Genomic DNA, 72,089 nt, shown 5'->3' on the forward strand with positions numbered 1-72,089 from the left:
ATAAGGTAACTTTAAAAGCACTTTATTCAATAATTGAATGATCCCAATTGAATTTAAGTGATTCCAAGACCCTTTATTCGTGCAATAATTGACCGGACTTTGGCCCTACCATCAACCATTACATTTTCAAGGTGAGTAACTCTTTACTGATTACAACTCTTGTAACTCTTGGTTGAATAATTAACCATCACATGTTTAATTATTACCCTTTGCTTCAAGGTTCTAAACTCTTTAGGTAACCTTGTTGAGTATAACCAATTAAAATTGTAAAACTTGATTTACCCCAACTCTCCCAAGATATAAAATGACACCTAGCTTTGGCATGACCTATCATAAATGTCAAAGGTTTATCGGGTTTTTAATTGGAAAAGCAACCTCAATATTACCGAGACCTAGATTCATTATGTTTGTGATTAAATTAGTGAACTCTAGCGCATCATCACAAGCATCAATAAAATCTAACATGCATAATCTACTAATGCATAAATAAAACATGACATAGTATGGCCCCTTAGTCCTAAGAAAACTAATAAAGCAAAAGGCTCCCACTTGAATCTTCATGGATTTCATCCATTTTGTTCCTTTGGGCTTCCACTCCATTGGCTTCTTGGACCAACTGCAACCTGTATAAATATTCTATCCTATCTACTACTTAAATAAGATAAAATAAATTACAAAAATACTTAACGGTACGCAGACCGTATTTAGATTACAAAAATACGTCACGATGCGCAGATCGTATTTAGAATCTATGGGCCATACCAGTCTATATATAGCAATAAATAACATCATATATTATAAATGCCATATAATAAATCACTCATCATGCTTTCCTAAACCACAACATCGAATGTTCATAATTAAGGAAACATGGCTCCTAAATATCTCATATTTTAATTAATTACTGCAATTAGATAATATCATATATTATTCATGACCAATCATAAAATATCATATATTCTATTTAAGGTATGAGATAGAATCAAATCATATTTTAATTATGGAAGATAAATCATATTTATTTTCCATGATTATCCTAACTAATTTAGGAGATTCTATCCTAATTTCCTAGCCAATCACAATATTTTAAATCAATTATATCCCAAAAATAATTATGGGATAATCATATTATTTAATCAATTATTATCCATACAGAATCTTTTGCTCAATATTATCCAAAACTAACAACTTTAATTATGGATAATTATCAAATAACAACTTTTGAAATTTGATAATATCTTTTAAACTTCTCAAAAATAACAAACTTAATTTTGATAATTATCTTTTCAAAATAAAATCTGATTTTTTTAAATTTGAATTTTAAAATAATTTTTTTTTTTTTGAAAATTGCGCCAGCCACCGTGGTGTGGCCAGCCGAAGCCAGCCATGGTGGCCGTACACCGTGACGGTGTACGCTGCACAGCAGCAGCAGTGGCACGCAACTGTTGCGGCGCTGCTGTGGCTGCTGTTGCTGACCGGGGCTGCTGCCCCTCCTGCCCTGACCTGCTGCCCGCCCCCACCATCCCTCTTGGACCACCACTGGCGGCAGCCACCGTGGCTGCGCCACCCAGCCGCGGCTGCCGCCCAAAAAAACCCTTTTTTTTTTGAAAAATTTAATTTAACTAAAACAACCCTTTGTAAAAATAAATTAAATTGGTCCAATCAATTTTAAAATCAAATCACATTCAATCTTAAAATTAGGGTTCATCATGAAATTAATTCCCAATTCAATTTAACTCTTAAATTAAATAATTTGATCATGAAAAATTCATAATTTATACATGAAATCAAATAAATTAAATTCATGAACCACATAACAATCGAAATTATTCAAAAACCAAAACACAAAAATCAAAATTTAGGGTTAGGGTTTCGGATTTTCGAAAAATAGGGTAAGGGGGTTCGAAATTTTCGAACAATCTAGGGCAAAATTTCGGTCCTTTCAAGGGATAAATTTGAGCAAATTAAACAACTTTTAATAATTCTATATGTTAAATCACATTTAAAATAATAATTGACCCATAATTAAATTATTCTCCCTCTTAATTGAATTAAAATTGTGGATTATCAAAGAATTAATATTCAATATATGTACATGCATAGGCTAACTGATACCACTGTAGGAAATTATAGGTACAAATTGCGGAAAAAACTATGAATCATATTCATAAAGCACCTAATCCCAAGATCTCATGCATAACACATAAAGAATAAAAATTATACCTTTGAAGCGTGATTCCACGTATGATCGAGCAAGAACAATAAGGAGAACAAGAACCCCACGTGTCATTCCTGTACTAAGTCCACGAGCACGGATCAAACCTCTACTAATGCTAGTTAGTCGTGACTGAACACTTCAATCAACCTTCAACGGAGATGTGAGTCACGAGCACACCACGAACCACCCGAACCACCACCACACGCGCCGCCTTGGAGGCCGGCCGTACGGTCAAATTAAAGGAGGAGAGAGAGAGAGGCGTGTGGAGAGAGAGAGAGAGAATTAGGGTTTGGGGAGTTGGTTGCTTGATGCACAATTCACCGTGTGTTTATTGTTATGTCATGCAACCCTAGGCATGGATTATATTTATAGATCGTATCTCTAAATAAATCCATGTCAAGCCCAAAACATTCTAAACTCATCAAACTATCCTAGTCCAACAATCAATGTGGCATGTCATAAACTCATGAGGCCCAATAATGGGCCTCTAACTTGTTTAACCCAATACTCTTGTGTGTGACCTAATAGGATCCATTCTATAAGGCTTTGGACTATTTAACTAGCCCAAAGATCAATTGTCATATCTAGCACCAAACAATGACGACCCTATAGAATGAACTAATTATCTCCATAATCGTGATCCTTGATATATCTAGTAATTGCACTTATCGAAGACATAATTCCTTCAGAATGTGTCCCAAAAATGGGGGATATCTCCCTATTTATAGGGTCATTGGGAAAGGTGCCCTCTCTTTGACTTAGATTTGGTGGGCTGCGCCGTTTTGCGGCGTTTCTTGGGAATTGGGCCTTGAAGGCCGCAATTCCAGGAGGTATTTGAGGCTGACACGTGTCAGCCGGCTATTGGCCCAAATGGACCTGCCTGAGCTGGACACGTGGCCCTCTCTGATTGGTCCACATGAATAGGGTATTTTTACCCAAAACATATATTGTCTTATACTCTAAATTACTCAACGGGGTTTGATTTAGTTAGTAAGAAATTTGAAGAAATCCCATTGCCAGATGATTCAGGTAGGTACGTTGAAATGGAGTTGTATCGGTTTAAAGGGAATTTGACATTTCGTGGTCAAAAGCCTTGTAACTATAATAATCGCCGTGATGTTTGGGACTTTTGGATGCTGAAGGAAGTTGATGAAACTAATACTTGGGAGAAATTATTCACTGTTGATCTTTCAAAAGTCTCATTTTATAACTTCTCTAAGACAGATAAGTGTTTGGTGCGAAACTTTAAGCATTTCAAGCTAATTGACCCATGTAAGGAAGCTCTAGAACAAGTCCGTGGAAAAAAAAAAAAAAAAAAAAAAACAAAAACATTCTGACGGGGCAGAAACAGATGATTACATTGAGAGTCTCGTTTCACCTTGTGCAACAACTGAATCCGATGATATGAGCCGTTCCCAGTTAATCTCTTTGATTGGTATTGTTTGTCAATCAATTTGCAAGCTCATTTTAATGTATATGTGGACAATGATTCAGCGAAGTCGTAGTACAGGTGTATTAAACACTCATATAACGCCATGCCCTTATGACATTTACGGTGTGAGCACATGGAGGTAACGTCGTCCATTTCGTAGTTGTATTACAGTTACCTTGTACTCAAATTAACGAAGGGGTTTAGTTGAAATAGAACTGTGAAAATGGAAGACTTCCAACAATTTAAAATTTTATTGGAGGTAGTACCCAGAAATCAATGTAGGGAAAAGTACGAAGAACCCTAAGGGCTCCAATTGAAATAGAACAGAGAATATGAAAGAACTCAATCAGTGGGAAATTGTATTCAACGTTATACCCAGAAATCGAAAATTTCTGATACGAGTATAAGAGAATCTGAAATCAAATTGGGGAAAACAATCCCTGAGGTCGCAAATGGAAGAACTCACACAGTAGAAAAAATTGTATTTGAGGTAGTACCCAGAAATCAACAGCTTCTGTGGGGGATTTGAGGATTGCCATATTAATTTGGGGAGAATAGCAAAGAACCCTAAAACAAAAAAAAATTATGAATATTGGCATATTGCAGGAATGTACCCGAATGTTGTTGACAGCTTGACGGTCAACGAAAACGGATCGAAATGTAAACGTAACAGAAGTGAAAACATTACTATTACGTTTGCCTGCGTGGACATGCCCAGCGCGGCCCAAAAACCATGTCATGACGCTTATAGTACAGAAATACAAGGTGTTCTAAACGAAGGGTTGAGAGATATTTAGAAGTGTCTCGCAGGGGTAGGTTGGTCATTTCATGCGTGATTTAAATTTTGCCATTGTAGATTAAGTGGTACAAAATACACTTTCAGTGGTACAAGATAAAATTTTAGTGGTATTTTAAAAAAGATTCAAATGTCTCATTAGACTGTCAATTAATACCATTGGAGCTTCACTGGTACAAAATACACGGTCAGTGGTACACAATACAATTTCAGTGTTACTTACAAAAATCCTTCGTGGTACAAAATATACTCTCAATAATTGTGGTCCTAATACTTTTTTTGTCTTTTTTGCACGTGAATCCAATTCTGACGAAAAAGTGGGCCCTATCCCACCCTTTTTCACTCACTCTATCTCTCTCTTCCTAGTACATTTGTTATATTATTTTATGTTGTGAGACATTTTATTTTGTCTCACAACCCTCCAAATATACTTCCTCCAGAAATACCCCTGACTAATGCATGTGAAATACGGGCCTTGATGTACGTGGTAGAGCAATCAAGTAGATTAACATGAATTTGACGTTAAAGTTTAGTTTAACTAGTACCTCTACTTCCTAATGGGAGAACCAGATATGAACAGAAGACGCGCCATTTATGGATACGACAAGCCAAGCCCTGATATGGAAAAGGCTTCAAAATCCAAAAAGTTACAAACACAAGGCTTTAGAGATACAAAACCTTAAGAATCAAAAAAACAGAACACAGCTAGAGATAACTGATTTCCAATCATTCATTCCACTTTTAGTTATATACGAATATGTCCTAACCAAAGTTAAGCCAAACAACTTCAAAGACATCTATGTACAAGCAAGATACTTCAAAAGTTCACAAGCTAGGTACTAACAAGTAACAACAGATCACAGTCATCAGACTATGTTTGTTGAAACGAGCCGTGCTCGTATACAGCCAATAATTCATTAATTCCACCATCTTATTAGTACTAAAAAAACAGGTTTTCATCCAATTTAGAGACTGCAACTCTTAAAGCTTAGAATTCACTATCAGTATTTGTGCAGATTTCAGATGACACCCCAAGTATAAATTTATGTAGTCAGAATTTTGGCATAACCAAAAAGAAATATAAATAAAATATCAAGGAAACTATCACTTTGCAAGCAACTAAATATATAAGCCCCGCTAAACAGTTTTTCCTCGTCTTTAAAAGTTCTTCCTGTTTTGATGGGAATTAGAGACAAATGATAGAGAATATTCATAGAATATTCTTCTCCTAGGTATAGGATATATTTTGCATAAGATAATCTTTATGATATCTTTACATATTTTATAGTTATCTAATATGACTAGGTTTCTCATTGTAACCCTATAAATATTGATCAATGAAAATCACTTTAAGAAAGGAGTTTATATTATCTGACATACTATCACAGCTTAGGTTAGATTTTGGGATTGTTAAGATCTAAAAATTTCTCTTTCCTTGCCGGTGGGTTAGAAAATTAAACCCACCGGCGGGAGTACGATGGTTGACCAGCACCGGCAGCCTCTCTTGTGCTCCGACTTCCCACTACACACAAAAGATTTGTGCACCACCTCTACCTCTTGGTTATATTATCCACCTGATACACTACCTTTCTCACTCATAGTCCTCCTTCTTTAGCGTAATCTATGAGTGAATTGCAAGCTTGCATAACGTATCGCTGTCTCCAATGACTTATAGTAGTCTTGGTTGAACTAGACTCACGAACCACCCTTTTGTTAGTCTTTTTCTTGATGTTGTTGGCAAGATCTTCCTCAGCAACAACACCACCACCAACAAAGTCACCCTCCACCACCTCAGTTGTCGTCTCGCTCACTCCGAGCCCCCTTCCCTAGCGGAGGCCATCTTCTTTGGTTGGAGCCTTATTCAACTACAGTACAACAACTTAAAGAGGAGTTGTTGGATTATATTTGCACTAGCAACAATATTTTTTTTTGACTTTTTTTTTAATATATTTTTTTTTATCACAAGTGCATAGCCGCAACTTTGGTTTATTTTTGGTGGGATTTATCTCCTTATGTGGGTTATTTTTTTTTTAGAGGTAAACGTATCAAGTGGTGGGATTTTAGTATATTCCCGACCAATTTTATTTGCTTTTATTCAATTGTGATTTCCCGCAGCATTAGTGCGCTCTCTTTCGACGGTGGTCTGATCCTCTTCTTTCATCGGATCTACAGCATGGCCTAAATTCGCAACCCGTGCGCGGCCCTTCAACTTCTCCTTGCCCAGCAACACTCTTCTCCCTTATGCGTAGATTGTTGCTATTGCTTCTCCTCGTCGTCACTGGCACTCTTTGGCTGCTTCTCTTTTGATCATGGGTAACCATAATATCCTTTACCGTTTGATGCAAGATTCAGATCAAGTCTGAGCATTCGATTTTCTCCCGCTCCGACTGCAGGGGTGTGATACAAAATATGAATAGAATATTCTCCTCCTAGGTATAGGATATATTTTGTATAAGATTATCTTTATGATATCTTTATATATCTTATAGTCAATAATAATATAATACTAAAACAGACACCAAGAATGACACGTGTCATTTCTTGGTTCTGTCATTTTCCCTCTAAAAGCCTTTTTTTTTTTTTTAAAAAAAAAAAATATTTCTCATACCTTATATAAAATATTTCTCTATAATTTTATTTAAACTATATATATCAAATCTATAATTTGAATATATTTGGAATAAAATATTTTACACGTGTAGATATTAGGAAATATTCTATAGCAGTGAATATATTTGTTTCTCTATTATAATAAATTGATAATATCACAATAATAGGAAATATTCTATACCACTATTCTTTAATAATGAATCAAATTAATTCCTTATTTACAATATCACAATAATAGAATTCTTATATAATACTTTACTTTAACAATAGCACAATATATGCACGGTTTGGTGAATCATTACACTTACTATAATAATGCACAATATATGCATGGTTTGGTGAATCATTACACTTACTATATAACCTAATGATTTGATCTTATACAGTACTATTCTTTAAAAGTAAATCTTATATAGTTAGATGAATGCACAAAATGTTTTTGATCTTATACGCACAAAATGATTAGATCTTATACGACATAATTTCCTATTGATTTGATCTTCATACTACTTAACTTAATTAAACAAAACTTTTTTTTGTTAAGTTTCAATAATTTATCCTATATAAATAAATCTATGAATAAATGTGTTTTGGAGCCACAAACATCTTTTTATCATGACAACAAATCATGGTTCAATTAACGATATTAGTCCTACCAATGAGCATGTAGTTATACAGGCTAGAGTAATTAGGTTATGGATTGTACCTTCAAAAGCTTTTCCTACTGAAACTGCTTCTTTGGAAATGGTGCTATTAGACGCAAATGTGATTTTTATATATAATTCTATTTTTTTCTACCTTAAAAATAACCACCGGAAGATATTGTTGTATGAATTTAATGATATTTTTCATACATTTGTTTAACAGGGTGGCAAAATACATGCATCTATAAAAAAATCTTTGTTATTCAAGTGCCAACAACTACTTAATGAGGGGGATTGTACACTATATCAAGTTATAGTGTTGGAAAAAATGATGGACAGTTCAAACCTACTAATCATGCATATAAAATAAATTTGCGACATTTTATTAAGATTACAATTGCTACCGAAATGAGCATTCCTAACTTTGTTTCAATCTGGTGTCTTTTGATAAAATTGCTTCAAACAATCTAGACACAGATTTTTAGTGGGTATAATACATTTTCATGAACTTAATATAGTCTTTGCTTTGAGGTAATATCCATTTTTTTAATGAATAATAATGAATTTTTTTTTTTTTTTTCAACAGATGTTATTGGATATCTTACTGATACATTGGGAACTTCCAATTCAACAAGAGATGGCAAACCAACCAAGCGACTCACTTTTCAGTTGGAAGATTTGCAGTTATTACTATGAATTATTTGAACCTTAATAATATAACATTGCTATTGTATAAATATGATTAAAAGGTATTGTGGGAATACAAAGTTCACTATTTGTAACAAGACTGCATATTAATTCAAATATTTCTGAAGTTGAAGACTTTAAAAAGAGGTAAGTGGAATACCTATAGATATTTTTTTTGTTATTATATGATATGAATTGTTATATGTATTAATTAGTTATCTATTTTTGTAGTTTTGGTAGTCAAGGTAAGACTACTTCAGAAATGTTGACTCAAATAAATAGTCACATCTCACAAAAAAAATGAGAATGAGTTCTTAAATTTATCCGAGAGGAAACAAATTGATGAAATTTGTGAGATGAAGGAGGTTAGTTCTTAGCTTAAATTATTTTATTTGCTTACAAATAATGATTCAATTATTAGAACTAAATTTTATTTATGTTTTTTTATTAGGTTTGTAATTGTGTCACATTGGCTACTATTAACTCTCTTGAGACCGAGAGTGGGTGGTTCTACCTTGCTTGCAAGAAAGACTATAAGAAAGTTCAAGAGATGAGTGATGATAACGGGATGACTAAGTTTTGGTGTACAAAATGCAATAACTATGTTCAACCTATTTCAAGGTTCAAAGTGCAGATAAGAGTTATGGATGATTCTGGGAGTGCTTCATTTGTCCTTTTTGATCGTGAAGTAGTGAATATCTTGGGTAAATCTGCTTTATACATAAGAGAACATCAAGCAACAGTAATATCAATTCATCTACTATTAATTATAATTTTAATACGAAGTATTATAGTGTTTCGATGAATTTGAATAACTAAATATATTTATCTTCATGATGCGGGTTGATAATACTGAATCATATCCAAAGGATTTGCTTGTGCTATTAGAAAAAAGATATTTATTTAAGGTTAGATCGAATATCAGATTATAATATAAAGAATAATTGTGAAATATTCACTGTGATTAGAATGACAGACAATGAAGACCCTATACAATCTTATCAAGATGGGCTAAATGCTAATAAGGTAGATTTCACGTCACATATGTCATATGTACGAAATTGTATTTTATTCTTAAATTTTCTTAAGCACCTTAAATTTTGTGTTTTTTTTTTTTAATATTAGTTTGAGGAGCATGGAGAAGAAAGTGATATTACTTCAAAATCGGTCGTGGTAAGCAAGGATTCCAATGATAATGACAAGGTATTGATTTTATTATAGCACTTTATAACAAAAATCTATTAAATTAAATGTCTAACTTTTCCCATACACAATTAATAATACTTTGTGTAATGTTTTGCAGAAGTCTATTACTACCAATTTGGTAGAGAATTCAGATGACAATGGTTTAATTAATTGTACCACTCCAAATCAAAAAAGTAGTTTTGGTGATGTAATTGACATGGTTTCCGAAGGTCATCTTACATCAACAACATTTTCTTCGAATAAATGCCCACGAAATATTATTGTTAAGAAAGAGAAGGATGACGGGGACTTCTAAGCATTTGAGCATTAGTTATAGATCGTTTTGAATAAATTATTGAGTTTGTTTAGTTTTAAATGGTTGATTACTTGATTACCACTTTTCTTGGTTAATATAAAATATTATGTTTTCCGTTCATTAATAATAAATTTCATTTCATTACTCTAATTTTTGATGATTCAATTCGAAACTCATCTTCAAGTTTTATTTCATTGAGACTTTTACCAATTCAAGTTGATCATACACATAAGTGATATGTTATTCATTTTATTCCTTATATAAAATAAACTATCGTAAAAAAGTTAAACACAAATCATTCCTTATAAAAATAAAATAATCTTTCCTTTTTAGAGTCTTACTTAATAATATAACTTATAACAAAGTATACAAGTTTAAATATGTTATATTATCTTATTTAAATTTTGGAAATATATCATAAGTAATATAGTTGTGTCATGCAAAAAAAAAAAAAAAAAAAAAAAAAAAAAAAAAAAAAAAAAAAAGTGTCACAACAAGTAGTAGTTGTGTTATTGTAAGTTCAAAGTAAATTTAATAGTACTTTATCGGCACTCCAATATCTAAAGTTTGGCCTATAAGTTGATATTACGTGGTTTCGACACTCCAATATCTAAAGTTTGGCCCATAAGTTGATATTATGTTATTTTACTTTAATAAGTTGTCATATATTGCCTATAAATTAATCTTTACCGCCTAAGTTTCATTAATAATTGTGATGGAAGTTAGTGTGAGTTATGAAATAGAGTAGTTGACTACCTCAATTACTGTAAGGAATATTTCGAATACCCAACTTTGAGCCCCGCTGTGATCATGCACTTAAGCATGGTGGCGTTCAAAGGGAAGGAAACTAGAGCAAAAGAGTCGCCAACAAGTTTTAGGAACTTGTATACCGTCCACAGGTGTGAAGGTTACACCCCATTCACGATCAAAGAGATCGCTAACTCCATAGTGGTCCGGAACCATGACTGGATATTCGGGGATGATGGTACGAATCCAACCTAAAAGAGATTGAACCCGCCCTAAATCGGCCTCTACTTTGTTCTTCTCATATTCATGTGCACTTTCCGATCAACATACATACATTAGGTTAACCCTAAACCTGTTTACTCTACGTTGGTTGATTATTAATGCACAAATAGATCTATTATCAGCGATCACTTAAATTAAAATCATATTAGCCTAAACCAAATTATTAATTATCTTATTAGGCGTAATTTCAAGTACAAATTCCCTTTTAAACCTGCAAGAAAGGGCGTGATCAAGCATTAACAATAAATAATAAATAATCAACCAACATATAATTATTGACACAACAAATCATCATCATAATCAATATCATCATTAAAGCATAATAATATTAGCAAGATCCTAGGCATGATACTAACATGATTAATAATAAACCCTAGCATGTCGCTAAATAATAAAGATCAAAGTTTTATCTCTAACATGGTACTAGCAAGATATTAAAGATAGGAAGCCACCTAGACATGATACTAGGAACATACATGATATTAGAAATATTAGTTAATACCCTAAACATGATACTAGAAATCATAAAGACATCCTAACATGATACTAGGAATTAACAAAATAATCTAAACGTGATTCCTAAAGAAATAGAGCAATTGAATTACTCACTTTGTTGCCTCGTATCTCTTTCTATCAAAATAATACACACGTTAGTAACTTCAAGGAAAATATTAAATAGTGAATCTAATCAAAGAATTAAAATAGAGATTTGGGACCAAACCCTCAAAACTATCAACCTTTCACGTCGAGGTCTAGGCAACTTCGAGCTTGGTTAGGGGCGTCTAAGACTCGTGAATGAGGAATGGTGTATTTTGTAAAAAGGTGTAGAAAGGCTTAGAAAACTCAAGAGAGAGAGAAAGAGTAAGCTTTAGCTTAGAGAGAGAAAGAGATGATGATTGTGGGTGATTGTTGGTGAATTGAAAATGGGAAAAATCGTCCCTATTTATAGAGAAAAACGATCAGAATTTGACTCGGAGTAAAACTGGTTCCATCGCCATGCGACAGGGTCATCGCGACGTGATAGTGCCATCGCGACGCGACAGCGCCATCGCACAGCGATAACCCTATCGCGACGCGATGGACCTTATCGCGGCGCGATAGATGTTGTACGATAAAATTCGTACGGAATCCCTCTCCCAATCAAATTCGGTTAGCCGGAATCCGTACTTATCTTTTATTAAATCAGATTTAATCCTTTTAAAACACTTGTTTTATCCGAAATACAATTCTTTATCTTTTCAAAGTCAATGATAATTACAATTATCAATCCTAATCCCTTTAGAACTCAAAATATAACCTTCTAGATAATTCTAGAATATTAAGATAAATCCTAATGACTTTAGGAATACAATCATAATTAATGGACCCTCCACATGATCATTGGGCCGCCCATAAAACTCATTTTAGGCCCAGTTTAGTATTTTGGCCATAACTTCCTCGTTATAACTCGGAATTGGGCTTATAATATATCGTTGGAAAGCTCTTTTCAAGCCCTATCCAACTACACAACTATTGGACCCATATTATGAAACACACTAAACTGGATTAGACGTTTTTCATAAATAGGATACGAAATGAATGATTTTCGAAATAAGAAATGAATTATTTTTATTAAAACATTTTAGAAAACAGAATAATTCATGAGACTCTTCCACATTTCACCTCGTTCGATATTCAATGACGTGAAAAGTACTATCACTAGGTTTGGTTTTTTGGGAGACACAATCAGGTGTCTACAATTACCTACACAGTTTAGGCCAGTAAACTAAAATACCCATAACTCTATCATTTATCACATAATCCCTAAATATACTCTTCCACTTTCAACTCTATAATTATTTAATTACTTATTATAAATACAATCTATTAATTATTACTAAAACAAAACATGCTGGCATCATTAAGGGACACATGTCAACTTTCTATGAAAAATTTTCCCGCCTAAACTATTTTTGACATCATCCCTTTTTTTTCCTTCTAATTTTCATGATTAAATAGATACAGTACGTCAGTACTTCTTTCAAAATAAATTAATGAAATTATGATTACACTATTTTACAAATAAAGAATAGAAACAACTATTTTAAACAAATAATAGCTATTTAATTCGTGCAACGCACGGGACTAAACTAGTTAATAATAATCTATAACAAGTTAAAACCAAATGATTTCAAAAGGAAATTTTATAAGGAGTATTGATTGGTTGGTTTTTTCCTTCTAATTTCAATATATTCTAATTAAAATATTTCAGTTTTTATGAAAAATTAAACAAAATAATTTTTACTTTGCTAATCTATATACGTAGTATAATATAAATAACACTACTAAAACACCTATATAGAAGCATGTGTTATTCTTGATATATATATGTGTAGGCACATAAAATTTATACATGTGCCACATTGGATATATATGGGTCAAGGTCAAATTATTGACTCTATGATTGCTTGACTGTACTATTTATTTAAATTAATTAATTTGGGTGAAATAAACTAAATTAGCCCATTTTAATTAAATTGTTTTAAGGTTATAATAGACCAGCCCAATATTGAAAGCCCAACTCCAATGTACATCTAACCCTAACCCTAGGGGTGTCTCACTCTATAAATAGAGGCTCTCTACTTCATTTGGGAGGAGAGGAAACAAGAAGCCTACATCAGAAAACAGAGAAAACCTCTCAAAACTCTAAATCTCTCCAAAGAAATCCTCTCAAAACCAACCAGTCAGAGGATGAGCTAGTTGTGGAGTACATTAATCGATGGCGAGGATTAAGTCTTCAATGCAAGGATCACTTGTCGGAAACTTCTACAGTCGAGATGTGTATCCAAGGCATGCATTGGAATCTTGCTTACATCTTGCAAGGAATTAAACCCAACACATTCCAAGACTTGGCAACTCGCGCGAGCTCAGGAGATGGAGTTTTCGATAGCAAGTCGCGAAGATGGATCCGAATAGGCGACTGTCTGCATCCTGGGGGGCAAAGAAGAAAGAATTCCTCGAAGCTCCTAAGCAAGAGCCTAAACTGCATAACAAAAAAAAAAAAGAAATAAAATCACATAAATGGAACTACGTTTGGCTTGATCCAAAAAAGTAAATTTGAATTACTTATTGGTACGTAGGCATCTTGAATACATCAAAATTATTCAAGGGCAGCCATAAAAAATGATAAACTACAAGATTGGGGGCAAGTTTCAATTTGTTCCCACAAAGTCGAATAATGTCATTTGAAGATTGGAGAAAGCTTTCAAGCACCAATACTTCACCAAATCTATAGGAAGATCTAGTAAAATTTGCAAGCACTAGAGATTCGTAAATTGTCGAACATGGACATTGGAGAAAGCTTCCAAGCACCAGCGATCCACCAAAATTTTTGAAATCTGGAGAAAGCTTCTAAGCACCAGTGATCATCAACTCAAAGTGTTGAACGTACACGAAGATCGGAGAAAGCTATCAAGCACCGGTCCACCGAAGTTCTCTAGATCTGGAGAAAGATTTCAAGCACCAGAAATCAACTCAAAACATTAAACATGAACATTGGAGAAAGTTGTTAAGCACCAATACTTCACCAACAAATTTTGAAGATTTGAAAAAGGCCACCAAAGCACCAAAGATCTGCAAAGAAAAAAAAAAGGAAAATTGAGGTAGCCTCCAAGCTAAGCACCAATGGTCCATCATTCTTGAGATTCGGAGAAAGCACTGCACCACCGAGTCGGATAAACAAACACAATTTGACATGGATCATGAAGAAGACTTCCAACAAGCTTATCGTTTTGAAATCGATTTGGAGAAAGCTTCAATCACCAAATCATTGTTGTCAATAGGGGCACTCATGGACCATAAGAGGTTCTAATTGTCAGCTCTGCTTCTCGTCGATATTGCCTCCTACTTCATGTAGTTATGTAGTTGAATCACTTTTTGGTCAGCATCAACAAGACAATGTCGGGAAAGCAAACTCATCGTTCACATGGTTTTTCATGCGAGTTGAAATTCGATCAAGTTGTCCAAAATCATGATTGTTGCACCTAGTATATATGATTTCATATTACACAAAAAAAAAAAAAAAAAAAAAAACAAAACAAGAATAAGAAAAGTCACGTTGATCATGATAGTATCATGAATTCATGATCATCATTTTCAATATCAAAAAAAAAAAAAATAAAAAATAAAAAATAAAAGAATAAAAAGAAAACGGCAGAAGCAGGTAGCGTAACATCGCAGCCACATAATTCTTGGAGCAGCTTTCATCAAACTCACGATCGGATGGGCAAACATGGTCCGATTCACATGAAACTTGGCCAGACTGTTGAAGACACGTAGAGCTACTGGACGGAGTAAATAAAGGAAATTCTAAAGGTTTGCTACTGGACGGAGTTGCTCATGTAGTTAGTCATGATCTTTTGATACCTGTTAGATTATTGTAAATAATCTAGTGTATATTATTAGTTGCAAATTACTAATGTATCCTTAGCCCTAACCCTAGTATAATCTTGTATATAAACTAATGTTTAATCAATGAGAAAGGCACGACAAATATTCTCTCATGGTATCACGAGTCTAGGTTTTCGATCCGAACCCTAACACTCTTCTTCCGCTCATCTTCTCTACTTCCTCTCCTTCATTTCCTTTCTGTATTTTTCGGCTAGTTCATCCTCCATGGCCGATCAGAAGCTTCATCCAGCCACCCTTGTCAACAACATCAAAACTTGCATTCCGATCGCTCTTGATTACACGGGAACTCAATATAACACTTGGTCTACTTTATTCCAACTCCATTGCCGCACGAATTTAGTGATCGACCACATCATACCACCGGTTGTAAACGAGAAGGAAAAGGCTCCTGAAACTTCTGATAAAGAACTATGGCAATGAATTGATGACATTGTTCGTCAATGGATTTACAATACTATTTCCAATGACCTACTCAATTCCATAATTGATCCCGATGACAAGGCTATTGATGCTTGGAACCGTTTGAAGAATTTTTTCCTCAATAACAAGTCTGCCAGAGCACTCCATCTTGATGCGCAATTTACCAACACCAAACTCGATCAATTCGAGGGTGTTAAACCCTATTGTTCTCACCTCAAGTCATTGGCTGATGGTTTGAAGAATAATGTAGGCAACCCTGTCTCGGACAATAGGATGGCGCTTCAATTGTTGAAAGGGCTTTCGAAGGATTACAAAGCCTTTCGGACTTCGGTACGACACCTAAATCCTCTGCCTACCTTTGACACTTTGCGATCAATGCTTGAACTTGAAGAACAGGGCAACGCTGCTGACGTTGCTATCGAATCTCATGAAGAAGCCCATGTTTCTCAATCTCCATCCACGGTTCAAAGGCTGAATGGGGAACAAGCATCACATTCTGGTAATTCTCGTGGTGCTAACACTCGAAACGGAGGTCGCAAAAATAATAAGGGCAAAGGGGGTGGCGCAAAGGGCAAGGCTGCCACCGGGAATGGTGGCCGGACCAACCAGCCGCACCAGCAGCAACACGGCAGTGCGTTGCCGCATCAGGGGCAGGGTGGTTGGATGTTTCCACCTCCACGCAATATTGGGGGTATTGGAATCAACCCCCTTGGCAGACTCCACCATGTCCGTATCCTAGTCAGGGCCCAGGCCCATTATCTTGGTCTCCTAGGCCGAATCAGCAGCCTGCTTCACAAGGTGTCCTTGGACCACGTCCACATCAGGCATACTTCATGTCAGGTCCACCCTCTTCTTCGGGTTTTACTCCGACCAATATTGATCAAGTTATGCATACGATGTCGTTGATGAACTCTAACTATTACATGGATACCGGGGCTACCTCTCACATGACCAATTCACAAGGTAATTTATCGTCCTATTTTCCCTTGAAAAATTATACTCAAAATGCAATTATTATTGGTGATGGTAGTAAAGTTCCGATTACAGGTTATGGTCACAAAAGCTTGAACCAAAACACACTTCAACTAAAAAATGTCCTCCATGTCCCAAAACTTGTCAAAAATCTCATTTCTGTTAGAAAATTCACTTCTGATAATAATGTGTCTATTGAATTTGATCCTTTTGGGTTTTCTGTGAAGGACTTGCAGACGGGGAGCAAAATAGTGAGATGTAACAGTCAAGGCGATCTCTATCCCTTCTTCACTGGTCGTCGAGTCCTCTATTCTTCCATTCCGTCGGCTTTTACAGTTGTTTCTCCAAGTGTGGCATTCCCGCTTAGGTCATCCGGGAAATGCAATTCTTAGTTCTTTGCGTAGTAGCAAATTCATAAATTGTAATAAGGCTCAAAAACATGTTTGTCATTCTTGTCCCTTGGGAAAATTAATAAAAACGCCTTTTTATGATTCTTTGTCTCATACTACTATGCCATTTGATATTATTCATAGTGATTTATGGACTTCTCCTATTCTTAGCTCACTTGGTCACAAATATTATGTTCTATTTCTAGACAATTATACGAATTTTCTATGGACTTTTCCCATCTCGTCAAAATCTCAAGTCTACAGCCTTTTTATTCGTGTTAGAACATATATTAGGACCCAATTTGAGAAAGAAATTAAAGCGTTTCAATGTGACAATGGCCGAGAATTTGATAATGACCCTTTTAAAAAATTCTGTCACGATAATGGAAGACTTTTCGAATTTCTTGTCCATATTCTTCCCCTCAAAATGGCAAAGCAGAGAGGAAAATAAAAACGATAAATAACATTGTTCGTACTCTTCTTTGCCATGCCTCTATGCCTTCTTCCTTTTGGCATCATGCTCTAGAAATGACCACCTATCTTCATAACATCTTACCTACGAAGCTTCTTGATTACAAATCTCCTACTCAAATTTTATATCAAAAACACCCAGACTATTCTCATTTACGAGTGTTCGGATGCTTGTGTTTTCCTTTGTTTCTTTCTACTAAAATACACAAACTCCAACCTCGTTCATCTCCATGCGTTTTCCTTGGTTATCCAAGCAATCATAGAGGCTATAAGTGTTTTGATATGTCGAGTCGGAAAATAATATTTGCTAAGCATGTATGGTTTGATGAAACTGTGTTTCCATTCTCTAAAGTTCACACCCCTCAATCACACACGTATGATTTTCTTGGGGATGACTCGAGCATGCTTCCCTCTCCTGTGCTACGGCACTATCTTTCTATGGAGCAGCCCGCTCAGCTCACCACTGCTCCCTCTCCATTACAGCCCACTCCGCAGCCTACCAGCGGCTCACCCCCCTCTACCGCAGGCAGGCAGCGGCCTCTCCTGTTTTCCCCTGCCACTACTAGAAAACAGGCAAATAACGACGGAAAAAATCCGTCGGAAACCCCCTGTTTTCCGTCGGAAAACCCGTTTTCGACGGAATTTCCGTCGTAACTGGTTGTCGGAATTACCTTCGTCGGAAATGGGGCTTTTCCGACGGAATTCAGTTCGTCGGAAGCGATTTCCAGGCCCGATAGAGTCCGTCGCAAGTTTCCGACGGACCGTATTCCGCCGGTAAGTTGCGACGGAAATTCCGTCGGAAAATAATTTAAAAAAAACAAAAAAAAATGCCTCCCACCACCCCCACCACCAGTCAACATCACCAGTAACCACGTACCCCACACCACACACCACTACCAAGGCTATCCCAGACCCAACCACAACCACACACCACCACCGATCCTATCCCACAACCATAGACCACCCACCCAAATACATACCCAGATCTACAACCCTAACCACCACTGCCGCGGAACCACAGCCAACCACCCCACCACCCACCGAAATCCACCACTGCCGCGGAACAACAGCCAACCACCCCACCACCCACCGAAATCCGCCACTGCCACCGCCGAAAAAACATTCACAACCAAAAAAATAAGAAAAATAAAATCCCAGCCCAACCCACAAAATTCGAAGTTCACATCTACCACAAAAAAATCAGATAAAACAAAAAAGAATAAAAAATACACATACCTCAATTCGGCCACAAAAAACCTTGAAAATGGGTTTACGAGGCCAAATTCGACCATGAAAACTCTAGATCTAGAGTTTTCATGGTCGAATTTGACCTGAAAACCCTTGTTTTCATCATTAGGAGAGAGAAGGACGGAAAAGAGGAAATTGGTGTTGATGTTAATTTTGGTCTAGATGTTGTTGATGTCGGTGCATGTTGAGTTCCACCAATGGTTAGTGTTGAGTTGTGGCGAAAAGAAGAGGAGGGAGAAGTAGTACGGGTAAGGAGAACAAAGAGGAGAAAGAAGGAGAACGAAGAGGAGAGAGAAGGAGAACGAAAGAGAAGAAGAAGGAGATGAAAGAGAAGAAGAAAGAAGAGGAGATGAAAGAGATCGAGGGAGATCGGAGAGGATGACAGAGAACGAAGAGAGAGGAGAGAGGAGAAAGAAGGGGAAAGGGGGAAAAACAGAGGGAGAAGGGGAAAGAGGCGGAAGTGAAGAAAAGTTTTTAGGGTTTTTATTTTTTTTTCTTTTTTTTTTTTAAATAATATTTCCGACGGACTTATTATCCGTCGGAAAAGGTCAATTCCGACGGAAAAATCCGTCGGAAAGTATAAAATTTCCGACGGATTTTTATTCCGTCGGAAATTTCCGACGGATTTCCGACGACATTGTTGAATTCGTCGGAAAAATCCGACGGAATAACGTGTCCGTCGGAACAAGTCCGTCGCTATTTGGCTGTTTTCTTGTAGTGTGCTTCCCATCAATTACAGCACAGTCCACAGCCTGCACAGCCTTCCCCACTTCGTCTCTCACAGCCTGCACAACCTACGGGCTTGCAACCGCACAACACTTCCCCACAGCGCGGCACTCCCCACACCACTCAGCAGCGTGGCCTACAATCACCAACTGCTACCCCCGCCGGGTTACAAGCGGGAGGTGTTGCGGGGGACGTCCCAGTTGGTGAAGTTCGACGCGTTTCCCCCCCTTTATCTCCTTCCCCCTCTCCTCCTATCTCTACTCCAATCCCAACTCATTCCATGGCTACTCGTAGCAAACATGGCATTGTCAAGCCGAATCCTAAATATCAAAATCAAGCACACCACACTTCCACTTCTATTTCGCCTATTCCAAAGAACCCGGTTCATGCTTTACGTGACCATAATTGGAAGATTGCAATGCAGGAAGAGTTTGATGCTCTTATTGATAATGGTACTTGGGATTTAGTTCCCCGACCGAATAATGTGAATGTTATTCGCTCTTTGTGGATTTTTCGGCATAAAACAAAGTCTGATGGCTCCTTTGAGAGGCATAAAGCTCGTTTGGTTGGTGATGGTAAAACTCAGAGGGAAGGCATCGATTGTGATGAGACTTTTAGTCCGGTTGTTAAACCGGCTACTATTCGGGTGGTTCTTAGCATTGCTTTATCTAAGTCTTGGCCTATACATCAACTGGATGTGAAGAATGCTTTCTTACATGGTAACTTGAATGAGACTGTTTACATGTATCAACCTTTAGGGTTCAAAGATCCGGCTCGTCCTGATCATGTGTGTCTTCTCCGAAAGTCCTTATATGGTCTGAAACAGGCACCCCGGGCTTGGTATTAGCGTTTTGCAGATTTTGTGGCTACTATTGGGTTTGTTCATAGCAAATCCGATAATTCCTTGTTCATTCTTCGCCATGGTAACCATACTGCTTACATTCTTCTATATGTTGATGATATTGTTCTTACAGCTTCTTCAGAGTCTCTCTGCCGTCATGTTATCTCTCAACTTAACTCTGAATTTGCTATAAAAGACTTGGGTAATTTGAGCTATTTTTTAGGTATTGCTGTATCCCAGAATAAAGATAGTTTATTTCTGTCTCAAAAGAAATATACTAAGGAAATTATTGAGAAAGCAGGCATGGCCAATTGCAAACCTACTACTACTCCGGTAGATTCCAAAGGGAAATTAAGTTCCACTTCAGGTCCTCCGTATGATGATCCCACTTCTTATCGTCGTCTTTGTGGTGCATTGCAATATTTGACTTTCACTCGGCCAGATATATCATATGCGGTGCAACAGGTTTGTCTATTTATGCACGCGCCTCGTGTAGAGCACATGAATGCGTTGAAACGCATCATTTGCTATCTTCAAGGTACGTCAGATTATGGTTTGCACCTTCACAAGTCATCCGTTTCTTCTTTACTCTCATACACGGATTCAGATTGGGGCGGGTGTCCAGACACTCGACGCTCTACTTCAGGATACTGTGTTTACCTTGGCGATAATTTGATTTCTTGGTCCTCCAAACGACAGCCCACTTTGTCTAAGTCTAGTGTTGAGGCAGAGTACAGAGGGGTTGCAAATGTTGTTTCCGAATCCTGTTGGGTTCGTAATCTGTTGCTTGAGCTTTATTGCCCTATTTCTAAAGCAACATTGGTTTATTGCGACAATGTTAGTGCTATCTACCTCTCCGGTAATCCAGTTCAACATCAGCGCACTAAACATATTGAGATGGACATACACTTTGTTCGTGAAAAGGTTCAAAAGGGCGAAGTTCGTGTCCTACATGTGCCATCCCGATAACATATCGCAGACATCTTCACTAAGGGTCTACCTAAGATTTTATTTGATGATTTTCGGGACAGTCTCAGCATTCGCAGTCCTCCCGTTTCGACTGCGGGGGTGTGTTAGATTATTGTAAATAATCTAGTGTATATTATTAGTTGTAAATTACTAATGTATCCTTAGCCCTAACCCTAGTATAATCTTGTATATAAACTAATGTTTAATCAATGATAAAGGCACGACAAATATTCTCTCAATACCAAAGGTTAAACAAACAATGAAAAGCAATAAGTACTTGCTTTTCATTTGTTTTGTAAGCCAAATGATTAGATGATGATCTTGTTTTTAATAAAGTTAAAGTCCAAAGGGTAAAGCGGTGCAAGGTTCGAGACCGATCATGATCAAACACTCTAAATTCGTGTCCTTGACCGATCCCGAAGGGGGCAATTTGTAGGCACATAAAATTTATACATATGCCACATTGGATATATATGGGTCAAGGTCAAATTATTGACTCTATGATTGCTTGACTATTTATTTAAATTAATTAATTTGGGTGAAATAAACTAAATTAGCCCATTTTAATTAAATTGTTTTAAGGTTATAATAGTCCAACCTAATATTGAAAGCCGAACTCCAATGTACATCTAACCCTAACCCTAGGGGTGTCTCACTCTATAAATAGAGGCTCTCTACTTCATTTGGGAGGAGAGGAAACAAGAAGCCTACATCAGAAAACAGAGAAAACCTCTCAAAACTCTAAACCTCTCCAAAGAAATCCTCTCAAAACCTAGAAGAAGAACAACAAGCATTTGACGTGCCGTTCTACTCTAGAAGATCATCCGTGGAAGAGATCAAGCCTCGACGGCCCTCAACACGAAGGAAAGAAGAACTTCAAATCATCAAGAACATCACCAGTTCAACCTCTACATCAAATAGTCATTGATCTAGATCAAGCCTTGTCGGCCCTCAATCAAGAATTCAAGTCAAAGGTGTACATCAAAAACAAGTCAAAGGTCTACATCAACAAGGAGTCAAAGGTCTACATCAACATAAGTCAAAGTTCTGCAACAAATCTTCGATCGAGATCAAGCTTCTTCGGCCCTCGTTCAAGAATCAAGTAAATCCGTGAATTACGTCAAAGTCAAAGTGGAGATCGAATCAGAGGATCAAATTAGAGATTGTACCCAAAATTCTCAAATTAATAAAATTAACACTTTGTTGCATTTGTTTTGAGTCTATATTTTGCAGATTTAAAATTTCTGTTTACAATATGTATTTTATATTTGTTGTAGTTATTGTTATAGTTCATAGAATCTATACTCATAGAATATTTGTAAAAGATATACCTTAGTCTAATATAATGCATTAATGTCAATACGTTGGGGTTTATATAAAGGAATTGAATATTTTAGATAGTACGAGTATGAAGTATATCTCAACCATATTAATGTCTCCTAAGTAAGGTAAAATATTTTTAATATACATTGAATATAATCAATAACATATTCAACATAATAACAAATAAAATAAGAAAGAGCTATTACGGGCAGTGTCATATTTAAGGAAAAAAAGAGTTAAATATACAGTTATGGAATAAAATATTCTCCTATATTAACTAAAAATAGTTGTATTGATTATAATTAGTGAAATTTTTAAAAAAAGCCGGTGTTCAGTAAATTAGTGAATGGCGGAAGTTGGGACAACCAACAACTGCCAAACCACCACTCCTGTCGCCACTCCCTTAGCTTCTCCTAAGAATCCGGCGTCCCCCTCCGATTTCGACCTTGCTAACCATCCCAATCCCCTGATTCCAGCGCTTCTGACCTCCCCCCATCCCCCGATTTGTCGAGTTTGAAGTCCGGAATTACAACAACTCCGAATACCTCGACCCCAATTGCATATATACCTTATTGTGGGTTTTTATCATTTCACCTCATCTACTTTGATGGTGGCAAACATGGCAGCGGCGGAGGTGGTGATGACTATGGCGGCAGAGGTGACGATGACGACAACTATGAAGGGAAAAATATGAGGGCTTGCAGTTGGTAACGGAGAGGGAGAAGGGGGTTGAGGTTTTGATGGAGGAGAGAGAATTTGAAGGTTTGTTAATGGTGGAAATGTTTAGTTTTGAGGAGAGATAAAGATACGGGATGAAAGTAGAGCCATTGGGGTAACCTTTGTATTTTGTGTTTATTTTTTTTATTTTAATACTCTGTTTTTGTGAAAAAAAAGGGTCACTTTTGTGAAGAAAAAGGGTCACTTTTGTGGAAAAAAAGGGTCATTTTTGTAAAAAAGGGGTAACTTTTGTGAAAATATGAATCACTTTTATAATAAAAAGGGTCACTTTTGTAAAGAAAAAAGGTCACTTTTATAAAGAAAAAGGGTCACTTTTTCGTAAAAATGTTCGATGTACAATAAAATTACTGTAAACCGGGGGCATGCAAAAGGAGTTGTTATAATTATAGATAGTATCATAAAATCATACCGTACATATAATAACATGGTTAATCAATTATTTATTTAGACTACTATTATGCTTAAAAATATCTTTAATATTAGATAGCTATATTCATTAAATAAATTATGTATAATCAGTTCATATGAAATAATAAATACAAATTTCTCAACTCAGAATACACGTTTTTTTTGGCGAAATTTGAAATGGATCAAAATGTTTACAAAATTGCAAGGATGAACAGATTGAAAATTTTGAGGGAAAAAAGGCAACGAGAGTCATATGAACCAGAAGGATCTGCGTATCAACGAAGAAGACCACTTGGTGATATTACTAATGGTCAATTCCCATCTTCGTCTTCTAATCAAATTCAATTTCGATCGACCTCCTGGAAAGCTAGCATCATCATCTGAAAATTTTAATACGAGTGGCTCACTTACTCCTGGAAAACACATGATACAAAAAGGAAGAGTTGTAAAATCAACAGAAATTTTTAAATCTAAATTATCTAGGGGAAATGATGTCCATAAAGCGAGTAGCTCTACAGGTACTTAATTATCAAATATTTTAGTTTAGTTCTACTAAAATTATACTGTACATTTTTTTATTCTAACAAAACATCTATCATTTTCATTGTAGCACGTGACTTTATTGATGAATATATTGAGGATGAGTACAACTTACATTCTAATGTTGAAGGTATGAACTTCTTTACGTTTTTTCTATATGTTGTCTCCCTTTTCTTAGCTAATACATCTATCAATTTTATTCCATAGACTCGGCACTTACAAATGATGATAGTGATGATGATATTACTGATGATTGCTTAAATATACCCATAGAAGGTAATGGTGACAACTCATTACTTTTTCCACTCAATAAAGTACTCCCTCCGTTCCACAATGATGTTCCTGTTTGGAATCTTTGACTTTTAAAAAATAAGAGAGAATCTTCTAAATTTCTCTCAATCTATAAGAACAAATATAGTCATGTGGGATTTAGTTTGATTCGTTTTGGTAAGTAGATTATTAATATCTTACTTTTATATTTTTTGCTAGTGTGAGATTAAAGATATTTGCGGTCAAAAACGGGTAAAAACTTGCATCGATTTACGTAAACAGGAACATCATTCTGAAACGGAGGGAGTATTAGTGATCATTTTGTGATTATAATGATTAACTAAAATGTGATCCTCAATCTGACTCAATTTTATAATTATTCAAGGTGGTAATGTACCTGCTGCATTTGCATGTGAAGGTAATTCTCTATCATATTTTATAACAAAGTATCAACTGATCCATATCATTTGAAATAATAATCTAATCTAATAATATAAAATTGTCAAATTATAAATCTTTATTAACTATATAATCATGCAGACTATTGGGACATTGGAGATCCAACGTATGCTTGCGTACATTGTGGGACTCTCTTCTGGTTTGAAGAGAGAGCTAGAAAAGATCGAGTTACAAATCCAGAATTTTCAAAGTGTTGCATGAAAGGAAAAGTTCAACTTCCTAAGCTTCAACCTCCACCTCAAACACTATGGAATTTATACACAAACACAGATGCCAAGAGCAAACATTTTCAAGATAATATACGACCATACAATATGATGTGGGCTTTTACTTCAATGGGCGGGAAGATTGATTCATCTGTGAACAAGGGAAGAGGTCCATTCACCTATAGACTACATGGTCAAAATTATCACATGATAGGAAGTTTGTTACCAACAATTGGGTCATCTCCGAAATTTTTACAATTGTATATCTATGATACTGAAAATGAAGTTGACAATAGGATGAATGCTTTAAGGTATGTTTATACAACTGTTAAACTTATAATTATTGCATTTTTTTTTTATTTTCTAAGAATATTCTCATTTTATGGATACTTTTATATGTAGGATGCATTACATTCTTTTCTCATTTTTTTGGATTTCTACTTGTGTGTTTCCTTATATTTAGTTCAAGGAATAACAAGAAATTTGATCGTGAAATTGTTGAAGATTTGAGAAAGACACTCGATGAGTATAATCCCCTCACACAAGCATTTAGAGTGGCTAGAGATCGATTCGCATCCAATACTCATGAAGATATCAAGCTTAGACTTATTGGAAACAGAGAAAAGGATGGAAGGACTTATAATTTACCATCTGCTTCTAAAGTAGCTGCTCTAATAGTTGGAGATATTGGAAGCTCGCTTGGGGAAAGGGATATTATTGTAGAGACACAAACCGGTCGATTGAAACGTATAAGTGAGTTGCACCCATCTTATCTTCCATTGCAATATCCCTTACTATTCCCTTATGGAGAGGATGGATATAGACTTGGTATCCAACATAGAGACACATCTAGCAATCGAAAAAGAAAAAAATTAACTATGAGAGAATGGTTTGCTTATAGAATTTTTGAGAGAGCTAATGAGGCTTGCACGATTTTGTGGTCTCGGATATTATTTCAACAATTTTTGGTTGATGGTCTTACAATGATAGAATTTGAAAGGTTGCAATATGTCCGAACTCATCAAAAGGATATGAGAGCAGATAGTTACAATAATCTTAGGCAACTATCACATGAAAATCCTAATTCTTCTTCAATTGGAAAACCCATAGTTGTTCTACCTTCATCTTTCACCGGATGTGCTAGATATATGGTTCAAAATTACCAAGATGCTATGGCTATTTGTAAGTGGTATGGATATCCCGATCTATTTATCACTTTCACTTGCAATCCAAAATGGCCAGAAATAATGCGATTTTTACAACAAAGAGGACTTAAACCTGAAGATCGACCGGATATTCTTTGTAGGGTTTTCAAAATCAAACTTGATCAGTTGGTTAGAATCTAAAAGAAGGCCAAATATTTGGAAGAGTGCAAGCTGGTTAGTTAATTATTCATATTTACTTATATATGTTGACGATACTTATATATTTTTTATAATAATAGCTTTCATTTCGTATCTCAAGAATTAAACTATTCATTAATTTGTACTAGAGTTTTCTTAGCTACATCATCTTTTTCTTAAATTATAGTATCATACAATCTATCTTTAACAATAATAATCAATGTGCAGTGATTTAAACAATTGAATTTCAAAAACGCGGCCTACCTTATGCTCACATATTATTGTTCTTGCGCCAAGAAGATAAGTATATTACTGCTGATGATATAGATAGGATTATTTCTGCAGAAATACCGGATCAAAAGACACAAGCTCATTTATATAACTTGGTTCGTGATAGCATGTTTCATGGTCCTTGTGGTATAGCAAATTTGCAATCCCCGTGTATGAAGGATGGAAAGTGTTCGAAACATTATCCTAAAAAGTTCATTGAGAGAACAATGGTAGTTGAAGATGGGTATCCTATCTACCGAAGAAGGGATAACGGAAGGACAGTGGAAAAGAATGGGGTTACTTTGGACAATAGATATGTTCATTAGTAGAAAAAATGCTATTTGTAACGTCCTAGTAGTAACTGGCATAAATTATGTTAGTTACAATAAGAGTATTAGTAACTGACATAGATAGTGCGGGTTACAAATAAGTTAGCATTAGTAACTAGCATAACTAAGGTCAGTTACGTACAAATAGTAGGTCAATGATAGGCTGACCAACTATTAGTAAGGGGCATAAAAAAGGCAAGTTACAAATAATAAGTCAGATTTTATTGAACTTATTAATTGTAACAAGCTTTATTAAGGTTAGTTACTAATGCTAGCACAGTACCACACACGACTCACACTTCACTTTTTTTATTTTTTATTTTTTAAAAAAAATTCTGCGCTTCCTCCGTTCCCCTTACATTCATTATTTTTCTTTTTCCCCATTTTTTCAAGGAAAAATTGATTCTAATAATCCCACATTTGGCTGGTTCGCCATTAATAATCCCACCTTTTGATTATTATCTAATAATCCCACCTTTATATGAGATTCTCTTTTAATGGTCCCTTGTGACTAGTTACCTGCACAATAGGTAAATTTTTTAAAATTTAAATTTAATTGACACGTGTTATTACATGATTGGTCAAAAAATTTAAATTTTTTTTTAAAAAGTTTAAAAAAAAAACAAAAAAATACCCAGCAACCTCAACCCCACGCCACCCCATCCCAACTTCCGGCATTCGTCCTTTCCCACCACTGCCATCCTCCGGCAGCCCCTTCCCCACCCCCACCACCACCGGAACCTTCCCCTCTTGATGAGTGACATTTATGTCGCTCTTAGGGAGTAGTTTTAAAGTCTTTTTCGTGTTTATTTTCTCTCAATTTTCCCTTTTATTCTCTTGTTTTCTCTTTAATAAAATTTCTATTTTATTTGGTAATTTTAGTATGTTTTAGCTTAGTTTCTTTATTTAATTAATTTTAGTTTATTTCGTATTTTATTTACATTGGATTTGTTTTTTATTTCGTTCTTTATTTTCCTAGAAAGTATTCTAATTTACTTTTATTTATTTTAATTAGTTTTAAGTTTATTTCTTATTTTATTTGTTTGTGTTTTATTTAATTTTGCTAGCTTTAGTTTATTTCTCTTATTTTCTATTTTACTTTATTTATTTTCATTTTATTATTCCATTTTATTTATCTCGGTTTCACCCTCGGGTTTGTTTGTGTGTAGATTCGAGTTCGAGGTCCAAGCCGAGCCATTCAAACTGCTGCTAGCCATCTCCACCCTTGCGGCCCAACAACCTCACCATCAGCCACCAACTTTGAAGCCCTTACTTCACCTCTCACACCAAACATACTGCTGCAGACCACGACAAATCAGCATCCTCGCAGCGCACCTCAATTTCCCCTGCTCCCTCTTCTCAGCCCCACGCAATCAACCACCACCTTCGCACCACAACAACAACCCCAATATTGCAGCCACGCCTCCTCTCCTTCCCGCACCTGCAGCAACCCCCCTTTCAATCACAGCAGCTCCACCTCACGCATAAACCCAATAGCAGCCCTACACCACCGCTGCTGCCTCCAATCGCCATCAAAATAACCGACCGAACAGCCACACAACAATCGCAGCCTCTAGCCACCGCACCTGCAGCCGCCACCTGCACTCCATCGCCATCACCAGCCACATAATATCCTCGCCACCATAATCCCAAATCAGCTCCATCTCTCCTCTCGCTGCCCCTTAATTGTAGCAGCCCTGCTCACGCAAACCACCAATTCGCACTAGCAACAGCCATAAAATCAGAGCAAATTGCAAATCGATCGGGTTCGAGCAAACTTTTGAGAAGTTCGATCGAAGTGCTAATAGAGTCAGAAACTCATGAAGTTTTCTAATTTGAAGAGGTTCGGTCGTACACACCCATGATTCGCCCGAACCAACCCATAGTTCGGCCGAACCTACCCTCGGTTGGACCGAACCACTTCGCGAGCTTCGCACGCGATTGTTAATGAAGATCAACAGCCTTGATTGATGCTTGATTTTAGATGAAGATGAAAAACGGTGGTGATTCGTGATGATTGATGGTGTTTGAGTGGTGTGAAGCAGGGAATCTAAACCCCAAAATTTGAAGCAGCCAAAATACGAATGGAGGCTGATGGGATTTGGGGATTTTATCTTTTCTTTTCTTTTTCTTTTATTTTATTTTGTATTTCTTTTCCTTTCCCTTTTCTTATTTCTTTCTTTATTTATTTTATTTTTATTTTCCCTTATTTTCCTAGCTTTATCTAAATACCCAATTTTGGGGTAATGAGGGAGCTTAGTTTTATTCTCTCTTTAATAATTAGTTTTAGCTCTCTCTCTAGTTTTTAGGGTTTAGCTTAGGAGTAGTTTTTAGAGAGAGAAAGTGAGGAAAATCAAAGTGAAATTGTGGATTTTTGATTATCAATTAGTGATAAGATGATTTGAAGATCTCCATACATCAATCAATGAGCTTTTCTCACTCTCTCTTCTCTCATTTTATTGTTTATTGATTTTGTTTATTGTTTTTTATTATTGTCTTTAGTATTGCTTGTTAATCATGTTGATGCTTGTTAATTTGTTGATTAATCTTGTTATTAGCATGATTAGTGAGTAGTTCCCCTACTAAGGGGATGGTTGTGGTGTAGTTGGATCTTGAGCATGTTTTAAGGGCGAAATTAATTTGTTTGTGATTAAAATGCTTTGTTTTCCATGTCTTACCAATTATTTCATTTGAGAGGCCTATCAATTGTTGTAGTTGGGTGGATTGAACTAGATTATGGCGATATATAGCGTGATCTAGGAATGTCCATTGAATGATTTGCTTGATTTGTACCTCGATTCGTGTGGCTTATGACGATAGTGTAAGTTGTGCTTGAGTTGAGAAATCAATTAACCCCGATAGGTGATTAAATTGTGCTTTAAATCATTGACATGAGTTGCTTAGTTCGCATTTCGATTTAATTTCATGCCTTGTTTATGTTTGAGTGAATACTATACCTAAACCATTTCCCTTAGTGTTTTATTTCTTGTTTTAGTGACTTTAGACTTTAGATTACTTTCTACTATCCCGGACTAGCTTAGTTGTTGATAACATTTGGTGGTGTTTAATCGTTCTCTGTGGTTTGACCCCTATGCTTACCTTATACTCGTATTAGGTTTGTTTAGGTTGTATAAATTGTATTTGATTTAGGGATATTCGTTTGACGATGCGTTTATTCCTTTATCACCTCTCCATGACCCACCCAACGACAACACCCCACTCCCCGGAATCCACCATGACACCCTAAACCCAGCCCCGAAAACCACCACGTCCCCTATCCCCCACCTCGAAAACCATTCCTCTCCCCTTCCCCGACGTCAAACAATAATATTCAACAATACCCAATATTCTCCAAAATCAACAATTCGGACCCTTTTATCATCAAATCAAGGACACCCAACTTAGAAAAATTACAAAAATGAAAACATATAAATTGATATGAAGAAATTGAATAATCTGGAATCAAATACAATTAACACAAATAAATAAGAAAAAAATTAACCTTGAGATAAGTGAGGAGATTATTGCAGCGAAATTGCCAGCGGCTGCGCGAGGAGAGAGAAAGAGGTCGGAAGTCCAGAAAAGAGGGGTTGGGTTTAGGATTTCGTGGTGGATTCCTGGGAGGGGCGTTGTCGTTGGGTGACTCGTAGAGAGGTGAAGATTCCGGTGGTGGTGGGGGTGGGGAAAGGGGCTGCCGGAGGATGGAGGGGGTGGGAAGGGACGTTTGCCGGAGGATTGAGTAGCGTGGGGGTATTTTTTTTTCTTTTATTTTTTATTTTATTTTTTATTTTTTAATTTTTCTTTAATTTTCAACCAATCACAAAGTGACACGTAGCATATTCACCTATCAAATCGGTTACCAACCGGTTAGGGACCAATGGAAGAAAATCGCCTATAAAAGTGAGATTATTAGATAATAATCAAAAGGTGGGATTATTAATGGCGAACCGGCCAAAGGTGAGATTATTAGAATCAATTTTTCCTTTTTTAAAATAAACCCACAACTTTTCTCTCTCCTCTAAAACTGCTTTAAAACACCTCCAAAACTCCTTTAAAGCTTCTCCAAAACTCATTTATCAAGAATATCATCAAGGTATGCTCTCGATCTCCATCTGATTTATGTATTTTTAATTAATTATAAGCGATTATTTCATTAAAAGGACTAAAAAGAATTATAGGGTACAAATCATTAGTTAAACAAACAATCATCCAAAAGAGTGAGCTTCTCTCTCTAAAACCTTGTTCTTATCCCACCGCTTCCCACTGTTTCCATTGCGCGCTTTGCCCAGCTTTCGGCTCGCCGACGATCGGCAGTCCCCTCCTCTGCCATCGCCGGCCAGCCCTGTAGTTAGCCTTTTAGCTAGTGTGTTGGTTCCGACGACAATTTTGAAGCTCTCGTTTATCTTGCGATTGTTGTCGGTGGTTTCAGTTGGTGTGTTGTTCAATTTTGTTTGTTTGTCTAGAGCAGAGGGATTATGTGGGTTATGCTTCCTTTTTCTCTTCTTTTAGTTATTTTAATTTTCTTTATTGCCTTAATAAATTTGGCTTTTATGGTCTTGTTGGTTGGAGGGTTTTTTTTACTAAGTTTTGGTAGTGGTGATAGTTGTTTTCATGGATTTGCTGTACTTTGGTTGTTTATTATGTGTGAGGGATTTGGGGTCTTTTCTTTTTCTGTGGAGGTTCAGGTAATAGACCGGGGTTCAGTTTGTTGGTTCCAAAATCAAGTTCTAGAATTTTGGTTCCGCTGTTGGTGTGTGCCACCTGTGGTCTGTGGTGGCTAGAGCTTCGGTTTATGGGTGATGGAAGAGATCTTTGGAAAACCATTTCAGGATTCTCATGGCAATTCTCAGCTTACATTATTGTCTAAGTTAGATGTGGGTTGTTTGATTGATATGGTAGTGTGGGTTACTATTCGTAACCGGCGTAACCTAACGCCAGTTACTACTAGTCTATTTTTCATGTTAAAAAATGTACTACTACTAATTAGCGTTAGGTTAGGCCAGTTACAAATAGTACATTATTAGTAACTAACATTAGCTAGTTACGAATAATTTTCACTAGTTGTAACGGTGGCAATAGCAACCAACAATGCCAGTTACTAAAAGTCAATTTCGCCAGTTACAAATAGCATTTTTTCTACTAGTTTCCATATAATCATTATCTACTCTTGAAATATGGAGCTCACATAAATGTTGAGTGCAATCAATCCCGGTCAATAAAATATTTGTTTAAATATATCAACAAGGGTCATGATCGAGTAACCACATCAGTTTGCCAAACAAATGGAGACCATGAAAATAATCAAAGCAATGATGAAATTAAAGCTTACTATGATTGCAGGTTATAATCTCCTTAGCTAACTAATTTTATTCTTGAAAAGTATATATTGATCTATCGATCACTGAAGTAAAAGATCCTTGCAAGGATATTTTAACTCATTATTAATATTTTATTAATGTTTTAATTTATCATACTATTGTCCTCTCATAATCATTCATGATTTGAAAATAAATATTTACAGGTATATCTCTCCATGTGAAGCAGTTTGGAGAATTTTGGGATATGACATTCATTATAGATTTCCACCTGTTGAAAGGTTGAGCTTCCACCTTCCTAATGAACAAAGTATAGTATTCGAAGATGATGAGCCACTTCAGAAAATTATGAACAGGCCCGGGATTAATAACTCAATGTTCTTAGGTTGGATGGAATACAATAGAAAGTTTTCAAAAGCGAGAAATCTAACTTACTGTCAGTTCCCAACAGAGTATGTGTGGCACACAGAGGGGGGAATTCGAAAATGGAGGAAAAGGAAACAACAATTCTCAATTGGTAGAATGTACTATGTTCCTCCTGGTAGTGGAGAAATATACTACTTGAGTGCTCTATTGAATTCCGTTAAAGGTCCCACATGTTATGAGGATATCAGAACCGTTGATGGTGTATTGTACTCTACATTCAAAGAGGCTTGCCATGCTCGTGGACTCCTGGATGATGATAAAGAATGTATAGACGGTATAACTGAAGCAAGCTTTTGGGGATCGACACCATATTTAAGAAGTCTTTTTGTGACTTTGTTGATATTGGAAAGTATGTTTAGACCCGAGTTTGTATGGGAGCATGTATGGAAATTCTTGTCAGATGATGTTCTACATAAACGAAGGATGATTCTCCAACACTACTAGAAAAAGGCTGATTTCCAACGGAATGCTTCCGACGGACACGAATTCCGTCGGAAATATCGGAATTTACGACGGATTTTAATATTCCGTCGGAAATTTACGACGGAAAATAAATTCGTCGGAAAAAATATGCTTTCCGACGGAATTTTCCGTCGGAAAATTATATTCCCGACGGAATTAAAATCCGTCGGAATATTATTATATATATATAAAAAAAAAATTGAGCCTTTGTTAAAACCCTAAAGTTCCTCACTGCCTCCTTCATTTTATTTCCTCCCTTCTCTCTCTTCCGCCCTTCTCTCTCTCTCTTCCTCTTCTCTCTCTTCCTCCGCCCCTTCTCTTCTCCAAATTCAAACTCAACGCCTCCTCTCTCCTCCTCCATCTCTTTCTTTCCACCATCTTCTCCTTCTTTCATCTCTTTCCTCATTTCTCTTCTCTTACTTAGTGTTTTCCATGCCCGGAATTAATGGTTTTTTGGTCAAATTCGACCATGAAAAGTGTAGATCTACACTTTTTATGGTCGAATTTGACCTATTTAAACCAAATTCAAGAATTCAAAGCCAAATTCAGTTAATAAGGTATGTTTTCGAGAATTAAAGAGTTTTTTGTTTTTTTTTTTTTTATAAATATTTTCGGTTTTTTGGCTGTTCGATGTGGTTGTGGTGGCTTGTGTGGTGGTTTGGTGCCATGGTGGTTTGGCTTTTGGTCGGATCTGGGTCGTTTAGGAAGGTGGGTCGGTTTTAGGGTGAGGTGGGTTGGGAGTTTTTCGGGTTTCTGGGTTTTGGGTTGGGATTTTAATTTTTTTCTTTTTTTTTTGTTTAATTTTTTTCTGGGTTTCTTTTGGTTTTGGGTTTGGAGTTTTTCGGATTGCTGGGTTTTGGGTTGGGAGTTTTTCGGGTTTCTGGGTTTTGGTTTTGGGTCGGTTTGGTGCCATGGTGGTAGTTTGTTTTGGTGGTGGTGGTGGCGGTGCTGGTTTGAGGTGGGTAATGGGGTGGTTTGCTTAGGTGGGGTGGTAGATCTGGGCTAGTTTTGTCTGGGTTAGGGTTTGAGTGGTGGTGGCAGTGGGCGGCGACGGTGGTGGTCTAATGTTTAGTTTTAGTGGTGGTTAGTAGTGGCAGTGGGTTAAGGTTTAGTGGTGGTGGTGGTGATGTGTTTGGTTGGGGTTGACAGGGGGGCTTTGGGTGGTTGGAGGTGGTGATACGCCGTGCCGGTGGTGGCACGACGTATTTTTTTAATTTCCCAAAAACATTTTCCGACGGAATTCCCGTCGGAAATTTCCGACGAATTTTAAATTCGTCGGAATTTTCCGACGGATTTCCCAAGTGCCTAAAATTGTCTTCCGACGGAAAATTCCGTCGGAAATCCGTCGGAATATTGTTTCCGACGGAATTTCCGACGGAAAATGTCATTTTTCCTACAAGGCCTTTTCCGACGACAGTTTCCGACGAAATTCCGTCGGAAACTCCTTTTCCGACGGAAAACAGGTTGTTTCCAAGGAAAAATTTCCGTCGGAAAACGGTCTTTTCTAGTAGTGCAAATTCCTGGTATATCTATACTACATTTACCATAAAGATTTATCTTTTATTTTTTAATTTACATTTATATATATATATATATATATATATATATATATATATATATATATATATATATATATATATATATATATATTTTGAAAATTTGGTTGATCTGTTAAATATTCAAACACCAAATAACCTATACGATAAAAATTAAATTAAAAATTCTTCAAATTGAGTAAACTGTTTATTATTCAAATTGATATAAGAAAATCGACATCTATTAAAAAAAATCTTCGAATACGAATTGAGTAACTCGTGTAAAATTCAAAGTAAATAAGAAATTTGGCATCTGACAATTGTGTTAACTATAGTAAAAATTTTGTAAGTCAATGAATAATTGATAGCGTATAATTAGCATCCTATTCTTAGCCTAGAATCAGTCAATGTACTTGATTAGTTTCCTGTAAAGTAGCCTAGGATTATGCTACAATCTTGTGTATATATTTTGACGATTGATAATGAGAAAGGCAACCGAAAACATTCTTTCATGTTTCAAATTGTATACGAATTACGAAGTATTTCGTTTATCTTAACCACTAAATTCCATTAATACTTAAAGTATATATACAAGTTGCAAAGCACCACATAATACTTTGTCGTACATATCTAGAGTATTATCCTTAGTTTATTGTAATAAACTAATGTTAGAAAATTAATTGAAATAAAAAATTATTACACACAAGACGGGCTGTTCAACTTTTACATACTAATTTTATTATTTTTTAATTATTAGACATGCAGATAAGTGAAGATGAATTGAAAGATCGATCACACTTTAGCTGAAATTGAAAAATTGCTTCAACGTAATGGCCACAGCCTTAAACAGTTTCCGCCAATGCCATATCCAGATGAAACTTTAGTCTCTGATGGGCTTAATAAACTTATTCAAGAAGAACTTTGTTATGATAGAGCTTCCATGGATATAGAATAATATAAAAGATTACTTTCATGTCTCACCGATGAACAAAAAGGAGTTTATGATAAGATAGTAGGTGCTCTTGATGGATCTAAAGGAGGTATTTTCTTTTTTATGGGTATGGCGGAACAGGAAAAACCTTCATGTGGAGAGCACTTTCTGCTACTATTCGACGATAAGGTAAAATCGTACTTAATGTTGCATCAAGTGGGATTGCATCTCTTCTTCTTCCCGGAGGTAGAACTGCTCATTCTAGATTTGCAATTCCTATAAATGTAAATGAAGACATAACTTGCAACATCAAGCAAGGATCCCCCTTGGCTTCTCTTTTGATTAAGACAAAACTTATTATTTGGGATGAGGCTCCAATGGTTCACAAGTTTTGTTTTGAAGCTTTCGACAGAAGTTTGAGGGATATTATGCGATTTTCTAATCCACAAAGTATGGAGCAACCCTTCGGTGGAAAAGTTGTTATTTTTGGAGGTGACTTCCGGGAAATTTTACCAGTCATCCCGAAAGGAAGCCGAGAAGATATTGTTTTTTCAGCCATCAACTCTTCGTACTTATGGGATTTTTGTAGTGTACTATCTTTAACACGAAACATGAGACTTGAAGTTGGAAGTTCAAACTCGAATTTACAAGAAATCAAAGAGTTTTCAGAGCGGATATTGAGAATAGGGGATGGTAAAGAACGAGAATCTAATGATGGAGAGGCTACCATTCATATTCCGAATGATGTATTGATTAAAGATGTAGTAATTAGTCCTATTTCATCAATTGTTGATAGTGTTTATCCATTCATATCACAAAATATGGGTAATTCTTCGTACTTTCAAGAGAGAGCTATCCTTGCTCCAACAAATGAGTGTGTAGAGGAGGTTAATGATCATTTATTGTCCATGATTTCAGGAGAAGAGAGAACATATCTCAGCTCAGATAGTATTTGTGCATCGAATAGAAATACAAGGGATCATTAAGAGTTATATACACTAGATTTCTTAAACAGCATCAAGTGTTCTGGACTCCCGATTCATACTCTGAAACTAAAGGTTGGTGTCCCGGTTAAGCTACTTAGAAATATAGATCAGCCTAATGGTCTCTGTAATGGAACCAGATTGAAGATTACTCAATTGGGTAATCATATAATAGAGGCAAAAATAATATCGGGAAGCAACATTGGACTTAAGGTATTTATTCCTCGCATGCTCTTAACTCCAACAGATACAAAATTGCCGTTCAAGTTTCAACGAAGGTAATATCCATTGATGGTTTGTTTTGCAATGACTATAAACAAAAGTCAGAGACAATCTCTTTCACATGTAGGACTATATCTTCCAAAGCCAGTATTTAGTCACGGTCAATTATATGTCGCGATTTCAAGAGTTACAAAGAAAAGTGGACTGAAAGTTTTGATATGTGATATAAAGAAGGCCGGACATTTAATACTACCCACAATGTAGTATACAAAGAAGTATTTCAAAATTTGACACAATGAGGTACTATCTATTTTTTAATAAAGTTTTTGATTTTTTTGATTTTTTTTTATTTTAGACATAGTAATAACAAAAAATCATCTAGGAAAGGTTTCTAACATGTCTGAGTTAGTAAAAGAATATCATTTACAAATTACAAGTATCATCCTAAATACGTAGTACTGTCCTTTTTGACAAGTTGGTTATACTAAATTTATTATCTTAAAGGACAGTCGAACCTTTTTGACAAGATGATTATACTATGTACTTCGTATTTAGTACTCCGTTTCTTTTTGACAAGTTGGCTGAACTAAATTTTTCTGAACAAACAGAGCATTAATGTAGGCAAACCAGTAGAATTTTAGTACTCCGTTTCTTTTTGACAAGTTGGCTGAACTAAATTTTATTATTTTTTTTATTTTACAATTGCTTTTAAAAAACTTTTGCTCATGTCGTTACATTAAGATATTTCCAATTTTACTAACATATTCGCAATAGTATTGTTAAGAAAGAGAAGGATCGGATGATGTACTGTAGACTTTTCAATATGTACTTTTAATACAACTGTGATGTTGTTTAAAGAACCATTATTAATTATTAGATGAGTTTACTGAAGAAGTTAAACTTTGCAAAAGATCAGGGAAATCAATAAAAAGTTATGAGCATGAACATAGTAAGTGCTTATTGTATAAACCGATGCACTTCAAATAAGTTCATTAATATCAGAATTGAAAGAATGCCTTTTTTTTTTTTTTTTATTATTATCTTTATTGGTCTTTATAACATTCATTCTTATATTACCAATTTTTCTTACTTTGTATTTGTTGTATTATTCATTCTTATATTACCAACTTTTCATACTTTGTATATGTTGTATGTAATCTAAGGGAAATTATTTTGACACACCAAAATTGATTTTGGCACACCTTAATTAGTGTTTTATTTGTCTACTTATCATGGTATTTTTAACACAATTTTGTAGTCATTTTCCTCCACTTTAATCCCTTTTGACTCCTTTTGTGCATGATTATAGCATTTGGCTCTCCCGTTCCTTTTTATATGTGTTCGTGTTTGTAGATGCAACAAGAACTGATTCATTTAGCACAAGCATGAAGACTCTTTAATAAGGCACGCACCAGCTAGGAGAGGGCGTGCACCCTTAGAGGAGCGGGCGCTCCTCCCTGATCTTCCATATTCTGCCCCAAGTTGTTGCAGCTAGGAGAGGGCGTGCACCCTTAGAGGAGCGGGCGCTCCTCCCTGATCTTCCATACTCTGTCCCAAGTTGTTGCAGCTAGGAGAGGGCGTGCACCCTTGGAGGAGCGGGCGCTCCTCCTCGAGCTTCCACAAACTGCCTCTAACTGCTACAGGAACAGAGGGCGTGCAAGAGATCTAGAGTGGGCGCTCCTAGCCCAGGAGCAGGCGCTCCTAATATCTGGAGCGGGCGCTCCTTGCTTGAAACCCGGTTTTTGGGCGGATTTTACTAGGCAGCCACTCGGGAGTATAAATACAACCCTTGGCTTCCATTTTACGGACCTTCTTCCCTTTAGTCTTCTTAGGCCCTTAGTTTCTCTAAACTCTCTTTAATAAGCTTAGTTTTCCTCAAAACTCAATCATTGTAATAGTTAATTGAAGTTTGTTCTCTTGAATTCAACAATTCCTCAACTTTGAAGCTTCAATAGTAATCTCTTTCCTCTATCTCTTGTTCTTTAATTTCTTTCCTTTTTACTTTGAATTGTTAATTTCTTCCTGAATCTTGTTTAATTGTTGTTGCATGTTCAATCTACCTTGCTCTTACTACTTTTTTCAACTTGTTAGATTAATGTTGAATTTAGATATTGTTGTTAGATTGTTCTTCACCATGATTAGTGAGTAGTTAATTAGCCAGGGGTTGGGTGAAGACCCAACCAAGCCATGGGTTGATTGATATTTGCGCTTGCATGTTCATTTTGGGTTAATGATTGATTGTTAAAGAATTGGTTAATTGCATGTGTAATTGGATGACCACTTATTGCTCATGTATTCACTTCTATGCTTGCATTAAGAGATAATATCTAGTTGTGAGCCTTTTCTTATATGATTATGCTAAATTCCTCTTGATTACGGTTCCTTGTTTGGATGATGTAGTAGTCTTAGTTGCAATAATTAGGTGAGAAATCCCAATTACTTGTGCCTTAATGCTTTCTTGGACCGATCGAAAGACAAACCCGAGTTAGTAGTCTACTTCCCATCGTTAAGACTTGGTTGGCCTATCTTGTTAGTTGAGTTTGGTTTAGGAATTCTTAGTGTTGTGGCTTCGAAAGAAGGCAATGTTGAGTGCCCTTTCTATCACCCAATTTGTGATCATGCTTGCCTATTGTTGTGATCCATTGGTTTGGTTGGTGTCGATTCCTATTTTCCCCTAGTGTTTGTTTCCATAGTAGTTATTTAATCAAAACCCCCAATTTGTGACCGAACTAGCTTACAACCGTTTCATACTCTCGGTGTACTCATACCCATTCCCTGTGGATAAGATCCTCTACTTACCCTAGACTTGTCTTAGGTTGGGTTAGGTAGAAATATTGTTTGACTTAGGGTGATTGTCCAACTACCGATCTATCCCTCTACCAAAATGGCGCCGTTGCCGGGGAATGGCGTTGAGCATTGAGTTACTTGTGAAATATATGAGACTAGTTCATTTGTATATATTTATTTTTCTTTGTTTAATTCGACTAACCTACTAAGAACTTATTGTAGGTGTTATTGAAGAAACCAATTTGGTTTTGCCCATGATGGCAATTTGTAACAATGGAAACAATGGTGACATGATGATCTCGAACTTTATCCCTCCTTGAGGTTATTTTTCGAATTTGCGTCAAGCTAGTGACGTTAAAGAAGCGCTCCCGGGAGGCAACCCGAGTATTTTTGTTTTTATTTAAAAAAAAAAATCAGAGAGATTTGAGAGAGCTTGAACTAACACCTTAACAATTTTGGGTGTTCGTTTGTATTTTACCTTTTGTTGTAGGTTGATTAGCTCAAGGAGATGAAAGAAGGCAGATTCGACAGTCAAGAATAGGAGCGGGCACTCCTAAAGGAGTGCACGCCCGCTCCAAGTCGAGCCAAAGTAAGTAGGAACTCCAGTAAGCTTCGGAGCGGGCGCTCCTATCAGAGTGCACGCCCGCTCCTATTTCCTTCAAAGGAAGCAGAAACTACAGCAGTATTAGGAGCAGGCGCTCCTATCACTAGTAGAAAAATTTAAAAATGCACCGCTAATTGGCCACCGGTTTTTGAAAACCGGTGGCTTAATTAATGGGCGGGATGAGCCAAACCGGTATTGCCACCGGTTCAAACCAAACCCGTGGCAATAATTATAAGGCCACCGGTTTTGAACCGGTGGCAATATCCAATTAAATTAAAAAAAAAAATGCACCTTATAAAATACCCCAAACCCTACTCCCAAAACACTCATCAGCCTCCCTCACTCTCTCTCTCCTCTCCTCCTCTCTTTCCTCTTTCCTGCTCATCTCCCTCATTCGATCTTATCTCATCTCCTCTTTCCTGCTCGTCCGTCTCAACCACCACCGATCGTCGTTCTCTTTCTTTCCTGCTCGTCCGTCTCATCTGCTCGTCCTTCTCTTTCTTTCATTTCGATCTTCGTTCTCCTTCGATATGGTCGTCTCCTTCTCGTCTCCTTCTCGGTGATTTCAACCACCACCGCAACAACAACAACGAAGACATGCAAGAGGTTAGGTTTAATTTTGTGTTTAATTAATCGATTTTAATTGATTTTTGGATTTTGTTGGGTTTAATTAATTGTTAATTAGTCGATTTTGGATTTTTTTGAGTGTTTTCATCGATTTTAATTGATTTTAATCGATTCTAAGTCGATCTCCTTCTAGGTTCTATTCGATTTTATTGTAGTTTTTTGAGTGTTTTTTTTTATTCGATTTCATCTTTCTCTCTCTTCTTCACAGCTTCGAAAATACTCAGAAACTCGCTCACTTCTTTCGATCCGTCGACGCCTTGTTTATGGGGTAATTTCATCTTCCCTCTTTTTAATTTCCCCCTTTTTTCTCTGATTTTTTCTTCATTTTAATTGGGGTTTTCCTTTTTCTAGATCTATTTTATTCTTTTGTTATGATAAGATAATTTTACGCAGTATTGTTTATTTATTTGTTTATTAATCACTGCACGATCGAGTATGGTCTGGTAATTTGATTGGGTTTTTATTTAATTGTTTGATTGTTTATTTTTTTTTTCTGGGTTTGTTTTTTATTTTTTGTTTTTTTGGGTTTTTACTAATTTCTGGGAAATCTCATTATTTTTTTTTCTGGGTTATTTTTTTCTAGTTTATTTTTTTTGGGTTATTTCTGGGAATTTTGTCCTTTTTTTTTTCTAGGTTTGTTTTTTTTTTTTTTTTCTGGGTTGTGTGTTTTTCTGGGTTTATTAACCAATCTGGGTTTATTTTGTGTGTTTTTTTTTCGCAGCTTTTATTTTATTTAATCTATTTTTTTTTTGTTTGATGCAGGTATATTGATTTAGAGGTAGATGTGAAATCGAAGAATAAAGATGCAGGATTGTTGATTTAGGTGTTATATGGGTTGTTTTTTAATTTAAATGTTGTAATTTTTTTTTTTTAATGTTGGAATTTTAGTTTTGTGTAATTTGATTAATTTAGTTCTTGTAATTGTTGTATAAGTAATTGAGTTGTAGTTATTAATTTAGTTTTTTCACTCTTAAAAAGTGTGAAAATATGTGTGTTTTTATGTATTTTACATATATATATAGTTTCTGCTACAATTTAAGTGAAATAAATGAATTTTTTTTTTTTTTGTTTTTTATGGCCATTATTGCCACCGGTTAACCGGTGGCAATAGGTGTTAATATCATAAAAAAATATCGCGGGAATCATTATTGCCACCGGTTAACCGGTGGCTTTTTAAAAAGATTATTGCCACCCCCCAAATGGCCACCGGTTCAAAACCGGTGGCATAGGGGGGTTTTGAACCGGTGGCCAATTCATATTTTCGCCTAATGTATAGAAGTGCACGTCCGCTCCTAACAAAACAGAAGGAAGATTGATTACCAGCTAAGACTCGGAGCGGGCGCTCCAGACAGAGTGCACGCCCGCTCCTCTCCTCTCATCAGGTATGTAAAAAAAAATGAAAAAAACTTTTTGCTTTTAGATTAGTCCTCAATGATAATATTGAATGTGCTGGATAGTTGCTTTCTTTTGGTAATAAAATTTCGAGCATGATTTAGATGCCCTTGGTTGAACATAGAATTTGCTAGTTTAGGCTAGTGTGAGAATAACCTTACCGAATGTACGAGACCTAAATTCTAGGACTGTGGTAAGAAGGTGTTGGCCATATCAAAGGAATTTGAACCCCGAAAGGTAGTAATTGATCCCACATTTTCCCCAAAAGTGAGGTTTAATATTTTTCAAGCCTACTACATTTTGAATGAGTGGCAAGGATCCTCTTTGATTTAGTACCTAGATCGAGAACTTGAGTCCCAACATTGCGGCTTAAACTACTCTTAGTGTTGATGAAGGTTGTTATGTATTGTTTATTCACAAAAAGTTAAGGCATATCATTCTTGTTTCCTTAGTTCAATCTTTAGTCTATTGTAATTAGTAGTTTGTGATGTAAATGTTCAAGTTTGAAAAAAAAAAAAAAAAGAAAATGATTAAAAAAAAAACAAAAAAATAGAAAAAAAAAAGGGAAAGAAAGAAAGAAAAGAAGTGATAAATAACCACCACCCTAGCAATTAAACAAGCTTGGGGGTGCATTTTTGTTTCTAGTTTATTCATAGTTTGTAATTTGGGTCAAAGTTAGAAACCTCTTTAGGTTTGCTCTTAGTGTTATACATCTTAGCTTGACTTTAATTACAAAACACTTCTAGTTTCCTCTATGCCTAACTTTGTGCCGTAATCGTTGAGTTGTGTAATGTTGGTAGAGTAGTTGAAGCCATTGTCGGTGGCGGGAGTTGGTTCACAAGCATATGGAGAGGGTACTTATCATTGAGATGTCGAGTGTTCTAAACCTTCTTTTGTCTATTTTTCTTCCGGCTCCTTCGAGGAGTCATGAGACACTACCATTAGGGGGAATTTGAACTTTGTGTTAGAGACGCGGTAAGATTGGTTAAATGGACCAAAGTTGAGTACATTCGGGAAGGTTAGCTAGGCCTTGGCTAGTTATGACCGTGGTTGATCTTAGGCATATACCTCATGCTCGAGTTTTATTGCTTAAGGATTCTTTTATCTTTACATGTGCTTTTCTTTGAGCGGACTAATCTATCGGTTTCTTTTGCGCCAAGTGAATTGCTTGAGGACAAGCAATTGACTAGCTTAGGGAAATTTGATAAGTGTTTTATTTGTCTACTTATCATGGTATTTTTAACACAATTTTGTAGTCATTTTCCTCCACTTTAATCCCTTTTGACTCCTTTTGTGCATGATTATAGCATTTGGCTCTCCCGTTCCTTTTTATGTGTGTTCGTGTTTGTAGATGCAACGAGAACTGATTCATTTAGCACAAGCATGAAGACTCTTTAATAAGGCACGCACCAGCTAGGAGAGGGGGGGCGCTCCTCCCTGATCTTCCATATTCTGCCCCAAGTTGTTGCAGCTAGGAGAGGGCGTGCACCCTTAGAGGAGCGGGCGCTCCTCCCTGATCTTCCATACTCTGCCCCAAGTTGTTGCAGCTAGGAGAGGGCGTGCACCCTTGGAGGAGCGGGCGGTCCTCCCCAAGCTTCCACAAACTGCCTCTAACCGCTACAGGAAGAGAGGGCGTGCAAGAGATCTGGAGAGGGCGCTCCTAGCCCAGGAGCGGGCGCTCCTTGCCTGAAACCCGGTTTTTGGGCGGATTTTACTAGGCAGCCACTCGAGAGTATAAATACAACCCTTGGCTTCCATTTTACGGACCTTCTTCCCTTTAGTCTTCTTAGGCCCTTAGTTTCTCTAAACTCTCTTTAATTAGCTTAGTTTTCCTCAAAACTCAATCATTGTAATAGTTAATTGAAGTTTGTTCTTTGAATTCAACAATTCCTCAACTTTGAAGCTTCATTAGTAATCTCTTTCCTCTATCTCTTGTTCTTTAATTTCTTCTTTTTTTTTTACTTTGAATTGTTAATTTCTTCCTTAATCTTGTTTAATTGTTGTTGCATGTTCAATCTACCTTGCTCTTACTACTTTTCTCAACTTGTTAGATTAATGTTGAATTTAGATATTGTTGTTAGATTGTTCTTCATCATGATTAGTGAGTAGTTAATTAGCTAGGGGTTGGGTGAAGACCCAACCAAGCCATGGGTTGATTGATATTTGCGCTTGCATGTTCATTTTAGGTTAATGATTGATTGTTAAAGAATTGGTTAATTGCATGTGTAATTGGATGGCCACTTATTGCTCATGTATTCACTTCTATGCTTGCATTGAGAGATGAGGTCTAGTTGTGAGCCTTTTCTTATATGATTATGCTAAATTCCTCTTGATTACGGTTCCTTGTTTGGATGATGTAGTAGTCTTAGTTGCAATAATTAGGTGAGAAATCCCATTTACTTGTGCCTTAATGCTTTCTTGGACCGATCTAAAGACAAACCCGAGTTAGTAGTCTACTTCCCATCGTTAAGACTTGGTTGGCCTATCTTGTTAGTTGAGTTTGGTTTAGGAATGCTTAGTGCTGTGGCTTCGAAAGAAAGCAATGTTGAGTGCCCTTTCTATCACCCAATTTGTGTTCATGCTTGCCTATTGTTTTGATCCATTGGTTTGGTTGGTGTCGATTCCCATTTTCCCCTAGTGTTTGTTTCCATAGTAGTTATTTAATCAAAACCCCCAATTTGTGACCGAACTAGCTTACAACCGTTTCATACTCTCGGTGTACTCATACCCATTCCATGTGGATACGATCCTCTACTTACCCTATACTTGTCTTAGGTTGGTTTAGGTAGAAATATTGTTTGGCTTAGGGTGATTGTCTAACAACCGATCTATCCCTCTACCACACCTCTTTGTGAGAGTACAGTTTTCTATGCTCTACTCACATAAGGGTGTGCCAAAATCAATTATGGGTGTGCCAAAATCAATTTCCGTAATCTAAGTATTCATACTCCTTTGCAAGAATAAATGCTTATTTTCAACCTTGTTACAATTTCTATTGCATTGTCAGAGACATTTGGTATTCAATTTAGTTGTCGATGTTTTTATTTTTTGCATTTTCAAAACTACTTTTTTTTTTTTTTTTGACAGGGCATTTGCATAATTACTTGGCTATATCATCTGAAGTACTTTTGGGGTCTAAAGTTAATTACAAGTAAAAAAAAAAAAAAAATCCTTTTTCTATTTTATAGTCTACTTGAAATAAGAGTGTTAATTATTATCATGCACAATTATTTATTTTTTTTTTTTGAACAAATATGATACCATGCCTTTATTGCTAAACTAGCAATTAAATTTATTCTTAAACTGACGATTAAATTTGTTCATTTGCTTCATTTCAGAGATTGACGACTGATGTCAAATGTGAATCGAACAATGGATTTTTTGACGAGATATCTGCTGGAGTTAATGATGAAACTGGACTAGACATTGCTGACATAATCACAAGTTGTGGACTCTATGTGTATCTTACTTAAATACTCTATGAAATAAATTAGATAAATTGAAACATTTTTAAAGCGATTGGTGATCAACTACCTTCAGTTCACCATTCTACTTTATTTATATATTTACTTATTTAATCAGTATATGTTTACGTTTTGTATTATTCATAATTTAATTAGGTCTTCGATATTCATTGCATATCTTTGATATTTTTTTTAATTTATTTTGTTTGTTATATAGCTATATAATTAATGTATAATTTGTTTTGGACTTACCGTGCATGGCACGGGTCCTAAACTAGTTATCTAGTATGACTAGGTTTCTCATTGTAACCCTATAAATATTGATCAATGGAAATTACTCTAAGAAAGGAGTTTATATTATCCGACAACAAACAAAGCAAAAACCATTCTAAACTCAAATTCATAATATTCATGTTTTCCAGTATCTATATTATTCATAGATTCATAATCAAATATTGTCAACTTCAAGATTCCATATGACTATATTTTGCTTAACGTATAAATCATATTATATGGTCAAACAAGAGTGATGAATAATGCAAAAGTTCAATTGTTGCAATATTATTGGAACGGAAGAAGTATTAGTTACTAGATTAGGCTTTTGCGATGCACGATTTTAACAATAATTTTTTGGCTTATTTATGTGTAATATGTACGTAGTATAAATATTTTAAACAATAACTAATAAATTGATAAATTAATAACGAGTGGAAACCCCAATTCATATAATTTGTATAAAATATACAGAGTAGGAGAAAGGTAATGTTTATAAGCAAAATGAAATAGTCCGATCTTCCTTTAATTTCTCCAATGAAAATTGTGTAATTAGTTAATTTAAATATAAGATCTGTTAAGAAAATGTATCATTAATTTAACATAATCAAACTTTTAATTTTTTTTTTTGGTGAAAATCAAACTTTTAATTATGGTGTCATTATTAGTTTTGGCGGAAAAATATTTTATGAGAGGTTGACATGTAGATAGTAATGATATCAACATTTTTTGTGCATTTTTAGTAGGAAATTTTAGATTTTAACACCAGAAAAAAAACCCGAAAATGGTTTTTAACACTCCCATAAAAAAAAAATTAATTTTAACACCATAAAATTTTTCGAAAATTTGATTTTACCACTGTTAAGTGGGGTCTACACTGCCGCGTGTCGCTTGTTGTTTTATCAAAAAAAAAAAAAATAAATAAATAAATCCTAACACTACCCTGCCACCCCAGCGCCACCACCGCCTCCCTGTTCTCCGACCTCACCCACCACAGCCTACAGCCGCCCAACAACCACCACCACCACCCGTACCTCATCACCGGCACACCTCCTCCCCCAGCCCCACCGGAACCCACCATAACCGCAGCCATCACCGCGACAAGCTTCAAATCGCCGACCAGCCCCAAATCGCAACCCCCCTTCCCTAAAAAACGACCACGAATGGCCGAAATCGGCCGATTTTGGCCACTCAACCCCAAAAACGGCCGATTTCGGCCATAACTGGCCGTTTTTGTGGCCGTTTTAGAATATAGGGTTTCGGCTAGGAGGGTTAATGGGTGCGGAATGGGAGGGAGATGGGCTTCGGTGGTCGGGGCTGGGGAGGGGGATGGGTTCCGATGGTCGGGGCTGGGGAGGAGGGTGGGTTTGGTGTCGGCCGGTTGAAGCTACACGTGTGGGGTGGGGATGTGGTGGTGGTGGTTGTTGGGTGGCTGTAGGGTTTTTAAGTTTTTTTCTTTTTTTTTTGTTGTTTTTTTTACCAAACAACAAGCGACACGTGGCAGTGTAGACCCCACTTAACAGATTCATGGACGGAATCTGTTATGTGGTGGTAAAATCAAATTTTTGAAAAATTTTATGGTGTTAAAATTAATGTTTTTTTTTGTGGGGGTGTCAAAACCATTTTCGGGTTTTTTTTTTTCTGGTGTTAAAATCTAAAATTTCCTTTTTAGTATATCTTGCAAAATTTTACACAAAGTTTAGGAAGAAAGTCGCGAGAAAGTGGATCGGATAAGAAAGGTTACAAAAAGTATTGCAACAACAAGTATAAAGAATTTTTTTGTTAAGTGAGTAAATCACTACAAGAAATTTTGCCTATGGCAACGGTCAAAAAGTGTTGCTCTAACGACCAAAACTGCTGCAATAATAGACGTGTTGCTTTAGGGTGGCGTTGCCTTAGGTATTACGCAACAATTTTTGCACCTATGGCAATGTTTCTTTAAAACTGTTGCCTTAGAAAAGTTATAGCGACGGTTTTTAAAGGCTAAGGCAATAGATGTTTGTACTAAAGTAGCAGTTTTCCTTCAAACTATGGCAACCCTTTTGACTAAGGGTGTGTTTTATTCACCTGATTTTTACTTATCCGAACTTATCTTATCTTATCTGAACTTACCTAAACTTACCTAAACTTATTAAACCTTATTACAACTTATTTTAGTTGTAATTTGTACTTGGCTAATCCTTATCAGAACTTAATTTTCCTGAACTGAACTTATCAAAATTTATTAAACCTGAAATAAGTGAAAATAAGGTGAATAGAATAGACCTTAATTGGTAACACTTTTCATGATGTTAGAAAGAAGACCATCAAACATGTATGCGATTATCAAGCTTACTATACTGTCATTCATTTGCAAAAAATAATGACACATTTATATATTCAACTCTCATGAATTTTTTTTCTAAATTATCAAATGAGCTATTTTAAGTCCAGACAAAGTTAATTTACATCAAAATTTGCCATAATTTTGTTATCTAGAATTAAAAAAAATAACTATATATATACATATACATGATCCAAACTTAATCCAATTCCTTGATATAGGGAATAACAGTACATTGTTCAATCGAATTACTCTTCTTGAAGAAGCCTCATCTCGGTCTTCAAGTAGTATTTCATCAAAGTGTATGACACCAAAATATAGAATACTAGATTAGTCTTGTGCGATACACGATTTGAACAAATAAAATTTGATAAATTTGTTTATTTTTTTCATATCACAATTAAATAAAAACCCAAAATAAATAATACATCAAATTTTTTTTTTTTAAAAAAATAGAGCTTATAGAAAAATTTAATAATGAAAGGGGTATCTTAGGAAGATAAATTAAATTATTTAGATTGGTTTTCGGAAATTGATACTAATAATAATATAGCTAATCAAAAGTTTAATAAAATAAAATAAAAGGCATAAAATAATGACATTATGTATAATTTTGAAGGGAAATTTTTTAATAACAACTTGACATGTGTCTAGCATGATGTTAGCGGTTGTTAATTTAATATTAATTATAGAAGATCATATTAGGAACATATGCCGTCAATTAATCAACTACCAAGAGGTTAAACATAAAAAGCCCATTTAAACCATATATACATACACAAACACGAGTATATTAAAGCAACTATATCAAAATACTAAATCATTACCAATATTGAATGAAAATAGTCATTTGATTTGATTACAACACCAATGTATTATCTAAATACTATTATTTTAAATGGAAAGGTAATGTGTTTCTACTCTGCATTCGACTACTATACACAAACTCTGATAAAATATGTGAGAGATATAGTAGTTGTGATAAATAGTAGTTGTGCATTTGTGTAATATACAAGTATGAAGTATAAGACAAAATTTGTTTCTAAACAAAATTGTATATCTTTTCATATATATCAACCATTTCTTTGAAAACTTTTGAATTAAAAACACCATGAAACTGCATCATAAAAAGCAATTAAGTAATATATATAGGTCCAAATCTTTTAAAATAGAAAAATAGTTGACAACACTAAATTACTAACACTGAAATTCTGAAATGGGCATGCAAATAAAATTATACCATTTAAAACAGCCTTTAAAGCATATGCCTAACTAACAATAATTCATTCTATATTTTAACTAATAATGCATGTTTAACACTATGTTTGAATAGAGAGAAACGGAGGGAAAGGAATAGAAAAGAAAAGGAGTGGATTGTTATGTGTTATCTCAGATTTAGATCTCAAATGGAAGGAGAGTGGGGAAGGAATTTGAAGGATCCATTTTCATTTCCTTATAAAAATCAAAATCATTTCAATATTGAGAAGTTTTGGAAATTAAATGGAAGCTAACTTTCTTTCCCACCCCCACCCCCTCATTTCCTTTCCTTCAGTATACTCCCTCCTATCTCTTTTGTAGAGCTCTTCTAGGTGTGGGAACCTAATATAGTACTACTACCGTGCTCATCCATGTACAGCTTAAAGAGTACAACTTAAAAAATACAACCTAAAAGGTTCCGACCTACTAATAATTACTAACTTATCATGTGAGAAGACTTATAAGTTCAACTTTGAGTTTTCTAGTTTGACTTATAAGTTCTACAATTTCCTTGTTTTCTAATTAAGTCTACACCAAAGATATCTCCATCTAACCAAATCTTCGACTCATTTCCTTACTCTTTTTTGGCCACATTTTGGTAAACACAATCACAAATGTAAGCTCACTATCTAATTAAATCTAAGTATTATGCATGCCAACCAAACTTGGCACAACTGCTAAAAAGCAACAAACTAAAGCAAGAACTCCAAGCCTATTGACGTAGCTGCAAAGCTTTCTTGATGCATTGCTATCCGCCTTGCTTCCCTATAAAAGCAGAATATATGTACAAAAGAAATATGTATGTGATGTTATACGAGAAGACAGAGATGCATTATTGCTATCCTCCTTGTTTCCCTTTCCCTATCTTTATCCAAATAAAAAGATGGATGAGACTACAAGTTTGAATTACCGACACCCCATATTATAACATTCATGTCATCGCTAGCTGATGCCATCATATGAGGTTACACGGATTCCAACTCACGCAATTGACAGCTTCAGAATGCCCAGGCAACGTCAAGAGGAGCTCTCCGGTGCGCCGCCGGTGCCATATGTGTTCCTTCATGCACAAAACACACGGTCATCAATCAAAAATTCTGCTCTTTTTCTCACGTGAATTGGCAAGACAAAACACAAAAGAGAAAAGCATTTAAATCATATAAATATACAATAATATACATACCTAATGTTGCTGACGATGTCTCTGTGCCATATTCTGGTTGTGCAACTTCCGATCATATTCAATTTTCAATGTCTCTGCATGCTGGATGTAAGGAGCTTTTTCCTGAAATCAATTAACAGAAAAAAACATTTACACAAACTAACTTATGATTTTATTTTATGATTTTTTACATTGAATCTACTAGTCTACTACTTACTAATCTATAATTTATTATGGGGTGAATTACTCCAAATGTACGAGCAATTAGATTATAGATGAATTGCATAAATTGAAATTTATGGAGTACTGAGAGATAGTGTTTTGGGATTATTTTTTTTAATGCTTAAAGTTTTTCCGATCCATAGTTCAATTAGCCATTTAATTAATGTTTTGGGAAGACAATATTCAAGAAGCCGTTTAATTTTTTTGGTAGAAATTGAAATTTTCCATTAGCCTTAATGAATGCTATATTGTTGGAATTCGGAATTGCAATATTTTTGGAGAAACTGAGAAATCAAGAACGAAGGTGAAGCGTATTAATCACATACAAAGTCGTATTAAAATAAAAAAAACTCACTGCATCAGTCATCGCAGTCCAAGTTTCCGCACTCGCTACGCAAGCCTGAATTAATCACAAAAAATAACTTAATACAACAAAATATAATTCTTGTAAAAAGAAAAATAGAGAAAATTAAATGAGATTATAATAGTATAAAAATAAGACTCACAGCAGCTGTACTTGTGCATTCAGGATTTTCCTTTCTGAACCGAACTCTAAATTCCTGACTATTGTTATAAAATAACAAATTAGATCATATTTGAAAATATCAAATTAAATTAAATAACAAATCAAATCATATTTGAAAATATAAAATTAAATTAAATAAGAGAATTACGTGAAAAGGTAGAAGGCATTCGGAGGTCTCTTCAGCGGGCGTGGGACTACGTGTCTGGTCGAGTTGTCGCTTCCTCGTCTCATATCTTAGCTACATAAATTACCAAATTAGGAATACTCAATCAATGGACAACGAGAATAATAAAATATAGCATAATAGCTTAATCTTAAATATAGAGCAACTATCTAAGACAACAGCCTATTCGATATATTTTTTAAATAAAAAACAAGGAAAAGAGAGCTGCCGTCTTAGAGTATGCGCTCTATATTCATATGAATAGAGAGCGCCTATCTTAAACAACAATTATCTTTTCCTTCATTTTTTTGTAAAAAATAATTATAATTATAATAATACAAAAGAAATCAACAGAATTACACCCCAAACTCACCCACGATCCAAACCCACCCCCCATTGCCCCCACTGCCACCCATCCTAACGACCCGCACCGGCGGGCTTACACAACCTTAAACTTAGCACTTCCACTCGCTCCAATGGAAAAGGAAAGCACCCTTTTTTACAGATCAATAAACTCTTCTGATTTATTATGCATCCAAATGAACCGTGTACGACGCTTAATCAATTTCCTCTCTATCAAAATCTTCCAAACAGTGAACCTTGGAACAACCCTTTTCTCAATTGAATACATCAAAACTTTAGGATAACCAATAATAGTCTCCCTATCAACCTTTATATTAACAAAATAATCCATAGCATTCCTAAGTTTCTTCTCAGAGCAAGACAAACAATGTGGACTCCTAGTAAAAGTCGATATAACCTCCTCAGTAGACCACCCTAAACTCTCAAAGATCGAAACCTTCCTCTTCCAGCTCAACTCACTAAGCGACATTATGACACGAAGGTTGTGTATATACTTAACATCAGTAGGCTTTACCCCCATAAATCGTATCATTTTCACTGCATATTTGATCCTTGAAATATCTTGGTACAAACACCTAGGCTTGCAAAACAAGCAACTCCTCGATTCGTCTCTCGGGCACCCCTTGTTCAATCAAACAATCCAGATTCTCTTCAGTCCTTTCCAATCAGAAGTAACCAAGACCCACGATGAACTGTAATCAAAAGTTTAATTGCGCCTCTAAACTCCGAAACAAAATCGCCGGAGAAGAAATCACAAGCCTAGGAAGATACAAACCCTTAATCCTAGGAAGATTACTTGCAATCCTACGATTAAGAACAGAATTAAAAAAAAAAAAACAAAACAAAACAACAGAATAAGTCTAATACAACAGAATCAAATAAGATATGAAATTGAAAAGAGAAGAAACTGAAATGAAAGAGAATGGTGTAACCTGAGAGGGTTCGATGCTAGTGGGACGGCGAGCGAGCGATCGAGAGTGTTGAGGTTGTTTGGGTTTTGAGTGGGAAAGGGAAAAACAAATTGAGTACGAGGGAGGGTTTTAGGGGTTTATCCTTTGTAATGCACGGGAAATTATTGAGTGAGATATTGGAGAGCGGAGTCCTTTACCAAGTAAGCTGTAATTTTTTTTATTTTTTTATTTTTTTATTTTTTTATTTTTATTGAAGAATTATTGTTTTTAATTTTTTAAGTATGTGTTAAATTTGTTCTTAGAAAAAAAAAAAATTCTTAAACATACTATGTTTTTTTTCTTTATTTTTGACTGACTTAAACATACTATTCTTAATAAGACATAAGATGCCAAATTAGTCCTGTAAAAAAGAAATGTCAAATTGGAACATCTATCTATCTATACTACGAGTATATAAAGTAATCTATTGTTCGAATGGGACACTTTCCATAATTTTGTGATAAACGTTCCATAATTTTGTGATAAACGTTCCCTCCAAAATGCTATATATGTTTTTAATTTTTTTTTTAACAAAAATATTAAATTCATTTTAATAAAATTTTTTTATATATACGCAATACATAAGAATTTTAAGGATAGACATTAAATCAATTGAAATTTCAAAAAAAAAAAAAAAAAACACATGCTACATAAGTCATTTAATTTCAATTAACTCTACTTTAATTGACTATCATTATTAATAAATCTTATTATTATGAATCCGTGCATTACACGGAGCCAAAATTAGTATTGTATTAAGATAGTAACTATAAATAAGAAGCAGCAAAACATAAGACATTCATATCAAGCATGTTTAAGATGAGGAAAGAAGCTAGATCATTTCACATTTATTTGATCTCAGACATTAAGTCACGTTTTTAGCCTTCTAACATAAGATAAGGATAATCCACAACTTTAAACCATGAGTAATATTACCGATTAATTTTTATTGAAGGTAAAGAGTCCCGAGGATGATCTTTTAACATAAACATAATCCACCACATATATATATGCACAAATTTTTAAAAAAAACCGGTGTTCAATAACATTATTGAATGGCGGATTTTACGGACAAGAAAACTGCCATGGCACGTGCTTCATAATGATTGCCAAAATAAAGAAACAATAGAACTTTCTCTCTCCTCGATTTTCTCTCTTCATTCACTCATTCACTTCAGCTTTCTCTCTCCTCGTTTTTCTCTCTCTAAAAACCAATTAACTGGCGATTTCGAGCGTGTTCTCTCTCCTCCATTGTTACTCTTCATCAACCATTTCAACTAACTTTGTTTTCTTCTGACCTGAATGTCTCTTTCCCTCAGCAGAACACACATAGTTTTTCTCAGTTACTATTTTTGTGTGTTGTTTGAATCTAGTTGTATGTTTTCTTATTGAAAACCCCAGTATAGCAGCATGTTTTTCATACAATTCCAAAATTTCTTCAAAAGTTTCTTTTACCACACCAACAAATGATCCTCTAAGATCTAAACTAGAAGCATCAATTGGATTTGTATCTGTTATTTAATACAAACAAATCAGATAATAACCACATGCAGCATAAAAAAAGGGTAACATTCGTGTGAAAATAGGGTAACTTTTATGCATGAAAAAGATAACATTTAGGCATTCAAAGGGTTACTTTTTGCATACAATATGAATTTTCAGCATACAATTTGAGTGTAACATTTGTACATAAATAGGGTCACTTTTAAACATGAAAAGGGTAACATTTAGGCATTCAAAGGGTTACTTTTTGCATACAATCTGAATTTTCAGCATACAATCTGAGTGTAACATTTGTGCATAAATAGGGTCACTTTTAAGCATGAAAAGGGTAACATTTAGGCATTCAAAGGGTTACTTTTTGCATGCAATCTCAAAAGTTCTGCATTCAATCTGAGGGTAACATTTAGGCATAAGTACGGTCACGTTTATGCATGAAAAGGGTAACAATTATGTATTCAAAGGGTTACTTTTTGCATACAATCTCAAAAATTTATAGAAATTACCTTCAGTTGCATTTGATTTGGTTGTTTGTTCTGAATTTGAATCAATTGATTTATCAGGAACCACTTAATTTTCTGCATTGTGAATAGCGTCTTCTGCATTCTCAATTGCTTCATCTGCATTATCAATTGCTTCATCTGCATTGTCTGAATGGTTGAATATTGGTACGAATTCATCTCCAAAACAATAAGTTTCTTCTTCTTCTATAATCGATCGATTTAAATAGATTTCAAATTCAGTCTCAATTTGCCTCTGTTTTTGTAGCAATTCGTGAATGAGATTGCTGCAATTTGTTGTATCGAAAGTCGAATTCTCCATTGATGATCGAATTCTGCAATTTGTAAGTTTTCTCACTTTCTTTGTCCTTAATTGATGATCGAATTCTTCTATTTGTGCATTTTCTCACCTTTTTTCTCCTCAATTGATGATCGATTTCTGCAATTTTTGCGTTTTCTAACCTTTTTTCTCCTCGATTGATGATCGTTTTCTGCAATTTTTGCGATTTCTCACTTTCTCTCTCCTCAATGGATGATCGAGAGCTGCGTTTTCTCACTTTCTCTCTCCTCCATTGTTGTTCTGCGTTTTTTGATTTTTAGGTATGAAATTCCGCGATTTAAAAAAAAAACAGTAAATATGTTGCACGTGGGAAAAACCCGATGTACAGTAAAAATAGTGTACACCGAGTACATGCAAATGGAATTGATATATATGTAGGAAAATATGGCGGTGTATATAGGTACATATCGGATTTATACGCGCAGTAAATAACCAATAAGTACACAAATGAGAAACATTAGCATGATCTTGCATGCCTGCAAATCATTCTTCCATTACAACAAATTGATTTTTGTGCCACGAGAAAAATACCCATGTCTATGCAATTTTTTCACGGGAATTTTAAAATTTACTCCCGTAGCAGAAGAAGGCGTGGCTAGAAATTTGCTACGGAAAAATGAATGTCGTAACAAATTTTGATTTAAAATTTTTATGCCACGGGTATTCATGTGGCAAACAAATTCTCTTGCCATGAATACTCACGTGGCTAACAAATTATTTGCCACAAATTTACCGTGACTAATAAACTTAATTGCCACAAACGTACCGTGGCTAGTAAACTTCTTTGCCACATATACTACCGTGGCTGATAAAATCTTTTGCCACGATTTACCTTGGCAATTAAAATCTCTTGACACTAATACTATCGTGGATACCAATTCAATAGCCATAAGCTTTGTTGTAGCATTATAAGTATACACGTGCCTGAATATTTTAAATGACTTTTTTCTTAAATATGTCACATTTTACATTGACGAAATAGGTATAAAACACAAAACATAATCAATTGATGTTAGATATCCATACATACAAACATACAAGAAATCGATATCCATACATACAAACATACTAGACATTAGTATGTCTCACTGTCTCATCACTAGCTCACACTTAAAAATAAAAATAAAAATAAAAAAAAAAACTCAAATCCTTTTGCTCCGCGATCCTTTATAAAAGCATGTGAGAATACGTTTGTGCTCCGCGAGTCTCCTTTTTACCTAAATAAATGAAAAAAAACAAAAACAAAAATCATGTCAATAAGGTTCTGAAAATATCAGATTGACACAAATGGTATGCAATTTATGATAAGCTTCTAAATTATTACGGAGTACAACTTTCAATTATATGCTATCCTGCAAGTTATTATTCATAATTTTCTGCCCACTAAGAATTTTGATTCATCCTATGGGTGGTTAGCTAATTATTTGAGATATCAAACAACTCACTTTCTAATACAACAGACATATATATTGTGGCAAACCATATATAAACATATCAGAATTTAACATGCTATGCAGCTGAAACAGACAAACTAATCGATACGTCATCAATAAATTGAATTAGAGTTAGTTTTGGTTAATAAAGGAGAAAAGTGCAGGTGTGACATGTCTTATTCTATGAAGAACAGTTTAGAAGAGAATCGAGAGGAACAATATTTGATAAAATCAGATTTCTCTCTAATCTAATCAAAGTTCATCTATTTCCACCTCCCTGCACTGCTGCATTGCCCCCCCTCCCTAGATCTGCCCTTTTCCCTGCTGCACCTTTCCCCGTCCCTGCACTGCCCCTCCCTACACATGCTCCCTCCCTGCACTAATAGTAGTATCATACAGTTAAGAGACACTAATAGATGGACCCTTGCCACATGATGTAATCATATAGTATGAAGGGTAGTCATAGTCCTCAAATCATTGCATCTGAAATAGTTTCAATGCTAGCCTCAAGAGGAACCCAAATGAGAGTACATATAATGAAAAACTGAAAATCTTTCATATATAATGACATATATCTTTTTATAATACAATCAAAAGTCAGACTTAGCTCAAGCTATTAGTACTCGGCTCAAGCTAATAGTAGTATTATACAGTTAAGAGACACTAATAGATGGACACTTTCTCATTTAGATCCAATCACATTTGACCCATTGTGCAGTAAATTTTCCTGATTATACCTTTCTACTTATTCTATCATTCAATCAACTTAACCAACAATTATTAATAAACCACAATCAACACAAAACAAGCCAATGAAAAAGAAATCCACTATCAATAGCGTTAATAAGAGAATCCTAGAACAGAACGCCATGGCATTGAATGTTCTATGAGAACATGAAAAGCAAAATGGAGTAAATTCCACTAGCAAAAGGATGAACATTGATGTCAACAGATGGTTAACTTGCACCAGCAGGGTATAATCAGCCTTTACTAATCTAGTTGACTTCCAAGAGATAGCTTGTGTGTGATCAACTTGAGCAGATCCACGTCTACTCAAATGAGCTCAACTGGAGTATGACAGCAAGTCATAACTTGGAGAATAGCAAATTATACATCATTGCAGCAACATCACAAAAGGTAATAACAATCAGTAGCAACCAGACAACATATTTACAACCATTGCAAATACTTACACATATTACAAGCAGGTAGCATTTTGTCAAATGATTATGTGAAATGAATCCACATTATATCAATATCTTGGATTTAACAACACTAACTTGTAACTACATAGTAAGACCAAAATGTTCAATTCATCAAACTAATATGAAACTCGAAAGCAAAATGCGAAGAAGAACAATCACCTAGGGAAATGAGAATAATATAAAATGCAGAAGTTCGAAAAGCGATTGCAAGCAAAAGCATGTGATGTAAAAATTGGAAAGAATTTTTATATAGCTATATTTACACTGCTCGTATGTATAGTAATGCTTTAAAGAGTGTTAACATGCTATCATAAACTAATCAAAACGTTAATGTACAAAAAAAAAAAAAAAAAAAAAATCCCTTCTATTCTATCATAAGAAAGATTACAACGCTCAATTTGATAACTACACAAATGTCATTTACAATCAATTTAGTTATTTAAGTGGCCAAATTAGACAGATGTATATGTTAAGAGCTTAATGTTACTCCATTTATTACTGTATTTAGACACATGTATAACTCCAAATTATGAACTACAGAATTGATTTACCAGGTGATTTTAAAATGATAACTTCTTTGCAGCATCATTGATTACACATCTATATATTTAACATTATTTTGATGTGTAGGGGCTATTTTTCAAATCTTAAAAGCTTGATTACAATTTTCAGAAATCAATTGGGCAAACTGGCTGACTATAGATTATAGATTAAGATTTTGTCATCAATTCTGCACAGAATTTAGCATCTTGTACCATAATCAACAATCATCATAAACAAAGTAGATGGATGTACAAAGCTTGAATCATTACCCACCCAAAAAAATTATACATAGATGTAAAAAGCTGAATCAGTTTGAGTGGTGTGCTACCACCATTGATTATCTCGTGTTGGACTACTATATTCTAATTATAATCAAGATTGATCATGATGAATATGACAAAGTAATTTTAACTTTCTATTGTCTTGAATTTCGTAAAGTAACTACACTAATCCATGATGGCATTGTGACATATCAAGTAATCCGAATTTGATACTTCATCCGAGTTCACAAATAAAAAGCGTTTATCAATATTATATGTGATATTTGCAGAGCACTAATTACACATTTGAGAGTGGCCAACCAATTCCAAATCATGATCAACTATACAATAGCACCAAATTTACAAATAAAAAAAATCACAATTTTGACAAAATAATTACAAAAATAACAGTTTGTAGCGCAATTATACAATAGCACCAAATTTACACTACCACAGAAAAATCACACAATAAACACGAAAAAGAATCAGATTTTTAATTATAGAAGTTTAAAGATACTAATTGGGTAAAAAATTATTGAAACCCTAACCTTGCTCAATTGTTGAAAATGGAAGAGATCAAGAAGGAGTTGACTTGCTTAGGTGGAAGTCTATGGTGATGGAGGAGGTAGATACCGCCGTTTGGTGGTGGAAATCGCCGGTCATCAATGGAGACGAGCGTGGGCAGCGAATTGAAGGAGGCAGCGTGGGCGAAGATGGAGTACTCTACGGCGAAGTGTGTGGACGGCGGTGGAGTGGGCGACGCGGTGGAGGTGGCGTTTGTACGTGGTGGATGACAGAATGAGTGAGAAATGAGAAGTGAGAAGAGAGAAGAGAGTGAGGGAATTTTTTTTGAAAGAAGAGAGTGGGAATTTTTTTTGAAAGAAGAGAGTTGGAATTTTTTTTTTTTTGAAGCAAAGAGTGGGAATTTTTTTTGAAAGAAAAGAGGTGGGAATTTGAGACTTGCTTATTTTTAATTTTGTTTTTAAAAAAATGTAAAACGTTAAATAGACCTAGTTTACAATATTCGATTCACATTAATTTATTACAGACCACTATATTTAGAGCCATTATAGTCGTCTATTAATAAAAAAAAAAAAAATCACTATATTAAAATTAGGGTCAAATATTCAACAATACGTCAGTTGCGAGCGTTTAGACCCCAGTCCACAATAATATTATTTTGAATCAGGTCCACACAAGCTTTCATTAGTAAAGCACTATTTGTTTTTGTTTTTGTTTTTTTTTTTTTTTTTTTTTTTTTTTTGAAGAATAAAAGCATCGATTTTGAGTGCTAACAAAGAGGGAAGAACTTGGAATTTTTTTTTTATTAAAAAAAGACATTAACCTTTTGGTTTTATTACAGGGTATTTAACATTATAGGGATTGAGTTTTTATAAAAGTAGTGCATTCCTTTGGTGTCTTTATATTTTTTTTTTATTAGTGACATGCACTTGTTGGCATTATGCCCAAAAAAAAAGGCCAAGCATATTTATAGAGAAACTTTAAGTGTGTATTAGAATTGAAATAGATTATACATATATATATATATATATATATATATATATATATATATATATATATATATATATATATATAACTAATATAAGGCCTAAAATATATCATGCCTCTTATCATGGGTTTTAAATTATTTCATTTTATTTATAAGAACTGAGGTTTTTATATAACCAGTGCATTCCTTTGGTGTCTTTTAAAATTTTTCTACTAAAAAAAAAAATTTGTTGTAACAAAAACCGTGACATAAGTGTATGCTTGTCACAGGAAAACTATTACAAGTGGCACTAGTGCAAAGCATGCCATAGGAAAATACTACTTCGTGGCACAAATATCAAGTTTGCCATGGGAAATGAGCTACTCGTGGCACAAATGTAAACTTTGCCACGGGAAATGCATTACTCGTGGCACAAGTGATATATTTGCCACGGGAAAATAAAACCCGTGGCATAAATTATGCTTCTTATTTAGGCTTTGTATCATAGTTCACTTTTCCCGTGGATATATGAATGAAATTATGCCACGAATTTTGAATTCCCGTGACATAATTCGTGGCACAAGTGATGATTTGTTGTACTGGAGGTTGTTCTTAGACGAGAGATGGACGAAATTCTAGACCAGGGAGAAATGCTATGGTTTCAAAAGTCTCGTATGGAAGCAATTCGTGATCGTGATAGGAACACCAAGTACTTTCATCTTTCTACTCCTCTTATTCGTAGAAAATGGAACCGCATTGAAACTTTACAAGATGAAAATGGGGTTTGGTAGACTGTTAGGATCGTATCAAAGATATGGTGGTTAGCTATTGGAAGTATTTTTTCAGAAGAGGAAAGAGAATTTACTGGTCAAAGGCTGTTAAGAGACCATTTCCTAGTGATGAAATCTGATGATTGGGATCTTCTTTTGAGACCGTTTGATGGGTGTGAAATCAGAAAAGCATTAATGGGAATGAAGCCGTATAAAGCCCCGGGGCCTTATGGATTTCAACCTCTCTTTTATCAAACTTATTGGGACCTTGTAGCTCCTAGTGTGATTCGTCTAGTTTCTAATGTCCTTGAAGGGAAAGAATTTCCGGATGGATTGAATGATGCGTTTTTGGTTCTTATACCAAAAATGGAAGCTCCTCAATTGCCGAAGCATTTTAAACCCATTGGTCTATGCAACATTGTTTACAAGATAGTGACGAAGGTTATTGTTAATCGCATCAAGCCGATTTAGCCAAATCTTATCTTTCCAACTCAGTGTTCCTTTGTTCCTAAAAGACAAATAACGGACAATATTATTATTGTTCAAAAAATGCTTCACACTATGAGACGTAAACAAGGGAAGAGAGGTTACATTGCGGTGAAAATTGATTTTGAGAAGGCTTATGATAGATTGAGGTGGAGTTTCATTAGAGATTCTTTACTTGCGCTTCGACTTCCACAACATATGGCGGATCTTATAATGAATTGTGTCTCGTCTACAAAGTTGCAAGTCTTATGGAATGGAGAACCTACTTCACCCTTTTCCCCGACTAGAGGAATTAGGCAAGGGCATCCATTATCCCCGTACCTATATGTTATTTGTATGGAGCGGTTGGCGCGCTTAATTGAACATGAGGTGCAATTTGGAGCTTGGATCCCAATGAGAGCAAGTGTGAATGGGCCGAGTATTTCGTATTTGGCATTTGCTGATGATTTGATCCTCTTTTGTGAGGCGAATGTTGACCTAGCAAGATTAATGCGTGAATGCCTCGATAAATTCTGTGCAGTATCGGGCAGCAAAGAAAGTCTAAAAAAGTCTCGCGTTTTCTTTTCAGCGAACACTAATCTGGACTTTCGTGATGCTATATGTGAAGAGCTTGGAATGGAATCTACTATGGATTTTGGGAAGTATTTGGGGATTACCACGATCATTGGAAGAACGTCGAGGCACAATTATGAGTATCTCATTGACAGAATTAACTCCAAATTGGCGGGTTGGAAGTCGAAGACTTTGTCTATGGCAGGCCGAACTACTTTGATACAATCTTGTTTGTCAAGTGTGCCATATTATACTATGCAAACCCTTAAGTTGTCGCGATCCATATGTGATGATATTGATAAGAAAGCCCGCCAATTTTTATGGGGTGGAAGTGAGAGTTTGAGAAAGGTACATCTTGTAGCTTGGGACTCACTGACTAAGCCCAAGAGGGAAGGAGGACTAGGCCTTCGCTCCATGAGACAAGCGAATGCGGGCTTCCTTGCTAAATTGGGCTGGAGAGTGTTGGTAGAACCGAATACACTGTGGTCTAGAGTGTTGAGATATAAGTATTGTGGTGGGCGCTGCGACATTGACATGTTTAAAGATCATTCGAATGCCTTGAATGCGTGGAAGGGGATTTTGAGCTGTGTTGATACTTTAAGCAAAGGGGTTGGTATGGCAGTTGGTAATGGCCGCAAGACGAAGTTCAAGAAACACAGATGGACTTCGAAGGAATCTCTTTTGGAGCGTGCTGTAGTTGAACCTCCAATTGAAATTCAGGATGACCTTGTTCAAGACATGTGGGATGATAACATCGGCTGGAAATATGAATTGTTTGCCGACTATTTACCTGCTCATGTGCTTAGTGAAATTACATCCTTCGAATTGGCTGAAGAAGAGGATGTTGTGGATGTGATCTATTGGACTGGAGCCCCTTTTGGTGGGTTTAATATTGCCTCAGCCTTGGCCATCATGCGCAATAACTTGAGTACGAATATTGGGTAAGTTAGGGGCTGGAAGCTTATCTGGAAAACGGTTGTGCCTCAACGCATCCGTATGTTTATGTGGCTTGCTATGAAAGATCGATTAATGACAAATGTCAATCGGTTCATTCGTAAGCTCACTGATGACCCAAGATGCCTAGCATGCGGGGAAGTGGAAAGTGTAGAGCATATTTTAAGGATATGTCCGGCTGCTAAGATGGTATGGCGAAAACTTGGTGTTAGAGATTTTCTTATGAATACGGAGGAGAGTTTTCATGACTGGATGTTAACTAACATCGACCCCAACAAGAGTGCAAGTAGTGAAGGGCGTGAGATAGTGTTTGCGGTCACTTGTTGGTGGTTGTGGAGATGGAGAAACGAACGCTCCTTTGCTAGAGATGTAAATATTCCAGTTGATCAAGCGGCTTTCATCTATGCAAGAGTTGGAGAGATTAATAAGGCTCTAGATAGGAATTTTGAAGCTGGAAGCAAGTCACGAAGGTCTAGGGTGGAAAGGCTGATTTGTTGGCTATGTCCTAAGGAAGAGTGGATAAAATTAAACACCGATGGGACCTCAAAAGGCAACCTAGGGCAGGCTGGAGCTGGTGGCATTGTGAGTGGGCATCGTGGGGAATTATTTGAAATATTCACCATAAATTGCGGCATCTGCTCGTGTATAAAGGCTGAGCTATTGAATTTTTTGGGGGACTTGCTATTGCTTGGAATGGAGGCCATCGTAGAGTTCAATTGGAAGTAGACTCTGAGGTTGTAGTTCGTCTATTAACGGAGGAAACTCCCTCCAATTCTCCTTATATTCATCTCATCAGAAAATGCAAAGCCCTCGCTTGGCGAAGCGGGTAGGAAGTTACAGTTCATCATTGCTACAGGGAGGCGAATCGTGCCGCGGATTGGCTCGCTAATCTCGGAGTTGATCTTCCCCAGCAAGTAATGATTCTTGAGGCGGTCCCTTTGGACCTTTGAGCCATTTTATTGGAGGATTTGGGAGGCGTGACTCGTGCTTGGATGGTGCCTGATGCTGCAGCGTAGTGTTTTGCTAGTTTGTTTGAATAAATGCAACAAAGCTTGTTTTGTTTCTAGTATTTCTATTTTCTGTTTTTTTGTGTGTTTTGTTATTTTGAATTTTTTAGGGACTTAGTCCCTCTTTTACACCAAAAAAAAAAAGGTTAAAACGCATGAAATATATTAAAACAATTAAATATGAGAGAGAAAATATTTTAATATGTAATAGTTATAATGTGCAAGTTGATATTTTAGGAAGTTTACTTTAGATTTTATATAAAGTAAAAGTCATAATTTAGATACAAACTTCACCGATGGTAGAACTAAGCAATTGAATGGAAGTGGTCATGTCCTCCAATTTCTTCTCTAAATAAGCATTCTTCTCTTGACGCTTTTGAATGACTTTTTTATTCGAATTAAGCAATTGAATGGAAGTTGTCATACCCTCCAATTTCTCCTCTAAAGAAGCATTATTCTCTTGACGCTTTTGAATGAATTTTTTATTCGAATTAAGCAATTGAATGGAAGTTGTCATACCCTCCAATTTCTTCTCTAAAGAAGCATTATTCTCTTGAAACTTTTGAATGACCTTTTTATTCTTCACAAACAAATACAAAATAAATAAATAAATAATAAAAATAAATAACTAAATGGAAAGAAAGAAGATAATTGTATGAATACAAATAGTACTCCATTTTTTCGTTATGCATTATTTAAAGTACTTGTGATTCAAGATGATGAACAATTGACCATACAATTTTTTTCAATCAAATTAACATTGCATTAATTAACATATATATTTTGTAAAATTCTACTCAAATCTGTATACTTTGTACATTTTAGAAAAAATAAAATATTTAAAACTTTTCTCAGGAAGGAAATTAAATTAACAATGCCTATATCATGTTTGTCTTTCTAATTTATTTTAATTTTAATAGATGTTTACCTTTCTAAATCACAATGCTTTCTTGTAAAAAATAAATAAAAAACAACCAATGCTTTAATTAAGGGCTTGTTCGTTATCGGATTTTTTTTTTTTTCAATTTTCTGTTTTTTTTAGTAAAAACCAAAACTACAAATTAGAATAAGTGGTTTTCAATTATTCTTCAAAGCCATTTATCAAAATTATCATGATTTTAATAGGTTTGACCAATTTTAATTTATATATGACATAATATCTCATATAATTTGAAAAAAAAAGTATAGCGATACCAAAATAAGCCCTAAATAATTGGCTCACTGTGTCAACCGGAGGAATTGTATAACGAGTATATATTTGGGCAACGCTTTCTTTGAGTTCATCAACCTACTTTCGTGTTGTTTAATTGATGAATTGACAATGTCACTCTGTTAATCAAATTGACTAAAATTATTTATATCACAGTTGATAAATCATACAACAATTTTCTTATCAAATCATATAGAAATAAGTACAACGATTTACTCAAGAAAATATGGTACAAAGCTAAATTAAAGAGGTTACCACGGATGTTGAATGGAAATCGGCCGGTTTCAAGCTTATGCAAGCCGTTGTTTATTCGACAAATTTGATCATCCAAAAACCCAAGCTTTTTCTCCAAGGATAATATGGCCTTTTTTGAGGATGCATTGCCTTCATCTTCGATGGATTGATACTCGTACTTGCCATTCTATGTACAATTCAATTGTAAGTATTACGCACATATATAATAAAAATCCATACGATAGTGTATCTACAATTAACTAAATTGTTACAAATTTATAAAGTTTATAATTGTTAGATAATCTCAAACTCCTTGGATTGGAGTATATTCCATTGATTCATATATAGGGTTACAATGATGAGTCCTAATCACGTTAGGAAATCTCAAAAGATATTTACAGAATATTCACAAAACTATATCCTTCTATACAGAATAATATCTAGAATATTTATCATATTCTATCACACCCCCGCAGTCATAGCGGGAGGAGGACGTACGCTGAGACTGAATCTGAATTCCAAAATAGTTGTCGAGGTAGGCATTTCGTGAAGATGTCTGCAAACTAATAACGAGATGGAACGTGCAAGACCCGTACATGCCCCAACGCCACCTTTTCTCGAACGAAATGAATGTCCATTTCGATGTGCTTGGTGCGTTGGTGTTGGACGGGATTATGGGTAAATAAATTGCACTGACATTATCACAATAAACAATAGTGGCCTGCCGGAGATGACAATGTAACTCCAAAAGAAGATTACGAAGCCAACATGCCTCGGCAACAACATTTGCGATGCCTCTATATTCTGCCTTTGCACTTGATTCTGAAAGAGTAGGATGACGCTTAGAAGACCAGGAAATGAGATTGTCCCCTAGAAAGCCACAATAACCCGAGGTCGACCGACGAGTGTCTGGACACCCGCCCCAATCTGCATTAGTATAAGTAATCAAGTTCGTAGATGATGAAGGATATAAATGTAACCCGTGATCAATGGAGCCCTGAATGTAACGCAGGATGCGTTTCAATGCATCATAATGAGCCACTCTAGGGTCATGCATGAATAAACAGACCTGCTGAACTGCATAAGCTATATCAGGGCGAGTGAAAGTGAGGTACTGTAATGCACCTGCAAGAGTGCAAGACTACGATAAAGTGTTGGATCATGAAATTTAGGCCCTGTCTCTGCACTGAGCTTGGATTGAGTATCCACTAGAGTCGCCGCAGATTTACAACTAGCCATGCTTGCGCGCTCTAAAATTTCCTGTACATATTTCTGCTGAGACAAAAACAGATATGAAGGAGTACGAGTAACAACAATGCCTAGAAAATAATTCAGAGGACCTAAATCAGTCATTGGAAATCTTGTACGTAAGTGAGAGATGATGCGCTCACGTAACAAATCTGAGGATGTAACCAACACAATATCATCAACATATAGTAGCAAATATGCCGTGCCTTACCCATGTCGGAAAATGAATAAAGAATTGTCACTTTTAGCAACGACAAACCCCATCTGCAAAAGATATTAAGCAAACCGCTGATACCAAGCTCTTGGAGCTTGTTTTAAACCATATAGAGCCTTGCGGAGCCTGCACACATAGCTTGGAAAGCTCTTGTCAACAATGTAATACCCCGTATTTTTGAAACGTAATTAGTATTGTCTTAAAAGGGTATTTTAGTAATTTATTTTACTATTTGAATTTTGGAGCCAAAATGATATTTGAATTTTGGCGCCAAAAACATTTTAAAACTCAATTATTATTTTGGATTTTTGGATAAGATTTATTATCCATTTATTTTTTTTAAAACCGGATTATTTATATATATTTCGGATATTTTAATTAAGCAAAATTATATTTTATTATTTAAAGGGCCGAAAATTCCGAATTAAGTAGCTTTGATTTTCGGATTTTCTAAGTGTAGAAAATCTGATTTTCTTAGTTAAATTATTTAGTGAATAATTGGTATTTTTCTAATTTATTATTTTCTACAAAATATATTATTTACACAACCATTTTTATTCCTTAAAAACTAGCAAAATAATTGCCTAAATATTTAAAGGGAGGTCCGAAAATTTGAGCAAAATTATTTTGGTAATTTTTGTATTTTAATTATCTTCCTCAATTCTATTATTTTCCTTAATTCTTATTTTCCATCTCCTAAATATTTGATCATCTTATTTCCCTACCATAAATCATTCTTGATTATTCCCCAAGCAAAGCCCTTTACCATATGTCATGACTACATGCTTACCTTATTTCTTCATTACTTAATCACCATAACCAAGACTTTCCATAATTCTTTAGCTTTCTTCTCCAAGTGATTTCCTTAAACCAATTTACCATAATTCTTCCTACATACTCCTACCGTAATTCTTGCATGAGCTAGCCTATAAATACCCCCTCATACCTATCATATTCTTCACACCAAAAACTCAATTCTCTTCTTCTCTCTTACTCTTCTTTTCCCTCAACCTTTTCCTACTTTTCTTCTCCTCTTTTCTAAATGAAAATCAACCCGTATATCCTTGGAGCCAATTTCCGGGCACTTCTGGTCTGTTTTGGGGTTTTTCTATTTCACGAAAAAATGTTCCTCTCAAAAAATCCTTGAGGTTAGGCTCAAGAATCACCCAATTCAGAGTTATATTTAAGGAGTTATGGCCTCTGAAAGTTCTTCCTATTCTTTCTAACGCAAATCCAATTCTCTTTAATTCTATTTCTTTATTTTCTTCATGGTTAGTTTTCTAAAATATAAATACATATTTCAAAGCTATAATTTTATATTAATGTATTATTTTTAAAAGAGTTTTATAGTCCATGCACATTAGATTTGGGTTTATATCTACAGATGTTGTGATAACCTTATGGTTATGTTAATTGCAAGGTGTATTCGTGATTGAACTTTGAAAGTGCGAAGTGTTGATTGATATTCGGAACCAAGGTACGTTTAGGTGGCTAGATACCTTTGAAAGTGATTGGTTTGAATAACATTTTTATATGATTTTATTAGTGATTGAATTAAATTAATTTGAATTATGATTTATGAAATAAAGTATGTTTGGAGGTATTGATTTTAATATTTGTTTCAATAAATGTATTTTTGAAGGATTGAATTTCATATCATGTTTTGAATGGTTTGAATTACCTATCATGTTTAAATAAAGAAATTGATTTGAAAAGTTTGATGAATTAAATAAAAGGTTTTTCAAAGGAAGAGTTATTGATTTTGAAAAGTTATTAATATGAGATTTAATTCTCAAGCATTTATTAAAAGGTTGATTTTGAAAGCATGTTGAATTAAATAAAAAGGAGTTTTGAGTTAATCTATTATAAAGGTTGATTTATTCAAAGAGGAATTTCATGAGAATTATGGAATTATTTATAAAAGCTTTACAAGCATGATTATTATATTAATCCCATTATGCGGATTCATTGAAGACTATGGATTTTGTATGACCTAGTCTTTCCTCAAGAATAGCCTTGAAATAGTAGGAGACTAGCTTGGGGGGTGTGCACACTTAGAGAGGAGATTGAGTTTTCGAAAATAATTGATTTTACTAATCATTATTATTGAGTTATTGGAATTGTTTTGAGAATATTTGAGAATTGGTTTTCAAAAGAGGAATTGGTTTTATAAATCGTTTTATCGAATTATTGAATTATTGGAATTGATTTTGAATCATGAGTTTTGGAGTTATTGGAATTGGTTTTAAAAGCATGTTTGCTAATAAATTGAATTTACTTATCTTGCACTTATCGTACTTAGCATATTTTGCTAATCCGTATTTTCTATTTGTTTTGGTTCGCCCTGTTTACCTTAATGGTAAGAAGTGTTGACTATTTTCAGGTGGAGTCAACATTTGAGCATATGGGAGTCCGGGATGTTCTTCACCTAGATTAGGAATGTTGGTCCTTGTTTATTTATGAGTACTCATGACAATGGTTTCTATTTATAGCTATTTTTAATAAAGAAAGAGTTTGAGTTTCCGCTGCAAAGTATTGATTTTGGTTAGTAGTTTTGGTAGCCTTGCGTAATCACGCGGCGGTAATACGCCTAAGTCTATCTCTACAGTATAATGTTACGTATTAATACTGGTATTTCCGTAGAGGGAGATTTGGGGGTGTTACAAACAAACACGGGGGGTTGATGCATATACACACACTCATTCAAATCACCATGCAAAAATGCATTTTTCACATCAAGTTGGTGAATAGACCACTTACAAGACATAGCCAAACTCAAGATTGTACGTATAGTGGCCGGCTTAATAACTGGACTGAAATTTCATCACAATCAACACCTTTGACCTGAGACCTGCCATCACAAACTAAACGAGCTTTGTGTCTTTCAAGATCACCATTAGCATTCAATTTGTGACGAAACAACCACATGCAATTAACAATGTTCACCCCCATAGGCCTATGAACCAATTCCCATGTCCCCGTTTCAATTAAAGCACTATATTCATCACGCATCGCAACATTCCAATTTGGGTCGGAAAGAGCTTGTTTGTGATTTTTCGGAAGCGGGGAAAATATAATCCAAACATAGATTAAAGTCTTTAATTATCTTTCGATGGGTTTTTACATGGTGTTAAATCTTCATTTTGCCATTGTTTCTAACAATCATTATCATCTTCATAAATTCTTATATGTGGTTGCCACACGATAATGAGAGTTACTTCAATTCGTTAGTGTTATAGGGGTTACCCGGTCAGTGTTTAGTGGTTGTTTCGTTAGTGTTATAGGGGTTATTTCGTCAGTATTATAGGGGTTATCCGGTCAGGGTTACAGGGGTTACTTTTTTCTTTTACAAGCGGCCACACAGTGTGGCCAGCCGCACACAAGACGCGTTATATCTTCTTTGATTACCAATAGTTAATATTTAAAAAGGATATACTTTACATTTATGCATTTAGCTATAGCTTGATAACCCTTTCAAATGCAAAAAGAAAAAAAAATATATATATTATATACACTGTTTGTACAATAATATTAGTGTAAAATTACATAAAATAACTTTACAATTTTTTCAACCAATTTTGGGTAGTTTTTCATTTATTTGGAAAACTTTAAATACGATCGACATTATTATAAATATGTAATGTGATAAGTTTTATAGGATAAGACCATTACCTTCCCACCCTACCACTTGATTTGTACTCTTTTATATAAGAAAAAAATTGGCAAGGTTTATTTTTTATTTTTTATTTATTTATTGTTTATATGTAGAGTGAAAAGTCTACAGTATATTCATCCTTAAAATTGTTGGAGTGGTATTTGGTGTATTTCTTTTCCCTTGTTTGTAATGATTCTAGTGATCATTACTCTTGAAAATTGTTATCCGAAACAAGCGCCCAAACTTTATTTTGGGGTTTCTCGAGCCTCGATGTTGTCAGAGTTGTCTGTCCAACAAGGACAACTTATGAATGAAAGGTCACATATTCAAGTGACCCGTTTGAAGATCTTACTTGGTGATGAGTTGATCCCGCCAGGTAAGGTAAAGCTAGCCATGATCAAACAGTTTCAGTACTCTCAGTCGCTTTCTCTATGTTTTGAAGTTTGTATTTGCTCCTTGTTCTATAAGGAGGTCCTTGTCTGCAACATGTCCGACCAACTCCTTTTATGCATTTATGTTTTTAGTGTTAAGAGTTGTAAAGGCTTAAATGTTAGAAGCCATTTTTATGTTTCTTATGCTAGTTTAAAGTCGAAGGCGGTAGTAGTAAGTTTTAATCTTTGTTATGTATTTGTAAACTCTGATTTTTAATTTATAAATATTCAGCTGTTGTCAAAAAAAAAAAAATAAATAAATAAATAAAAAATAACCATAATTTTTATTTACGACCTTTTTCACAAGAAATACTCAACCTCAATACATAAATTTGAAATATATACTACGTAAAAGTTTATGAAGCAAATACTAATAATATTCATTTGAACTTACTGTTGTGTTTAAGACCCACTACCAACACTAGAAGGATAGCTTGTAGAATCAGACAAGCAATTGGTAGTGTGTAGAATAAGGCAAGAAATAGCTAGTGTGTGGAATAAGCCAAGTAAGGTGGTGTGTAGAATAAGTCAAGCTATATGTAGTGTGTTATATAAGTTATAGCATACTACTTGTATAAATAGCACAAGTAGAATTGAGAGGATATATTACTTAATCTAAGGTTTTGAGTGAAAACATAAGAGAGTGAGTAGTTGTAGTTAGTCATTTGTGAGTGCAAATATTAGAGAGCTTGTGAGCTCATTAAGAGTACTGTTACATGTGGTTTAGAAGCTTGAATACAATTATTAATTGTGTTTGATAAGGGTAACAAAGTTACCCCATAA

At 35.2% G+C, this 72,089-nt stretch overlaps 1 protein-coding gene across 1 annotated transcript; it reads left to right on the top strand.

Annotated features, from left to right (window-relative positions):
- The first annotated feature begins 24,124 nt into the window (after positions 1 to 24,124).
- On the top strand, positions 24,125 to 46,045 carry LOC145603995 (uncharacterized). Its single transcript, XM_081659955.1, has 10 exons — positions 24,125 to 24,389; positions 24,482 to 24,541; positions 24,619 to 24,687; positions 25,067 to 25,099; positions 25,222 to 25,657; positions 25,810 to 26,535; positions 32,810 to 33,378; positions 36,147 to 36,844; positions 37,016 to 37,153; positions 45,911 to 46,045. The coding sequence occupies exons 1-10, from the start codon at positions 24,125 to 24,127 to the stop codon at positions 46,043 to 46,045; spliced, it is 3,129 nt and encodes a 1,042-aa protein (XP_081516081.1).
- The last annotated feature ends 26,044 nt before the right edge of the window (positions 46,046 to 72,089 follow it).

This window comes from Chenopodium album, chromosome 22 (genome assembly GCF_948465745.1).
Source record: "Chenopodium album chromosome 22, dcCheAlbu1.1, whole genome shotgun sequence".
In the NCBI taxonomy this organism is placed as follows: Eukaryota; Viridiplantae; Streptophyta; class Magnoliopsida; order Caryophyllales; family Amaranthaceae; genus Chenopodium; species Chenopodium album.

What these genes read in the sequence shown, in the direction of transcription:
- LOC145603995 (XM_081659955.1), top strand. Translation starts at nt 24,125, where the DNA reads ATGAACCAGAAGGATCTGCGTATCAACGAAGAAGACCACTTGGTGATA. An exon ending in TGCTGCATTTGCATGTGAAG is followed by an intron (nt 25,100 to 25,221) that starts GTAATTCTCTAT and finishes ATAATCATGCAG; the next exon opens with ACTATTGGGACATTGGAGAT. An exon ending in GCTATGGCTATTTGTAAGTG is followed by an intron (nt 26,536 to 32,809) that starts GTATGGATATCC and finishes AAATATTTACAG; the next exon opens with GTATATCTCTCCATGTGAAG.